Source organism: Prionailurus bengalensis, chromosome E2 (genome assembly GCF_016509475.1).
Source record: "Prionailurus bengalensis isolate Pbe53 chromosome E2, Fcat_Pben_1.1_paternal_pri, whole genome shotgun sequence".
NCBI lineage: Eukaryota > Metazoa > Chordata > Mammalia > Carnivora > Felidae > Prionailurus > Prionailurus bengalensis.
In genome coordinates, this window is record NC_057352.1 from 7,151,347 (window position 1) to 7,221,073 (window position 69,727).

Sequence of the window (69,727 nt, forward strand, 5' to 3'; positions counted from 1 at the left end):
GGGATCGAGCCCCTCATCCGCAGAGCCTGCTTCAGATCCTCTGTCTCCCTCTCTCTCTGCCCCTCCCCGACTTGTGCACATGCTCTCTCTCTCTCTCTCTCTCTCTCAAAAATAAATGTTTAAAAAATTTTTAATAAAAAATAAAAGAGGTTCAATACCATATCAGGGTGCTGATGGGAATGATGGAGTCTTAGAAAATACTGTTGCAACAGGAGAAAGAGGGGAAAACAAAGAAGGAAAGTTCTGGAGAAGGCGGGGGTGGGATTCAGAAGAGAAGTAGAAGGATAGGTCTTGGGCAGGGCTACTTGCTTTCTGGTCATGGAAGCAAAAGCAGCGAACGGTGATGTAGTCACAGACAGGAGGGTAGATTTGGTGGAACATAAAGCAAGTACATCGGCTGTGAGTGGGCATGATAGAGGAGGTCCGCAGCTTTATGGAGAAAGCAGAAGGGCCAAAATAATTATTATAGGGGTGCCTAGGTGGCTCAGTCGGTTAAGTGACTGACTCAATTTCAGCTCAGATCATGATCTCATGGTTCAGTTTGTGGGTTTGAGCCCTGCATCAGGCTCTGCACTGACAGTGCAGATTTCTCTCTCCTTCTCTTTCTGCCCCTCCCTCTCTCTCTCTCTCTCTCTTTCTCTCTCAAATAAATAAATAAACTTTAAAAAAATAATAGGGGCACCTGGGTGGCTCAATTGCTTAAGTGTCTGACTTCAGCTCAGATCATGATCTCACCGTTCGTGAGTTTGAGCCCTGCATCGGGCTCTGTGCTGATGCCTCAGAGCCTGGAGCCTGCTTCAGATTCTGTGTCTGCCTCTCTCTCTGCCCCTCCCCTGCTCAAGCTCTGTCTCTCTCTTTCTCAAAAATAAATACACATTAAAAAATTATTATTATAGAACTTGGGGAAATGAAGGTAATAGGGAAGCAGTAGCTTTCCAGAGCAGTGATCATGCGTCCCCACATGAAGAGACTGGTCCTGGAGGTCCCATGGGACCAATCAACAGGACTCAGCTCTGCCTCCTCGAAATTGCGATCTTTGGGGCACCTCGGTGGCTCAGTCCCTTAAGCATCTGACTTGGGCTCAGGTTATGATCTCATGACTCGTGAGTTCAAACCCTACATTGGGGTATGTGCTGACAGTGTGGAGCCTGCTTGGGATTCTCTTTCTCTCTCTTTGCCCCTGCCCCCCCACCACCACCTCAAAATAAATAAATAAACTTAAAAAAAAAAAGAAAGACACTGTGATCTTAAACCTTAGGGCAGTCATTTCCCCTCTCGAAGCCAGAGTTTTTTCTGTCATTTGGTGATGACGATGCTTAGCCAGTTCGGAGCTTGTTGAGCTCAGAGGCAGGAAGAGTCAGGATGTGGTACAGTGACTGCCCCAATAGAAGCAGCTCAACGAGGGCGGCCACCATGATTTGTACTGATTGCAGATAACAGGTTTCCTCCCCACCCTCAAGCCTTGATGGAGTAACAACCACACAGCCTTTCCTCTGTGGTGTGTCCCTTCCTGGTATTACAGAATCTTCCCTATGCATTGCTTTTCAAATGATTGCCTTAAAGATTCTTGAGGACAAACTGTCCTCAGGGCATCTCTGTGGTTGGTTGGGGGTGAGAAAATATCTACAAGCTATTTCTAGGCTGTAGAGCATTGAATTCCATCGCAAGGTGAACCATGTCTGTGACACCGGGCATCTTGGGGCACCTGGCTGGCTCAGTCAGTAGAGCATGTGACTCTTGATCTCAGGGTCATGAGTTCAAGCCCCATGTTGGTTGTAGGGATTACTTTGAAATAAAATCTTTAAAAATTGGGGAGCCTCGGTGGCTCAGTCAGTTGAGCATCCAATTCTTGATTTTGGCTCAGGTCATGATCTCACAGTTCATGAGATTGAGCCCTGCATCCGGCTCTGCGCTGACAGCATGGAGCCTGCTTGGGATTCTCAATCTCTCTCTCTCTCTCTCTCTCTCTCTCTCTCTCTGTCCCTCCCCTGCTTGTGCTCTTGCAAACACACATACACACACACACACTCTCTCTCTCTCTTAAATAAATAAACTATAAAAAAAGAAAAGAAAACCAACCAAATATTGTGCCTGACCTTTCACAATGGTGGAGGAAATGGGGGCTTTTGTGCCCCTTAAGAGAGAGGGGGAGCAGAATCTGAGACAGAGAAGTTGCATATCTTACAGCTCTCAGGCAGAGACTCATGGGAGGAAAAAAGTCTGAGCTCATGTCTGTCTGTCTGTGTGAGTCACTGGACCCATCCTCAATCTCATCAATCAATCATCAACCAGATATCCACACACCTTTTTTTTTTTTTTTTTTTTTTTTTTGCTTTTTAAAAATTGTGGTATGGGAGCCTGGGTGGCTCAGTCAGTTAAGTCTCCAACTCTTGATCTCAGCTCAGGTCTCGATCTCAGGGTCATGAGTTCAAGCCCCACACTGGGTTTCATGCTGGGTGTGAATTAAAAAAAAAATTGTGGGGTCGCTTGGGTGGCTCAGTTGGTTAAGCATCTAAGCTCAGGTCATGATCTTGCAGTTTGTGGGATCGAGCCCCAAGCTGGGCTCTATGCTGGGAGCGAGGAACCTGCTTGGGATTCTCCACACCCCCTCCTGCCCCCCAGCTCTCCCTCACTCATGCACACTCTCTCTCTCTCTAAAATAAATAATAAAATTTTAAAAATTAAAAAAAAATAATAATTTAAAAATTGTGGTAAAATACACGTAATATTTACCATTTTAAGTACATAAATCAGTGGCAGTAAGCATATTTGCATTGTTGCACAGCCATCACCACTGCCTACTTCCAGAACTTTCTCATCACCCTAGACCGAAACTATGTAGCCAGCCAACAGTAACTCCCCATTCCCCAGCCCATGGCAACCTGAATCTGCTTTCTGACTCTGTGAATTTGCCTGTCCTGGACATGTCAACTATGTGGAATCAGATGATACGTGACCTTTTACGTATGGCTTCTTTCTCTTTGTGAGGCTTATCCACGTTATAGCCAGCATCAGGGCTTTGTTCATTTTTCTACAGCTGAAAAATATTCTGCTGTGTGGATGGACCACACTTTCGTCTCTCTATCCATCTGTCGATGGACATTTGGGATGTTTCCACCTTCTGGCTGCCCTGGAGAGTGCTGCTATGACCATTTGTGCACATTTTTGTTAGAGTTTTTGTTTTCTACATATACCTTTTGCCCAGTCTGTTCTCTTGGAGGGCGAGGACTTTATCTTCTTCTTCTTCTTCTTCTTCTTCTTTTTTTTTTTTTTGATATTTATTTATTTATTGAGGGAGAGAGAGCAGGGGAGGGGCAGAGAGAGAGAGAGAGGGAGAGAGAGAATCCCAAGCAGGCTCCACTCTTGTCAGCGCAGAGCCTGACGTGGAGCTCCATCCCACGAACCATGAGATCGTGGCCTGCGCGGAAGTCAAGAGTCTGATATTTAACCGTCTGAGCCCCCCAGGCACCCCTGGACCTTATCTTCTTTGGCTAAGTGGTCTCCCTGCTAGGTGGCTTGTATGTTAACATCTGTGATACCGTGATGTATAATAAGAAATATCTATTTGATCTTTATCTCTGTTTCTGGCATAAAGCTACCAAATCTGTTGGAATTTCCTGCGTTGGGAGTGATGAGGGTGTCTTTGGTTACGTTAATGAGGTGGCTTTTGAAAAGCACCCCAGGCCCGCAGACCCATGGGTGGGACATTTGGATATTCAGACCAAGAGTAGATGGTGGAACCAGTTTCCGGTCACATGCTCCTGGGCACTTTCCTTCATCACCTCCCTGAGTCCCAATTTTGGCATTTGGGAAAGGGAACTCAGTACAGGAATCAGAGTTGCCCCGGGGAGGATAAGAGCTGGGTTGGAAACATGCAGCCCGGGTGCTGCCACCAGGTGGAAAGCGGAGTCTGCATTGTTTCCTTTTCTCGTCTCCCAGCTTTGTGACTGGAGCCCCCGGAGGGCGCGTGCCTGCAGCACCGACCACAGAAAGGGGCTCCAGGCATCTCGCCTGCTCCTCTGACTTCCTCGTCTGGAGCCCACAGGGGCAACTCTCCTCGACACACCATCTCTGCTGCACGCCGTCTGCTCCCTAAACTTGTCCGAGCTCCTCGAAATAGCCTGGAGTAGGCAGGATCTTCACTCTCCTCCAGACACGAGGAGGCCGGGGTCCAAAGATTTGCTCCATGGCCAGCCCAGTCCCGTCCACGCACATAGTGGGGTCGTGGGCTCTGCTGGTCTGCAGGTGGGACACCTGGCCAGGGTAGGACATAGCTTGCCTAAGGCCACCAGCCTCAGAACCCTGGAGCAGCTGACTCCAGACCGTGGGCCCCTCCAGGCCCCTACCGGGCTGACTCCCCAGAGCACCAGTGAGGTGGCCAGGACAGGTGGAGAGCCCCCCTGTTGCCACCTGAATCATTCACGGAGACCCTCCATGCGGCCGCTTCAGGAAGAGCTAACACGTATCTCACGTGGCAGTGTGCCAGGTCGAAGCCCTCTCTCTGACTCTTACGCTGACAACTTGAGATATTCCCATTTCACAGATGAGGAAAGAGAGGCTCAGGGGAATGAAACGGCTCCTTGCCAAGAGCACACAAGTCACCAGGCCCTCCTTGGGGCCCCAGACTGTGCCTCCAACTCCACATCCTCGCATCTGTCTTCTGACTCAGATGGCTGTGTTCCTTCCATGGGAGCTCATCAGGCCTTGGCCTGTGCTGGAAGTGGACTTGGGATTCACAGTGGACTGCTTCCGGAAGGGAGTGGCAGAGGCACATGGCCAAACCATGTGTATAAGGGTAACCTGGTTCTCACAAGATCTCCTGTCCGAGCTCGGAAGAGAGGCCAGGGCCAGTCCTCTGCAGTACGCAGAAGTGCAGACCCCTCGCTCAGACCCAGGGTCCTGCCCCAGCCCCCTCCTCCCTCAGACCCAGTTCAGGCCCCCAGCCCCCTCCTCCCTCAGACCCAGGGGTCCTGCCCCAGCCCCCTCCTCCCTCAGACCCAGTTCAGGCCCCCAGCCCCCTCCTCCCTCAACCCAGGGGTCCTATCCCAGCCCCTCCTTCCTCAGACCCAGGAGTCCTGCTCCTAGCCCCCTCCTCCCTCAGACCCAGGAGTCCTGCCCCCAGCCCCCTCCTCCCTCAGACCCAGGGGTCCTGCCCCCAGCCCCCTCCTCCCTCAGACCCAGGGGTCCTGCCCCAGCCCCCTCCTCCCTCAGACCCAGTTCAGGCCCCCAGCCCCCTCCTCCCTCAACCCAGGGGTCCTATCCCAGCCCCTCCTTCCTCAGACCCAGGAGTCCTGCTCCTAGCCCCCTCCTCCCTCAGACCCAGGAGTCCTGCCCCCAGCCCCCTCCTCCCTCAGACCCAGGGGTCCTGCCCCAGCCCCCTCCTCCCTCAGACCCAGTTCAGGCCCCCAGCCCCCTCCTCCCTCAACCCAGGGGTCCTATCCCAGCCCCTCCTTCCTCAGACCCAGGAGTCCTGCTCCTAGCCCCCTCCTCCCTCAGACCCAGGAGTCCTGCCCCCAGCCCCCTCCTCCCTCAGACCCAGGGGTCCTGCCCCCAGCCCCCTCCTCCCTCAGACCCAGGGGTCCTGCCCCAGCCCCCTCCTCCCTCAGACCCAGAGGTCCTGCCCCAGCCCCCTCCTCCCTCAGACCAAGGGGTCCTGCCCCAGCCCCCTCCTCCCTCAGACCCAGGAGTCCTGGCCCCCAGCCCCCTCCTCCCTCAGACCCAGGAGTCCTGGTCCCCAGCCCCTCCTCCCTCAGACCCAGGAGTCCTGCCCCAGCCCACTCCTCCCTCAGATCCTGGGGTCCTGCCCCAGCCCCCTCCTCCTTCAGACCCAGGGGTCCTGCCCCCAGCCCCCTCCTCCCTCAGACCCAGGAGTCCTGCCCCCAGCCCCCTCCTCCTTCAGACCCAGGGGTCCTGCCCCCAGCCCCCTCCTCCCTCAGACCCAGGAGTCCTGGCCCCCAGCCCCACCTCCCTCAGACCCAGGAGTCCTGCCCCAGCCCCCTCCTCCTTCAGACCCAGGGGTCCTGCCCCCAGCCCCCTCCTCCCTCAGACCCAGGAGTCCTGGCCCCCAGCCCCCTCCTCCCTCAGACCCAGGAGTCCTGGTCCCCAGCCCCTCCTCCCTCAGACCCAGGAGTCCTGGCCCCCAGCCTCCTCCTCCCTCAGACCCAGGAGTCCTGCTCCCAGCCCCCTCCTCCCTCAGACCCTGGAGTACTGCCCCCAGCCCCCTCCTCCCTCAGACCCTGGAGTCCTGCCCCAGCCCCCTCCTCCCTCAGACCCAGGGGTCCTGCCCCCAGCCCCCTCCTCCCTCAGACCCAGGGGTCCTGCCCCAGCCCCCTCCTCCCTCAGACCCAGGGGTCCTGCCCCAGCCCCCTCCTCCCTCAGACCCAGGAGTCCTGCCCCCAGCCCCCTCCTCCCTCAGACCCAGGAGTCCTGCCCCCAGCCCCCTCCTCCCTCAGACCCAGGAGTCCTGCCCCAGCCCCCTCCTCCCTCAGACCCAGGGGTCCTGCCCCAGCCCCCTCCTCCCTCAGACCCAGGGGTCCTGGTCCCCAGCCCCTCCTCCCTCAGACCCAGGAGTCCTGGCCTCCAGCCCCCTCCTCCCTCAGACCCAGGAGTCCTGGCCCCCAGCCCCCTCCTACCTCAGACCCAGGAGTCCTGGCCCCCAGCCCCCTCCTCCCTCAGACCCAGGGGTCCTGCCCCAGCCCCCTCCTCCCTCAGACCCAGGGGTCCTGCGCCCAGCCCCCTCCTCCCTCAGACCCAGGGGTCCTGCCCCAGCCCCCTCCTCCCTCAGACCCAGGGGTCCTGCCCCAGCCCCCTCCTCCCTCAGACCCAGGGGTCCTGCCCCCAGCCCCCTCCTCCCTCAGACCCTGGAGTCCTGCCCCAGCCCCCTCCTCCCTCAGACCCAGGGGTCCTGCCCCCAGCCCCCTCCTCCCTCAGACCCAGGGGTCCTGCCCCAGCCCCCTCCTCCCTCAGACCCAGGGGTCCTGCCCCAGCCCCCTCCTCCCTCAGACCCAGGAGTCCTGCCCCCAGCCCCCTCCTCCCTCAGACCCAGGGGTCCTGCCCCAGCCCCCTCCTCCCTCAGACCCAGGGGTCCTGCCCCAGCCCCCTCCTCCCTCAGACCCAGGAGTCCTGCCCCAGCCCCCTCCTCCCTCAGACCCAGGGGTCCTGCCCCAGCCCCCTCCTCCCTCAGACCCAGGGGTCCTGGTCCCCAGCCCCTCCTCCCTCAGACCCAGGAGTCCTGGCCTCCAGCCCCCTCCTCCCTCAGACCCAGGAGTCCTGGCCCCCAGCCCCCTCCTCCCTCAGACCCAGGAGTCCTGGCCCCCAGCCCCCTCCTCCCTCAGACCCAGGGGTCCTGCCCCAGCCCCCTCCTCCCTCAGACCCAGGAGTCCTGCCCCAGCCCCTCCTCCCTCAGACCAAGAGTCCAAGCCCCAGCCCCTCCTCCCTCAGACCCAGGAGTCCTGGCCCCCAGCCCCTCCTCCTTGCTGCCTCACTCTGGCTAAGGAACTGTTCTCCTCAGGCGGCAGGCTCCCTCTCTGAAAAAGGAGACCCCCTCCTCTCTTTCTTCCCGGGAGAGGACAGAACTCCCAGAAAAAGAAGTCTCCTTCTCCCCTCTCCCAGTCTGTGGCTGTCTCTGTTTCTGTTTCCTACAGGGACGTGGACAGCAATGAAGGAATCTGGGATGTGGCTGCAGGGACGTGGTCACGGGAAGACAGGGCCCCGCAGGCCCCACAGATGCTTCCCAGAGGCAGAAGACAGACCTGCAGTCACCCCTGCCTCCCTCTCTCCCTCCCTCCCAGATTTCCGCAGAATCTTGGAGGCCTAGGTGTTTCCCAGAATTCCGGTGTTGGCTGCCACTGTCCAGGGCTCCCCTGAGAGCACTGGACCCAAGCCCTCTGAGTTCCTGGAAGTCCAGAGGCAGTCTGCTTCCAGATTTGAATCTTGGCCATCCTGGGGCGCCTTGCCTAGGGTCCCACCTCCCTGGGAGCCCCTAACCCCACCCCTGTGAGGACTGGCCACTCTGAGATGCTCCCCAGCAACTGGGTAGGGCTGGGGGTGGGGGGTCCCAGCGCGGGGGCTCTCTCCCTCCCACTTTCTCCTCTGTCTGCCCCTCCTCCTCCTCCCTCCCTCCTTCCTGTTCTCTCCTTTCCCTTCTCTTCTTTCTCTTTCCTCTCCGTCTGTCTCTCTGTCTCGACAACTACCATTCCGTCTCACCATCAGGATCTCACTCATGCCCTCGACACGTATTTGCCGGGCACCTACTGCGTACGGGCCATGGTCTGGCTCCTGAACAGTCACAAACAAGAGAGGCAGAGACCGCGCCTGCTGGTGGCTGGTGGGGAGCTTGCATTCTAACGAGGGAGATGCCCATTATCCAAGAAGGGCAGTCAGTGGGCAAGTGACACTTTAGGTAGGAAGGTGGAAAATGCTGTGAAAAACAAGAAAGGGCAGAGGGAGGGAAAGGGGAAGGGGGCTCCCGGGGTGGGGCACGTTTCCGTATTAGAGTGGGTGGCCAGGTAAGCCTGCCTCCCTCTTCCCTTCTCTCTCCCTCCCTTCCTTCCTCCGTCCCTTCTCTCCCCCCTTTCTCCCTCCCACCCTCCTCCCTCCTCCCTCCCTCTCCCCCTCCCGCCTCCTTCCATCTGTCTCTCCACATCTACTCTCCCAAAGCGCTTCCTAGTCCCCCTGGAGGCAGGCAAGTAATCGTCGCAAAGGGTACCCGCCCGAAATGAGGCAAATGCCGTCGGAAGGAGCACAGACGAAAGGCTCCGTGAGCCGCCTCCCAGTCTCCTCGCTCCTCAGGGTTTTCTCAGGGACCTCTGCTCGGCCTCGCTCTGTGCGCTTCGTCTCTTCTCCAGCCCCACAGCTTCTGCCCGCATCCCGGCTCAGACTTGCTCAGAGAAGACCCTGATAGAAACACCCTGGCCAAGAGTCCCTGGGCCCTCCATCCAGTCTCTCCCTCACGGGCACCCACAGCTGACCCAGCCCTCTCACAGCATAGCTCTCCCGCACCCCCAGGACGAATCCCAGCCCCTGAACCTGTCAATCCAAACCCTGCTCCAGGTGAACTCAGCCAGGTACTGCACCCCCACCCCAGTGCTCCACCTATATGCCTCTACATCAACCAATCTATACTTTGCTGACTGGCCCAGGACATTTCCTGCCTTGCAGGCCCTTCCAACTCCACTTTCTAACCACCAGCCACCGCCCCCCCCCACCCCGCCCCTGCCCTTACCTTGGCTAATTTCCCATCAGTCAAAACTCTGCTCCTCCAGGACATCACCTCCACCACGAAGCCCTCCCTGACTCTCCAGCGGGGTTGGTGCATCCATGCACTGGTCTTTGATCCTCTGTTTACACAGCTGTCTCCTCCCCAAGATTGGCATCTCCTCAAGGGCAGGGCCCAGGTCTGAGTCATCTCTGTGGGCCTGGCATCACCCAGTCAAGAGCCTGGAGCACCAGCGGTGCAGGAGATGTCCCCACAGTGAACAAATGTTCTTTTCTCCTGCCTTTTTTCCATTTCTGCCTTATTATCTCCCCACTCTTCACTCCTTCTGTCCTGGTGTTCTGTAAACCAGACCCTGAGGTTTTCTGATGATGATTGAAATCTTGGGAGGGCCACTGTGCACCCAGGGCAGGGACAGAGATCGGCCTCCACTGGAGTGGAGGGTTCTGGGAAAGAAGGCTGTTAGGGCAGCAGGACATCATCCCACCACTACCTCTTGCCTCCTGTGGGAGTGTCTGGTTCCATCTGTCCTTGTCTTGGCTACCACCAAGCCTTGGTCATCTCTCCCTGCAAGGAATTCTGGGAGACTGGATATGTAAATCTGAGGGAGGAGGGGGCTAGGGGCTTGGACTTTTGGGATTGAGGGAGGAAGGGGATGGGGGTCTGGACTCCTGAGTCTGAAGGAGGAAGCTGGGGGCCAGGACTCCTGGCTCTGAGAGAGGAGGGACTGGGGTCAGGACTTCTGGGTCTGAGGGAGGAGGGGGCTGGAGGCCTGGACTCCTGGGTCTGAGGGAGGAGGGGCTGGGGGCCAGGACTGCTGGGTCTGAGGGAGGAGGGGCTGGGGGCCAGGACTGCTGGGTCTGAGGGAGGAGGGGCTGGGGGCAGGACTTCTGGGTCTGAGGGAGGAGGGGGCTGGGGGCCTGGGCTCCTGGGTCTGAGGGAGGAGGGGCTGGGGGCCAGGACTGCTGGGTCTGAGGGAGGAGGGGCTGGGGGCAGGACTTCTGGGTCTGAGGGAGGAGGGGGCTGGAGGCCTGGACTCCTGGGTCTGAGGGAGGAGGAGCTGGGGGGCAGGACTCCTGGGTCTGAGGGAGGAGGGGCTGGGGGCCTGGGCTCCTCCAGGTCTGAGGGAGGAGGGGCTGGGGGACTGGGCTCCTCCAGGTCTGAGGGAGGAGGGGGTGGGGTCCAGGACTGCTGGGTCTAAGGTAGGAGGAGCTAGGGGCCAGGACTCCTGGGTCTGAGGGAGGAAAGGTTGGGCCCCCTCCCCCCCCCCTCCCCCGGACTGCTGGGTCTGAGGGAGGAAGGGACTGGGGGCCTGGATCCTGGAAGAGGAAACCATAGGGGTTTAAAGTCCCGGTCCCTCCTTCCTCATCCACACTCTGGTTTTAGCAACATCTGGTTTTATACAGCTGCTCCACCCGGGCAGGGTGGGATGGGGGCTGGGCAGCCAAATGCCCAGCTTCTGAGTGGAGCCTGGGCTGTCCCCACCCCCACTCTGGGGTAGAGGAATCTCCCTCCCCTGCTGCTCTGGGCTCAGCTCCCGCCGGAGGATCCATCATCCTGACACAGCCGGACACCAGGCAGCCCAGGCTCCAGGCAACAGCGTCACAGACGCGGCCCCGCCCTGGTGAGGCAGGCGGGGTGCCTCTCACTTGGGCCCTGAACTGGCCTCCCCGACAGCCAGGCTCAGGCACGGCCCAACCTAGCGATGGCCCCCCACACCCTGCGTCCCCGGGGAAAACCAGGGAGTGAGGACTTGGTGTCCTGCAGGGGGAAGCTCCGGGGCAGTCTGGGCCGGATGGAGCCGCAGGAAGAAAGAAAGGAGCACTTAAGAGACAGAAAACACAGAGAGAAACAGTGAATGAGAGAGCGTGAGAGAGAGAGAGACCGAAAAACACACACAGCGATGGAGCCTCAGAAGGAGATGCACAGAGATGCCGGGAGACCGAGGGAGACCGACCGAGAGAGGGAGAGAGAGACAGAGAAACAGCCACTGAGAGCAACAGGGAGAAACACAGAAAAACTGGGAGATGGGGCAGAGGGGAGGGAGGGGGGAGAGACGAATACACATATTCAAAGAGAAACAGAGAAGATAGACAAATGCAAAGGAAACAAAGGCAGAGACACACAGGACGCTGAGAAAGGAAGAGAGACAGAGACTAAGAAAGTCAGGGAGACCAACAGAAATGAAGAGACAGACAGACAGAAACCCAGAGGGTAGCAGGTAGAAAAGGACACAGAGACAGAAAAAGGGGGGGGGTGGTGGAGAGAGATAGGCATGGAGACAAAAGAGACAGGAACACATGGAGAGAAGCAAGACAGGGGGACTGGGAGGTAGAGCCAGAGTGACAAAGTGACAGAGACTCAAGAAAAAAAGGAGATGAGAATGTACAGCCAGGGGCAGAGGGAGAAGCAGGGAGAGGCAGCTACAGAGGGAGAGAGATGGGCGTTGTCAGTCCACAGGAAGAGAAACAGAAACAATTAGATATAGAGAATTGGGGGGCGGGGGGGTGCACCGGGGTGGGGCTCAGTCGGTTGAGCTTTGGACTCTCGATACCGGCTCCGGTGAGGATCTCAAGGTTCCTGGGATCCAGCCCTGCGTCGGGCTCTGCACCGACAGCTCGGAGCCTGCTTGAAATTCTCTCTCTGTCCCTCTCTCTGTCACTCAAAATAAATAAAACATTAAAAACAAACAAAAATTTTTTTAAAGATACAGTTTTTTGTTTTTGTTTTTAATCATGGAAAGAAGGGCATGGAAGCAATGGCATTTATCACAGTCTCCTTGTCCTGAGGGGCTGGGGGCTTAGATGCCCAGGACCCAGTCTCTTTGACCTCTAAGCGAGGTCACTGCCGCCTTCGCTCTCAGGTCGCAGGGGGGTCTCTGGGGGCAGCTGACCTACAACTCTGTGAGTTCGCCAGGAAGCCCCTGGGAGACAAAGCCCAGCGCCCAGCCCCCTCCCCAGCCCTGGCACACGCGGACACGCACGCACACGCACACACGCACACACGCAGACCCACAACCACTCACAGCTCCTGGCAGACGGCGCGCCCCACGGCCAGCGCACGCGGCCACGCCCACAGCCGCGCACGTGTGCGCATTTTCTCCATCCCCGGGGTTTCGAGGGGAGGGGCTGGGGTGCGGGGGGCTGGGCGGCGGTGGGGAGAGATCGGACAGACGGGGGGGGGGGGGGGGGGAAGACGGGCGTTGGGGGCGCCCGAAGGCAGAAGGAACGCGAGGGAGAGGAGCGCAGAAATGGAGAGAGACCAGAGGGGGAAGAGAGCGGAGAGCCGGAGAAGGATGGGTGCGACGGAGGGGAGGCCTCGGAGGGCAGGGAAGGGCGCGACGGCGGCCCTGGGAAGGGAGGCCGTCGGGCGCGGGGGTGCGGGCAATGGCGGGAAGCGGGTGGAGCTGCCCGGCTCGTCCGTGACCTCAGAGCCCCTGGCCCAGCTCCGCCCTGACGTCAGCCCTCCTCCGCCCCCGCCCGCGTCGGGCTTCAAATGACCCCCGGGCTTCCGAGCCCCAGCGAGACCCGGGAGCCCGCAGAAGAGGAGCGCCCGCCGGAGCCATAGCGATGACACAGGTGCGTGCGAGAGTGCGGTCGTGCGGGGCCCGCTGGCACCTGTGTGACCACGTGGGTGGGCGCACTGCGCGCGCTCCTGTGCGTGACGGCCACCGTCAGTGTAGGACAGGGACCCCGTGAGGCCGAGTTCGGGTTCCATATCCCTGTGTGGGGTGGCCATCCCGCCGGTAGTATAGATGTGACAAGTCCATGCTTATCCTGCTTGAAGTCCGCGCCTGTGTGCGGGGTGCGGGTGGGGAGGCAGGGCGGTATTTGCTTGACACATGGCCTGGATTTGTACTTTTTTGTGTCAAATAACTATTAAGTTGAACCAAACGAAATCGCCGCTGTCTGGTCACTTTTGCCCTTTCAAACGGCAATTTCATGCAGTTCAACCTTAACCCTTACTTTCTTCTTGCTCCGGACCCAACCTTAACCGTTACTATTTCTTCTTGCCCGTGTGTTTCTTATCCTGTGGGCTTCCCTTCTAGGCTTAGCTCCTTTCTGCTCAAGGGCACGTGTTCCCAAGTTCCCCTGCATGGCTGTTGGTAGGGGTCTCAGGATCACTAAGTTGTTTCTTTAAGTTTATTTATTTCTTTATTTTTGAGAGAGACAGAGCGTGAATTGGGGAGGGGCAGAGAGAGAGGGAGAGACAGAATCCCAAGCAGGCTCTGCGTTGCCAGCACAGGGCCGGACTTGGGGCCCGAACCCACGAACGGTGAGAACATGACCTGAGCGCAAACCAAGAGTCGGCCACTTAACCGGCTGAGCCACCCGGGTGCCCCAGGATCACTAAGTTCTAAGAGCAAGTGCCTGGGGAGATCTTCTAGAACATGAATGTTCTCCTATGTTGGCACACTCTCTGGGTCTCTTGTCATGTGTGAGTATATGTGTGGGGCTGTGTGTCCACAGCTGATACAGGTGTGTTTGTGAGTGTTGGCATTAGAACCTTCTGTTCACCCGCCTGTCCCAGCATGAATTGGGCCACCCCCAGAATCTCAGTCAGGGCCAGGTTTAGGGCAAAAGGACAGAAAAGGAGAATTCCAGAAGAAATAATAATGTAATTATTAATATTGAGCATTTATTAGCACCAGGCCAAAAGCTCTATAGAGAACCTAAAAGTAGTATCCTATAGAAACATAAAAGTATGGGGCGCCTGGGTGGCACAGTCGGTTAAGCGTCCAACTTCAGCTAGGTCATGATCTCGCGGTCTGTGAGTTCGAGCCCCGCGTCGGGCTCTGGGCTGATGGCTCAGAGCCTGGAGCCTGTTTCCGATTCTGTGTCTCCCTCTCTCTCTGCCCCTCCCCCGTTCATGCTCTGTCTCTCTCTGTCCCAAAAATAAATAAATAAACGTTGAAAAAAAATATTTTAAAAAAGAAACATAAAAGTAAAGTGAATTTCAATAATATATTTTATTCAACTCAGTTCATGAAGGGTCCTCAAACTTTTTCTGTACAAAGCTAGACAGTCAATATTTGAGGGTTTTGTGTGCCATATGGTCTCTACGGCAACTACTCAACTTTGGCCTGGTGTGAAATCAGTCACAGACAATATGTAAACAGAGGAGTGTGGTTGTGTGGCAGTAAGACTTGATTTAAGGATGCTGAAGTTTGAATTTCATGTCATTTTCATATGCAACAAAATTGGGTTTTTTTGTTTTTTACTTTCTTTACCCATTTATTTTTTAACTTTTTTTAGAGAGAGAGAGAGAGAGAGAGAGGCATTGAGAGAATCCCAAGCCAACCCTTGCTATCAGAAACATAATTTAATGGGACGCCTGGGTGGCTCAGTCATTTAAGCATCCAACTTCAGCTCGGGTCATGATCTCCCGGTTCATGAGTTCGAGCCCCCCATTGGGCTCTGTGCTGACACCTCAGAGCCTGGAGCCTGCTTTGGATTCTATGTCTCCTTCTCTCTCTCTCTCTCTCTCTCTCTCTGTGTCCCTCCCCCACTTATTCTCTCTCAAAAATAAATAAACATTAAAAAAATATTATAATTTCATGAATAGATGCAGTAGACTATATTTGCTACAACATAACAAACTTCATAACAAGATTTTTAAAACTATCATTTCCATATGTAACCAATACAAAAATATTAATGAGATACTTTCTGTTTTTCAAAGGAAAGCCTCAAAATCCAGAAGCGTAGCACATCACATACAGATGCTATATTTTCATTGGAGATAACTTGATCTGTATTTAGATTTCATAAAATTTACACTTGAAAAAGTAGGGCTTCCCACGCCCTACTTGTTTCAGACATACTTAAAAGCTTTCCAATAACTGAATTAAGTATCAGTTCCTAAACTTAAATATTGAAATAAAATTAGAATTTCAGTTCCTTTGTCATTTTGGCTGCTTCCCAAGCGCTCAGGAGCCACACGTGGCTGGTGACTCCTATACTGGACAACACGAATCTGTATCTTAACTCACTTAACTCATAAATAAGCCCATGAGGTAGGAGCCAGTGACACACGAGGCAGTTGAGCATAGAGGACGATGCAGCCAAACTGTCTGAGTGGCCCTGGGCCAGAGAATCACCTCTCCGTGCCTCAGTTTCCTCATATGGAATAGGAGTGATAACAGTATCTACACCATGGAGCAGTCCTTGGCATGCAGAAGGAGCTAAATCTCCATTTTACAAGATGAGAAAATGGAGGCACCCCCCCCCCCCGTCTGATTCTGAGATCTTCCAGCAACATGAACTGGGCACTTGGCCCTGTTGGGGAGACCTGAGCAGTGGAGTTGGAGAAGGTAGCCATGGCTTTGGGAAGTCAGAGAAAAGATTCCTCCTCCTGTGAGCTTCATGACCTTGAGCGAGCCCTTCTTCCTGGCTAATCAGTCCTGTTTTGCCATGTGTATGGTGTCAGTAAACATTATTTGTACCCCCCCCCCCTCTCCTGAAGAGTAAAATCAGTATATGAGCTGGTGATTCAGTGACCAGATTCCTGAGGTTCAAATCTTGGCTTCTCTGCTATCCAGGTGTGACCTTGGGCACGTTGCTGCCCCCCTCTGTGACTCAGTGACCTGATCTGTATAATGGGGATAATAGTAATAGTACCTATTCCTACCGCTGTTGGGAGGATTAAAATAAGTTAGTTTCTGGGGGCGCCTGGGTGGTTTCAGTCTGTTAAGACTGGGACCTCAGTTTAGGTCGTGATCTTGCCTTTGTGAGTTTGAGTCCAGCATGGGGCTTGCTGCTGTCAGCGTGGAACTGCTTCTGATCCTGTCCCCCTGCCTTCTTCACCTCCCCTCACCCTGGGCTCTTTCTCTCAAAACAGTTTCTGTAAAAGGCTTACAGCAGTACCTGATATATGTCAAACTGCATTATATTTTAGATAATGATGATGGTTGTATCAACACTAGGAAACCTTTGATTGTGAGATGAGTGATTATGTTCTGTGGCACTAAGATAAGAAAGGGGGGGGGGGAGAGAACCCCTGTTCCCCTGTGACATTGCATTGAGTGTAATCCTCACGGATTGAAGAGCTGTTGAAAATGTGAAAACAAAAGTACCAGAATGCATAGAATCACGCATTAAGCCTTGCTGTTTGCCACAATTATTTTCAAATAACTTTGCAGTACCCAGGGGATTTTTTTTTTTTTTTTTTTTTTTTTAACGACAAGGGGATGCAATGTTGGCTTGGGGCGGGGGGCGTGGGTGGATCTGGGTCTTCTCTTTCCGGAGGAGGATTTCAGAACTCTCTTCCCTTGCTATCCCCTCTCCCCGCTCCCAGCAGGACGTGCCCAAGCCCACCCCGGCCGCCCGCCACTGCTCCGGCCTGGCCCGGCGGGTGCTGACCGTCACGTTCGCGCTGCTCATCCTGGGCCTCATGACCTGGGCCTACGCCGCCGGGGTGCCGCTGGCCTCCGATCGCTACGGCCTCCTCGCCTTCGGTCTGTACGGGGCCTTCCTCTCGGCGCACCTGGTGGCGCAGAGCCTCTTCGCGTACCTGGAGCACCGGCGGGTGGCGGCGGCGGCGCGGCGGGCGGCGGCGCGGGGGCCCCTGGACGCGGCCGCGGCGCGCAGCGTGGCGCTGACCATCTCGGCGTACCAGGAGGACCCCGCGTACCTGCGCCAGTGCCTGGCGTCCGCCCGCGCCCTGCAGTACCCGCGCGCGCGCCTGCGCGTCCTCATGGTGGTGGACGGCAACCGCGCCGAGGACCTCTACATGGTGGACATGTTCCGCGAGGTCTTCGCCGACGAGGACCCCGCCACCTACGTGTGGGACGGCAACTACCACCGGCCTTGGGAGCCGGCGGCCACGGCGGGCGCGGCGGGCGCGGGCGCCTACCGGGAGGTGGAGGCCGAGGACCCCGGGCGGCTGGCGGTGGAGGCGCTGGTGAGGACGCACCGCTGCGTGTGCGTGGCGCAGCGCTGGGGCGGCAAGCGCGAGGTCATGTACACCGCCTTCAAGGCGCTCGGCGACTCGGTGGACTACGTGCAGGTGAGTGGAAGGCGTCCCCTGCCCACCGTGCCCCTGACACTCGGAATGCCCCTTCTCTGGGATCCTTTTTCGGTGCAGAGATCGGAATGAACCTCCAACTCCCTTTATTTATTCATCCGTTCAAAGTAGCGATTCTTTCCTTCACTCGTTCATTCTTATGGGGAGACAGACTCATTTGTTGTTTTCGTTCATGCGGCGATTCGTTAATTCCTTCCTTTCTTCACTCATTCATTCTCGAGTGCATACTCTCTTTCATTTCTACTCTTTTTAAAAAAATTTTTTTTAATGTTTATTTAGTTTTTTGAGACAGAGAGAGACAGAGCATGAGCGGGGGAGGGGCAGAGAGAGAGAGGGAGACACAGAATCTGAACAGGCTCCAGGCTCTGAGCTGTGGGCACAGAGCCCGACGCGGGGCTCGAACTCACAGACTGTGAGATCATGACCTGAGCCGAAGTCGGACGCTCAACCGACTGAGCCACCCAGGCACCCCACTACTCTTTTTAAGTTGAAGTGTAGTTGACATCACACATTCATACACCCACCTCCAATATGGAGATCATTCATTTTACTCATTCATATATCAGTTGGATGCAGACTCTCCTTCATGCATTCACTCATCCGTCCATGTCGTCATCCACTCAGTGTAAAGATTTTTTCATTTATGCATCTAATATAGATTTATTTGTTTGCTTGTTTAAGATTTTATTTTTAAGTAATCTGTGCACCCAACATGGGTCTCGAACTCACAACCCCAGGATCAAGAGTTGCACGCTCTACTGATTGAGCCAGTCAGGTAGCTCTTATTTCTGTATTTTCATCCATTCCATGTAGAGATTTCTTGCTTTCTTCATCCAGTGTAGAAATTCTATCCTTTACTCATTGGTTCATGCATCCATTATCCATCTAATAGGGAGACCGTGCATTCATTTATTCATTCATTCACTTACCCATTGAACGTAGAGACATTCAGTGTGGAGATTACTTTGTTCATTTATTCATCCACTTATCTAGTCAATATATTCATTTGCTCAATTAGTCATTCATCCATTCAGTGTAGAAATTCATTCATTAATGTACTGCATTCGTTTTCTATGACTGCATAACAAATTACCACAAATTTGGCCGCTGGAAACAAAACACTTATTATCTCATAGTTTCCATGAATCAGGAAAGTCTGGGCAAAGTCTTACTGGATCCTCTATTCAGGGTATCATCAGGCTACAATCACGGTGTCAGCTGGGTCCTATCTAAGGCCCGGGGCCTCTAACAAGCTCATGTGTTTGTTGGCAGAATTCATGTTCTTGCCGTCCTAAAACTTGCCTCTTCCAGACCAGCAAGAGAAACTCTCAGACTTCTAGACCCCCTTTCAAAGGGCTCACCTGATTAGGTCAGACCTACGCAGGAAATGTCAACAGATTAAGGATAAATTACACTGCAAAACTCCTTTACCATTTGTATACAAGGTAGTATAATCATGAGAGTTGTGTCCCATCACTTTTGCCATATTCTGTGGGTTAGAAGCAAATTACAGGTCTCACCCACACACCAGAGGAGGGTCTTATACAGGGGAATGGGTCTCGGGGAGGAAGTCATCTTAAAATGTGATTAGGCGTTGGAAATAACGACAAAATTCAAATGTATGTTCAGATTGGCTGTAGAACGTCCCAGCAGCTCCCCACCCGTGGGTGCCCTCCCCTCAGGATCTGGCCTGATCCCAGCCCCTTCCGCTCCACAGGTTTGTGACTCGGACACGAGGCTGGACCCCATGGCACTCCTGGAGCTGGTGCGGGTGCTGGACGAGGACCCCCGGGTGGGGGCTGTTGGGGGGGACGTGCGGATCCTTAACCCCCTGGACTCCTGGGTCAGCTTCTTAAGCAGCCTGCGGTACTGGGTGGCCTTCAATGTGGAGCGGGCTTGTCAGAGCTACTTCCACTGTGTGTCCTGCATCAGTGGTCCCCTAGGTGAGCAGAGGTAGGGCTTGGGAGGGCCATGGGTGGGGTGGCGGGGGAGAAGGGGAGCCAGAATGGGTTGAGGAGGTGATTGAGACTGGGGACAGAGATGGGGCTGCAGCAGGAATTGGGAATAGGGATAAGACTGGAAGGTGGGATGGTGTCTGGTGGGGTTGGAGAAAGGGTGTGGATGGGGATAGGTGCTCGGTGGCTTGGGGAAGGGGGTGGGATGCGGTTGGAGTCAAGGGCAGGGTTGGGCCAAGTCTGGGGTTGGTGATGGTTTTTGGATGGGGATGGGTAGGGGAGAGGACTGAGAATGGATACAGGGTTGGGGATGGAGTTGAGGTGGCTTCGCCATCAAAAATGGATGTAGGTGTGGGCCAGGGGCAGGACTGGGGCAAGTTTGGGCATAGGATTGCAGTGTGGGTTTGAGGGTAGAGGGTTAAGGAAGGATCGGTGTTGAGAACGGGATCAGGGCTGGAGGTAGGGCTGAGGACAGGACTGAGGTGGTTGAGGATGGGCTGGAATCGGAGGCGAGTTGGGTTGGAGATAGGATTGGGGACAGTATTGGCAACAGTAGAGGCTGATGCTCTTCCTGTACTCCCCACCCAGGCCTGTACAGGAACCACCTCCTGCAGCAGTTCCTTGAGGCCTGGTACAACCAGAAGTTCCTGGGCACCCACTGCACCTTTGGGGATGACCGGCACCTCACCAACCGCATGCTCAGCATGGGTTATGCCACCAAGTAAGCTGAGGGCTTGGGTGGTGTGTGTGTGTGTGTGTGTGTGTGTATGTGTGCTGGGAATTACCCAAACCCAAAATACCTTGCCGCACAGTGGGCTCTACCAAGTGAGACATTAGGGGAGAGTGGAAGACACCAGAAGGGACAGGGGTGGCAATCCCATTGATCACGTGACCCAGTGGACTCTACCAAGTGAGGCAAGGTGAGGGCGGGGGGATTCCACCTAGGAGACACAACACGAGATCGGGGCAAGGTGGCTCTACCATGGGCGGCACACATTCCTCCCAGTGACGTGGGAAGGGAAAGAGATAAACAGTGGGATCTAGTGAGCGAGTGAGTGAGAAGAATCACATGCTTCAAGAAGAGTTGTAATTCCATGAAACTAGGGGAGTACGTCTTCCAGCAGGTCAAGTTCGGGTGGGGAGGGGGGGGAGAATTCTACCAAGCTAGACCCCATGAAAGGGCCAGAGAGCACGTGGGGTATATCAAGAGAACCCATGCATTCATTCACCCAGCAAGTATTTATTACAATTTTTTTTTATTTATTAAAGTAATCTCTACGTCCATTGTGGGGTTTGGCCCAGTGATCAAGAGCCACACTCTCCCGCTGAGCCAGCCAGGCGCCCCTCATTACAATGTTCGAAGCTCTAAGAATGCAGCAGAGACACAAATTCATGCTCACAGACACCTGGGGACACAGTAAATACGTGGATGATGGCACATGCCGTGTGGTTGGATAGTCCGGGAAAAGGGGGGATAGGGTGTTTGGGAGCAGGGAATGAAATGTTAACTAGGATGTCCCAGGAAGGGCAGAGGCAGAGGCTGGAAGCGGTGCCGCTGGAGCCCTAGCAAGGGGGAGCGCATCAGGGCAGGACGGAATGGTCACGGGGGCGGGCGTACTACGAAAGGCTTGTAGGCCACGTGAGAACTTTGAAGTACGGGAGGGTTCCGGGCAGAGGGTGAGGTGCTGCTTGTGGTAACAGGATCCCTCTGGCTGCTGTTTGGAGTACAGACTGCAGGAGACAAGGGCAGGGCAGGGAGGCTACACAGGGGGAGACCGACACTGTCCAGTAATACCCGTGAGGATAGAATAGTTGGACGCCTCCTAACCAACCGCCTGCTAGCGGCCACCTGCTGACGTTCCCTAAGAGGGATTCTAGCCTTGCGTGGGCTTAGCTGGAAACTGGGTGGGGACCGATCAGGATGTCTGCTGCGGCCACGGGAAGGGGGCTTGATGGGTCCCTTGAGCTCTAACCCGTTGGGCAGCTGCCTTCGGCGGGAACATCTCCTGGCTTGTGCCTCACCCTGAGGCCTGCCAATAGTAGTGAGTGCTAGAGTATTCGTAATAGATTAGTGATAGCATTAGTAATAGGTCAGTAACTGTAATGCTGTTAGTAACGACAGTAGTGGCATTAGTCACCATGAAAACAGTAGTAGCTGCTAATATTCATTGAGTAACCGGGCTGGTGATCCTGATTCAGTGCTCACGGCAGCCCTGTTAGGTGGGAATCCTCGTGGATCGCATCTTGCCTACGAGAACCGGAGGCCCGGGGAGGTCAAGAAAGCTTACAGCCCAGTGGCGGCGCCGCAGTGGCCTCTTCTGGCCCCGAGCTCTGTCCTGGCCACGGGGAGGGCCGTGCTGACGCCCCGCCTCGTCCCTCCCGTGCAGGTATACATCCCGGTCCCGCTGCTACTCCGAGACACCCTCTTCCTTCCTGCGCTGGCTGAGCCAGCAGACGCGCTGGTCCAAGTCGTACTTCCGCGAGTGGCTGTACAACGCGCTCTGGTGGCACCGGCACCACGCCTGGATGACGTACGAGGCGGTGGTGTCGGGCCTCTTCCCCTTCTTCGTGGCGGCCACCGTGCTGCGGCTCTTCTACGCCGGCCGCCCGTGGGCGCTGCTCTGGGTGCTGCTGTGCGTGCAGGGCGTGGCGCTGGCCAAGGCGGCCTTCGCGGCCTGGCTGCGCGGCTGCCCGCGCATGGTGCTGCTCTCGCTCTACGCGCCGCTCTACATGTGCGGCCTCCTGCCCGCCAAGTTCCTGGCGCTGGCCACCATGAACCAGAGCGGCTGGGGCACCTCCGGCCGCCGGAAGCTGGCCGCCAACTACGTGCCCCTGCTGCCGCTGGCGCTCTGGGCGTTGCTGCTGCTGGGGGGCCTGGTCCGCAGCGTGGTGCAGGAGGCCAGGGCCGACTGGGGCGGCCCCTCGCGGGCCGCCGAGGCCCGGCACCTGGCCGCAGGGGCCGGCGCCTACGTGGGGTACTGGGTGGTGATGCTGACGCTCTACTGGGTGGGCGTGCGGAGGCTCTGCCGGCGGCGGGCGGGTGGCTACCGCGTGCAGGTGTGAGTCCTGGCGTGCGGGGACCCCGGGAGCCACGGACTTGCCGGCCTCGGGTTCTGTGGGCCTCGCTTGCCCTCCTCCGTGAAGCGAGGGGGTCGACCCGAGACTCTTCAGCCTGGACTATTTGGGGGCTGGGACTTGGGGTCTTTGGGCAGGGGTATTTATTGATCAGGGTGTGGATTTTTAGGGGCAGGGGGAGACAGGGGTCCCCGTATGCTGTCCTGGGGTCTGCTTTCTCCCTGTTCGTATTTAATATACATTTGTACTGTGTGATTAGGACATAATAAAGAATTTTATTTATTTTCTTCTGAGTCTCTCCCCTTTTTTTTGAGAATGGAGGGGCTGTGTGGTTGAAGGTTGGAGACTCATGGGTCTGTAATGTTTCTTTTTGAGAGACAGAGCATGAGCGGGGGAGGGGCAGAAAGAGGGAGCCACGGAATCCCAAGCAGGCTCCGGGCTCTGAGCTGTCAGCACAGAGCCTGATGTGGGGCTCCAACTCATGAACGGTGAGATCATGACCTGTGCTAAAGTCCAATGCTTAACCAACTGAGCCATCCAGGCGCCCCAAGCTGGTTGTTGTTTTTGTTTGTTTGTTTGTTTTTTAAGTTTTATTTATGGAGGGTGAGAGAGGGAGAGAGAGAATCCCAGGCAGGCTCTGTCAGCACAGGCTCTGTCTGCAACTGTCAGCACAATGTCTGATGCGGGGCTCAAACCCAGGAACTGTGAGATTGAGACCCAAGCTGAAACCAAATGTTGGCTGTTCAACTGAGCCACCCAGGTGGCCCAGCTGCTTTTTGTTTGTTTGTTTATGCATTTATTTGCGGGGCAGGGGCAGGTGCAGAGAGGGGGAGAGGGCGAATCTCAAGCAGGCTCTGCACCATCAGTGCAGAGCCCGATGTGGGGCTCGGACTCACAAACTGAACTGTGAAATCATGACCTGAGCAGAAGTCAGCTGCTTAACTGAATGAGCCACCCAGCGCCGCCACCCCCCCCCCCCCCCCCCCGCCTCCCAACTGTTTGAACCTAGACAGGATACCCTCCTTCTTCGGAGTCTCGGTTCTCTGGGAAACGGGGATACTAATCCCATGGCTCAGAGGTGTGAGGGTGAAATTTCTCAACTCCTCACTCACAGACACTTACGGAGTACCTACTACATGGGGACACTGTCAGGCACTGTGGGTGGTGTCTTCCTGGTCCATCCGCTCTGCTCCTAAGAAGGGGAACTTTGTACCGTCTCTCCTCAAACCCCTAGCATCTCACCCTTGGCTTGCTTCCCATTCACTGAGAAAACAGAGTTGGACGAGAAGACTTCCAGTCCCCACCCACGTCTTCCCACTGCCTCTGTGCCCACACAGGCCACCTTCCCCCACTACTGCAGGTGAACCCTCTGTGTTCTGATGCCAACCCCTTCAGGCACTAGACCTCATGCCGTCTGGTCTGTCTACTCAAAGATCTCCCACGCGCTCACCGTCATCAATTCTTCCCTTCCCACCAGCATCCAAATGTGCCATCACTCGAATTTTTAACACTCCCTTCCTATTCCTATTTCCTCCTGAGCTACTCATTTTTAAAAAAGTAATCTCAGGGGCGCCTGGGTGGCTCACTCGGTTGAGCGACCAACTTCGGCTCAGGTCATGATCTCATGGTTTGTGGGTTCAAGTCCCTCGTCGGGCTCTGTGCTGACAGCTCGGAACTTGAAACCTGCTTCGGATTCTGTGTCTCCCTCTCTCTGACCCTCCCCCACTCACGCTCTGTCTCTCAAAAATAAAATGTTTTTAAAAAATTTTTAAAAATAAAAAAGTAATTTCTACCCCTAGGCACCTGGGTGGCTCAGTCAGTTAAGCGACCGACTTTGGATCAGGTCATGATCTCGCGGTTTGTAGGTTCGAGCCCCACATCAGGCTCTGTGCTGGCAGTGCGGAGCCTGCCTGGGATTCTCTCTCCCTCGATCTCTGCCCCTCCCCCACTCGTGCTTCCTCTCTTTCAAAATCAGTAAATAAACTTAAAAAGATTTTTTTAAAAGTAATCTCTACCCCCAGTGGGTCTTGAACTCACAACCCTGAGATCCAAGATTTGCAGGCACCCCAAACTGTCTCGTTTCTAACAACAAAACTCCTTGAGGGCTGTTTATATTTGTCTCCAGTTTCCACAAAGTTCAGCCGTGTAAGTGTATAATTCAATAGACATGTGCAGCCATTACTGTCATCTGATTTTTGAACATTTTCATCACCCCCAAAAAGGAACCCCATACCCACTGGGAGTCACTTGCATTCCTCACGCACTATTCTGGATCCACCTCCACACCCCAGGCAACCATAATCTACTGTCTTACAGATTCGCCTCTCCTGGATATTTCACACAAATGGGATCATGCAATATGGGTCTTTTGCGACAGACTTCTTTTGAGGTTCATCCGTGTTGTTGCATGTATCGGTGGCTCTTTCCTTTTCAGGGCCAGATAATATTCCACTGTAGGGATGTATCACATTTGGCTGATGCATTTATCAGTTGATGGACATTTGGGATGTTTCGGTTTTGGGGCTATTGTGAATAACGCTATGAACATTCACATTCAAGCTGTTGTGGACACACAGGTTAACTTCTCTCGGGTGGGATTCTCTAGGAGTGGAGTTGCTGAGTCACAGGGTAATCCTACGTGTAATTTATTGCCAGGTGGTTTCCACAGTGACTGTACCATTTTATATTCCCACCAGCGAAGTGTGAGGGTTCTGATTTCCCTGCATCCTCACCAACATTTGTTATCACCCGGCTTTTTGATTATAGCTTCCGGGGGGGGGGGGGGGTGTGAAGTGGTATCTCACTGTGGTTTTGATTTGCATTTCCCTGATGACTAATGTTGCCTCCCACTGACTTTTAAACCCATGCGAATCACATGGTTCCTCCACCTCCCACCCCATTGCTCTATAGAAATTGCTCAGGGTAAGTTCATCAGTGTTGTCCATGTGGCTAAAACCAACGGCCACTTCTCAGGCCTCCCTATTTCATGATGTGGCAGCATGTGACCCAGGTGGTCACTCTCCTTGAAATGCTTTCTTTGCCCGGCTTTCAGAATGCCACAGCTGCCTTGTTTTCCCTGTCCGTTTTCCTTCTCGGTTCCACGTAATGTTTCAGACTGCTTCACCTTGGAGAAGCCTCCTCCCACCCACTTCTCTTCTCTTTCTACACTCGTTTCCTCTGTGTATCCAGCGATACGGCTCTGAATGCCTCGTTCATGCTCCCTGCCTGGAGAAGGGACTCTGGAACTTGTATGTTCAGATCAGACCTCACCCCTACATTCGAGACCTGTATCCCCAACCGCCTCCAGGACATTTCCACTTGGGATACCTCAAAACCAGACCCAGCTCCTCATCTGTCCTCCCCTTCCTCCCCCTTAATCCCCAGGAAACCTGATCCTCCAGCAGCACCGATATCCAGAAACAGAACCCCTACCTTAGAGCTGCTCATGCCGTGTGCGTTGTGCACAACAGTGACCCCTACCACATAGGACTATTTGATTTCTTTTCATTCACTCATTCTTTGACAAAGTCAATCAGTCACAGACCCACTTAACCAAGTATGAATTGAATTCCACACTTTGCCAGGTTTGCAAATACAGAAATGAATTAAGAGGCAGCGCCTGACTTCCAGGCGCTCCTAGTCAAGTAAACAAAGAGTGTGATCCAGACTATACCCAGGATGCCCAGACACGTCCCTCTGTGACTACTGTTTTCAAAGATGAGGGACAATTTAAATTATCAAAGCTACAAAAGATTTAGCTCCTCAGTTGCACTGGCCACATTTGAGCTGTTTCGTGGCCGCAGGTGGCTGGCAGCCACCATGATGGACAGTGCACATCTAGAACATTCCCATCACGGCAGAGGGTTCTACTGGACATTGGTGCTGCCCTGACCATTGACACCTGCCCCTTCTCTTTTCTTCCCCTCACACCCAACATTCCGATCCACAAGCAAGCCCCACTGCTCCACCTTTAGGGCAGATGGAGAACGATTGCTCTCACCGTCACCACTTTGTCCCTGACGCCGGATCTCTTTCCTGGATTAAAGCTGTCCAGGTTATCACAGCACCAAACAGTGGTCTCTGCTTCTACCCTTCCCGCTACGGTGTAGTATCGACACAGTAGCCACGCAAATCAAATCAAATCATGACCTTCCTTGCCTCAAAAACTGCCCATAACGTTCATCTCAGAGGAAAACGCAGACCTTCCAGTGGCCAAGGTCCTGCATGACCTGGTCCCCTCACATCCTCTCTGACCTCACTGCGTAGCCATTTCCTAAAGTCCTGCTCCAGATGCCCTGCCATCTGGCCATGTCCCCGATGCTGGGCACACTCAGGTTGTTTCTGACTTGATCCATGCCTCATTTTTGCTTCATTTTGTTTATCGTCTGACCATACATGAGGACATAAACTCCATGAGGGTGCAGACTTTTGTCTGTCCTGACTTCTTCATTGCTGTCTTGACAGTCTCTTAAAAATGCCCGGCACATAGGAAGTACTCAGTAAGTATTCTCTAAACGAATGAGTAAAGGGGAATACATCAGTGAATAAGAATGAGTAGATGCCTAAAAGGAACTTATCTTTCACACGCGAAGACACAAACCCAAATAAAAAACACAAGCTGACATTAAGTCCCAATGAGTGCTTATGCACAAGCTAAAACAGGGGGATGTCCGTGGAGGGGGAGCGTAGTCAAGAGAAGATGGCGTTTGGGCTGGGACGTGTGCACTGAGAGAGAGGTAGCTTCGTGCGGTTCACAGTAAAGTCATTTCAAGTATGAAAAACAGCATGTGCAAAGGCCTGAACATGGGACCGAGCTTTGTATGTTCAAGGACCAAAAAATGGCCAATGGGGATAGAGAGTAAAGCGGGGGGACAAGAAAAGACAGTCAGGCAAATACAGTGCCAGGCACACAGAGCTGTCGTGGGGATTAAATAGGTTAATACATGTAAAGGCTTTTCAGAGGAAACCCTAACTGGGTTAACTAGCCATGTAACAAGGTCCTGGAGAGAGTGACAAGAATCATGACAAACACAAGGAATAAGCAAAGGCCAAACGAACTGCAGAGTAGAAAGATCAAGGGGAAGAGTGGGACAAGGCTTGCCCGGTCATCAAGGGCCAGAACCTGGGGGATCTCGGAGGCCTTGACAAGGAATTGGATTCTGTCCCAATGGCAATAGGGAGCCACTGAAGGCTTTTGAGCCGGAGTAACCTGATCTGACACACTTATTTTTTTAACTTTATTTATTTTGAGAGAGAGCATGAACAGGGGAAAGGAGCAGAGAGGGAGAGAGAATCCCAAGCAGGCTCCATGCTGTCAGCACAGGGCCTGATGTAGGGCTCGATCCCATGAACTGTGAGATCATGACCTGAGCCAAAATCCAGCGCTGGACCCTTAACGGACTGAGCCACCCAGGCGCCCCTGGTCTGACATACATTAAAATATTACTCTGGCTGCTATGTGGAAGACGGACTGCAGTGGGGCAAGGCCGAGTTGAGGCAGGGGGATGAGTGGGGATGCTGCTGCAGGGATCCAGGCAAGAGATGATGGTGACTGGGACCACAGAGAGAGGGCAGCTGCACAAGATGTTTAGGAGTTAAAAGGGCTCAGGCATGAAAACCGGAGAGGAGGAGGAATTAAACTTAGGTTTCTGGGGGAGCAGCTGGGTGGACGGGGGCGCCTTTAGCAGGAAAGCCTCAGGGAGGCACGGGCTTTCAAGGAGACATCAAGGACTCTATTTGAGGGTGTCTTCTGCAGGCTGCAATGTCAGAGAGACTGCCAGAAATCCTGGGAAGGGTCTGGGCTTGCACCTAAAGCCCTCAGCACAGGCCCTTGCACTGTGACAACTCTACATACTCCCGTCATTAGGAGCCTATCCGCCTGAACGTATCTGGGGTACGCTGCCTCTCCTGCTACCTGCGACGGTACTGACCACCTTCACAGATGGAAAGAATCTAGAGAGCGGAAAGACATTCTTTATTTTAGGGATGAAAACAGGACAAGGAAGTAAGAAAAAGATACCTTTGTTAGTTGCCCTTGAAGTACCATCGAAAGAATACCCTGGGGAAACAAGGAGGCATTTTGTGTTGGGGGGCAGGGTTGGGGATGAGATACTGGGGTCCTGGAAGCCTGAGTCCCAAAGGTGGATAAGGCCTGAACTCTTGGATCCGAGGGAGGAGGGGGCCGTGGACCTGGACTTATGGGTCTGAGGGAGGAGGGGCTGGAAGCCTAGATTCCTGGGTCTGAGGGAGAAGGGGCTGGAGGTCTGGACTCCCGGGTCTGAGGGAGGAGGTGGATGGTGGCCTGGACTCCTGGGTACGAGGGTGCCGGACACTCAGGTCGGAGGAAGGAGAGCGGATGCTGGCACTCCAGGGTCCCGGGGACTCACCACACCATAAGGGTCGCACTGGCTGATGCTACGGCTGCGAGGGCCGCGAGCAGGCACTGGTTGCCCGGCGTCAGAGCCTCGGGCCTGGCCAGCAGCTCGCCCAGGCTTGGCCTCCATGGTTCCAACGTCTCCGTCTCCTTCGGCGCCCAGCGCAGCACTTTCCGAAAGGAGACCTGGAGCTCGATCTCCCCACGCGGGGGCGCACTGGTCACTGCGGGGGCGAGCACGTCAGTCGGGCGCGCTCCCGGCGCCCCGCGCAGCCCCGCCCCCTCGCGCAGCCCCGCGCGCACCGTTAAGAAAAAAGTAGAGCCGCGCCACTGGGCGCTGGTCGTGCAGGATGGAGCAAGAGAAGGTCCCGCTGTGCGTGGGCTGCACCGGCCGTATCCGCGCCAGGTATCCTTGGGCCCGCGGGATGTCTCGGAAGTAGGACTGGTCCTGCGTCCGGAGCTAAGGGACGCTCGGGCTGAAGCGGTGGGAGGAGCGGAGCCCTGCCCTAACTTGGGTCAGGTTCCCCCTGCAAGCGTCTCGCCAAACCAGAACGTTCGAGTCCCGACCCCGAACTAGACCACGCCTTCTCGAGCCTTGGCCCCACCCCTCATCCCTTATTAGCGGACCTCCTCCCCCCCCCCCCCCCGCCTCCACGCATAACCCTGCCTCCTGGGCGCCGTACTCACTCTCCGGCCCTAAATCCTTCCTTACACGTAAGCCACCCTCCTGAACCTTGACTCCACTTCTAAATCCTGGGACCGTCCCCTTGCACGAAACGTGAATCTAGACCGAGCTCCCTCGAGTCCCACCCCCCTGAGTCCTGACGCCCCCCCCCCCATCCTCTAGAGAAGCATAACCCGCCTCCTAAACCCTTCGCGTTGGCCCCGCTCCGACTCACACCTCCTCCTGCGAACTTCCAGGAATAGGTGATTTCCTCCTTAGGCAGTTGGAAGTTCACAGTGCAGGAGAACTTAGCCTGCTGACCCCGAGTCACCGTCAAGTCCTGAACTGAAGACAAGTCCGCGTCACCACCCGGGCCCGCCCCCGTGCGGCCGCTTCCCTTCCCGGCTCAGCTCTAGTTTCTCCAGTTCTTACCATTTCTTCTCCTTCCAGGCCCCGCCTCTCACCTGGGCAGTCCAGCGGGAAGTTGCAGGCCTTGGAGTAACACCCGTAGCAGAGGAAACGCCGGGCGACATCCTGGAACCCTGTGGGACCGAAGCGTGCACGTGGTCTCCGTCTGCGTTCCCCAGCCAGGGTCCCTTTGGCCAACTTAAGGTCTGTTAAGCCTCCGGGCTCTATCGGCCAGACAGGCCCTGGGCGCCGCCTTCCCCGCGCTCACTGGCTGACTCGCCACACTCTCCGGCCTCTAGAACTCCTATTGGCTTGTTTTTGCTTTCAGGCCCGACTTATATGAGGTTTGTGAGCAATACCTGGTTTTATTACTTTTCTCCAGGGCTCTTATTGGCCTCCTTCGGACCCGACGCCCACCCAGGTTTCGATCCCGACCACCTCCCTGCCCCCTCAATTCTGAGCTTTGAATGAAGTGCTTACCGCAGGGAGGGACGCAGGCCTGGGCTGTGGAGAGAGAGGAGACGTAACTACCTTGGAGGGCCTGGAAGTGCCTATCTGGAGCTCCCATAGGGGATGTTACTGGGCCAGATGCTTTCCTCTTAGGGGGCGGGGCCAGGCCTGCCGCGGCCCACCTAGGGGGCGGAGCCAGGCCTGCCGCAGGCGATCCAGGAGCGAGGCCTGATCTGCCACCGCCCACCTAGGGGGCGGGGCCAGGCCTGCAGCATTCCAGTAACATCAGGCCCAGGCATGCTGTTTCTAAGGGCGCTGGGCGGACCCCAGTGTGTTCCACTGAGGGAGCGAGGCTAGACCCCGGGCGATTGTTTTAGGGACAGGGCCTAACTAGCGGGCTCAGAGTAGAGGTGTTGGCTAGGCTAGAATTCCCCCACTGAGGGGGTCCACTTGGAAAGGAAATGTCAGAGTGCGCCGACAGATCCAGGGAGAGGCCCAGGCCAATCTGGGACGGAACCATCCCAGGAAGGGGTCCTAGCTGGAGAGGAAACCTTCCACCGAAGCGGGGACCACATCCAGAGTGGTCCTGGCAGGGGGAGAGGCTGTGTCAGTAGTGACCCACCGAGGGCAGCGGCTCAGAGGGACTGGGGAGAGGATGGCTGGCTCAGGAATTTTCTAATCGTGTGTGTCGCGCCTAAGGGAAGGAACTGGAGCCTCTTTTACCTCCTTTAAGCTTCATAATGACCTTCCGCATTTTCTCGGCAGCATCAGGGAAAGCAACGTTAAAGGAGCCTGGGGAATGGAGGGGGGGCCTTGTAGAAAAGACCCTTCCCTTCCTCAGCCCCTCCCCGTCCCTACGTGTCTAGTATATACTGCACCCCCTCTTCTCACCTCCTCCCACCCTGTCTACCTGGAAGCCTGACGACTCCCCAGATGTCCTTCCATCTGCCCCAGGACTATCTCTCCAATGGAACCCCTCTGCATCCTGTGTTGATCTTATTGAGGGGGAAGGGGAAGATAAAGATCAAATTCCTCACCAAGTCCTACTACCCCTACATGGTCTGGCTGGTTTCCTCTGGCTCTCTATTCCATTGTGCCCACCTGTCATTTCCCCTAGTGTGAAAACAACCATATTCTCTAGCACCTCAGGGCCTTTGCACATGCTGGCTTCTGTTTCTAACACATCTTTCCCCCTATTCCTACCCATCCTTCATCTCCGACCTCATGTCGTCTCCTGCGAGGTTTTCCCTGACCACAGATCTGATCCAGTTCCCTATTTTTGTCTCCTGAAGTGTTCCATTCATTCCATTTAGAGTTCTCAGTTTAGAATGATATGTATTTATATACTTTATTTTAAAAATTGTAATGTTTATTTTTGAGATAGAGAGCACAAGCAGGGAAGGGGCAGAGAGGGAGACACAGAATCTGAAGCAGGCTCCAGGCTCCGAGCTGTCAGCACAGAGCCCGACGTGGGGCTCGAAATCACAAACTGCGAGACCATGACCTAAGCTGAAATCGGACTTTTAACCGACTGAGCCACCCAGGTGTCCCCTTACATAATTTATATATACAGCAATCATGTAAGTGTGTACACTGTTAAGTTCGTAAACACATTGTTCTTCGTTCTTCAGTGCCGTATCCCCAGGACCCAGGGGAGGGCCCTGAGTCTTAGAAAGTGCTCAGTAAGTATGTGTAGAATGAATTCCAGGATCCAGCTGGAATGGCGACCACAACCGGTGGCCTGTGGCTCCAGTCCATCTCTTGCATGTGTTATATTTGGACTGGAATTTATTTTTAAAAATTAACCAGTTGCCAGCATGTAAAATTTGGGAAAGTCACATAAAACGTTTGGCATTTCTTTTAAAACATTTGGAAGAGGTGCAACACAGAGGCTGTGTTTTTGTGAGGGGGCAAGTAACTACAGCTTAGGGGCGGCTACACAGGGCATGCACCTGACCCTCCTCTGTGGTCTCCAGTCTCTGTTTGTTCCTACCCCCCTTTTACGCTTTCTTTCTCTGTCCTTGTGGGTGTTGGCAGTTTTGACCCTTGCAGGGGCCTCCCAACTGTAAGGTTTTGTGGCTTTTCCCAAAGTGAACGGCTGGATGGTGGATTGGCGATTGGTGGAGATGGCTTTGGAAATTAGAAATGTGGCAGGTGTTATGGACTGAATTGTATGCAGTCTTCCCAAATTCGTATGCGGAAGTCCTAACCCCGAGTACCTCGGACTGTGACTGTACTTGGAGGTACAGCCTTGAAGAGGTCATTAAGTTAAAATTATGTCATCAGGGTGGACCCTGATCCAGCGTGACTGATGGCATTGTAAGAGGAGGAAAGCTAGACACAGACACACAAAGGGAAGAGCGTGTGAAGACACAGCAAAAGAGAAGATGGTCATCTACAAGCCAAAGAGAGAGGCCTCAGAAGGACCCAGCCCTGCTCACCCTGATGCCTTGATCTTGGACTTCTAGCCTCCAGAATTGTGAACAAATACCTTTTGGTTGTTTAAGCAACTCAGTTTACGGCACTTTGTTATAGCAACCCCAGCAAGCTAACACACAGGGATTGCTAGTTGCCTCCAAATATCTCTTTAGTAACATCACACTGCATTTCAGCTGGGAAAGCACCCCCGGTCCCGCCAACCACCCAGCTAAAAGGCTAGATTTCTCAACAGCCCTTGCAGCTTGTAGCTGCAGTCATGTGACCCAGTTGTGGTCATATAACCAAGTTCATAGGACATAGTCTTAAAAGAGACATAGCACATTTTATCAATCCTTCCCCTTTCTCCATTTTGCTGCCTGAAGCTTGGATGGATGGCCGGAGCTCTAGCAGTCATGTAGAACCACGAAGATAAGGGCTCCACTCTGGGATGGTAAAGCAGGCAGCCGGAAGGGGTTTGGGTCCCCAAGAAGATGAAATGGTGCTGCCGTACTGAAGTGCCTACCTCAAGACTTCTTTTACACGGGAGAAATAAACTCGTAGCTTGCTTAAGCCGTTGCACATTCCTCTGTGACTTTTTTTTTTTTTTTAAGTAGGCTTCATGCCCAGCGCAGAGCCCAGCGCAGGGCTTGAACTCACAATCCTGAGCTCGAGACCTCAGCTGAAGTCAAGAGTCAGACGCTTAACCAACCCAGCCACCCAGGGGCCCTGTTCCTCTGTGATTTAAGACATATAAAAATGGAAGATATTGGCAAGTGTGGCTGATGTGGTGATCTTTGGGTATAAATTGGAGAGAGGGGGCACTGAAGACAGGAAGTGGGTTCAGAATGAGGGGTCAAGGACTTAGGTGTCTCTCCTTGGTCACAGGGCAGATGTGTAGTCTGGAGATGGCAGGATGATCAGGAGGATGTGGTCAGAGTGGGGTGCTCAAATGAGAGGCCAGGATGTTGGAGTCGTCATCCAAGGAATATCTTTGGGCCAAACCAAGTGACTCACAGGGAGGATGAGTGTGGGATATACCAAGTGAGCCATGCCCAGGGTATGTGTGCGTGCTGTATCGATCGAGTAAATCATGGGAATAAAACAGGGATAGAGTGAAATGTCCAGAGGCAGAGGGGTGGAGGTTGTCTCAAGTGAGCCACAAGGGGGCGTGGGTAGATGTTGTAAAGTCTCCCCAAAAGAGGTGCATGTAAAAAAAAAAGTGCGTATCCGTAGGAACTTCAACTGTTTCAGACCATCCGGGTTTGAGTCCTGGCTCATCCATCTGTTATGGGTGTTGGGAGTTTTGACCCTTGCAAGGGCCTCCAAACTGTAAGGTGTTGTGGCTTTTCCCAAAGTAACGGCTGGATGGTGGATTGGCGATTGGTGGAGATGGCTTTGGAAATCAGAAATGTCACAGCTGAGACATCCATTTCCAGCCCTCTTCCTTATGTGACCTTGGCCAGGTATTTAGCTTTCCTGATCCCCAGTTTGCAAGACGGGGACAATATCAGTGCCTGCCTCTTAGGGCTGGGGCGAGATTTAATGCCATACAATATAAAGGGCGTCCCCATGCCAAACGATGTGCCGTTTAATGGCCGTATGACAGAATGTCTGTAAGCCTTCGGATGGCACACGGTGAGTGTTACGGACGGGTCAGCTGCTCGTATCGACCACCTCCAGGTTTGAGATGGGGAAACTGAGGCACAGAGAAGTTAGGAAGGTGGCCCGAGGTCACACAGCTAGACTTCAACCCAGGTGGTTGAGCTCCATGACCTGTGGCATACCTCCCTTCTCTACACCATGCCGTCCACTCCCTGGTTTTTATACGCAAACAGGATCACCTGCCACCACGGAGAGCCTCTCGGAGTCAGCGTGTCCATCTCTTGGGTCCTCCGTCCCGGAGACCTGGAGCTGCCCTTCCCATCCCCCTCACCCTGCACACACCCAATCCAGCATCTCCTGGGTCCGTCCAGGACAGAAAGTCCAGCCGGGCCCCAGCTTCCCCGTCTAGAAAATGGGGCCACAAAACCCCACCTCACAGGGCCGGTATGGAGATGTCCTTGAGGAGGATAATTAACATGTGTAACCGCAGACACGGCCCCTCCCATGTATGGGGCACGTTTGGCACGGTCACATCCTTGACCTTCCTAATCTTCCACGCTCATGCCCAACCCTCGTCTTGGCCCACCTGGCCCACTACAGCTGGTCCAAACACCGCTGACCTTCTCAGTGGTTGCCCTGCTTTTGCCCTTGGCCTACATGGCCTCAGTCAGATATCGTCTCTTTCTTTCTCCCTGAAATCCTCCAGTGTGGCTCCCGCCTCGAGAGCAAAAGCTGAAGTCAGTTCAAGGGCCCACAAGAACGGTTCTCAAAGTGTGTTCCTGGAGCATCACCTGGGAACTTACTGGAAATGTGCGCTTCCTGGCCCTGCCTCAGACCTACTGGTCCGAAATGGAGGGTGGGGCCCAGGTGTCTGCATTTTAACCGGCTCCCGGGTGATTCTGACATCCACGGGAGCTTGACAACCACTGGCCTATGAGGTCCTACAGGATGTGGTTCTTCGAAGCCTCTGATTTCATCTCTCGCTTTTTCCCTCCGCTCCAGCCCCTTGTGCTGGCTCTTCCCCCAGATTATCTGCATGGCTCTGTCACCTCATGCACATCTTTGCTCAGCCGCATCTTCTAATTTGCAACTCCCCTGACCAGCCTACGTGACATAATCACCCCACGGGGCGCCTGGGGGGCTCAGTCGGTTGGGTATCCGACTTTGGTTCAGGTCATGATCTCGCGGTTCGTGAGTTCGAGCCCTGTGTCAGGCTCTGTGCTGACAGCTCGGAGCCTGGAGCCTGCTTCAGACTCTGTGTCTCCCCCTCTCTCTGCCCCTCCCCTGGTCGTGTTCTGTCTCTCTTTCCCTCCAAGATAAATAAAAACATTAACATTTTTTTAAATAATCATCTCATGGGGCACCCTGTTCCCTTTCTGTCCTCTGTTCCCCTCCATATCCTGGATTACCAACTGACACACTATAGTATTTCACTGATTACATTTATTGTCTGTGCCTCCCACCGCCCCCAATACAAGCAACCTGAGGGCTAGTGGTTTGGAGTTCTGGTCACAGCTATGTCCTCAGTGTTGTTTCCGGCACATTCAATAGAAACCTGTCGCTTATGTTGCACCAGCTTCTCCCGGCCTCCGGTCTGTCCCCCACACAACCCCAGAGGATCTTGCTACGCCCAGAGCTGAGCCTGCCCTTTCCCCACTCACAGCCCTGCTCCTCGGGACAGTCTCCAGTCTCCCTGACCTTGCAGCTAAACCCTGGACGCATGTGTCTAGCTGCCTCCTGGATGTCTCCTGCGTCCCTCACGGTCACTACATCCTAGCCCAGCTCACCACCTACTCCCACTCCTGCTCTTTTGCCCGGACTCCCCGTCTCCAGGGATGACCCAGCCCCCACCCTCGCATGGGGACCCCGGGTGCTGTCCGTTATCATGCAACTCCCCAAACAGCCCATCAGACCCACCCCCTGTCCCTCTTGCTCTGGACTCTCATCTGCGCCCGTGTCCTCTCCTGAAACGTCACAGCCCTTCCCTGGCTCAGGCCTCCCAGCCTCCACTGTCTCCCCACTCCAGTCTGTCCCACACACAGCTCTAGGGGGAGATCTTTTACGTGCAGAACGGGACTCGTTCCTGCGCTTTTCAGAAACTTCTGTGAGGAGGTGGTCTACGTGGGGAGAAAAGGTGTTTTCTGGAGTCCTGAGCCCCTCCCCCCACCCCAGCTCTGAGTCGCCCAGGCCTCTCTTTGGGGTTTGGGGGTCTGTAGCTGAAGTCTTCTCCACGCTCACCCCCTCCCCAGACACCCCCTGGGTGGACGGGAACCTCCCCATCTTTCAGGGTCGTTGTCAGAAAGCTTGGTGGGCAAGAGCAGAAAACAAAAGGCCTAACTGCAGATGTAGAAATAAACCCTGAGCCCTGGACCCCCAACTGGCCAGTTCATGCTGCAAACAGCGCTCAGGCCTCCCTCCTCCCTCCCACCCTCAAGGTCTGTCTGGTCGGGAGGCTTCTCCCGCTCACCACGCTGCACAGCCGTCAGGGAAGCAAAGCAATTGTCCCACCTTACAGGTGGGTGAGCTGAGACCCTGAGGGAGGCAGCAACACATCCAGAACCTCACAGCCAGGAAGAGGGGGAGCCACACAGCCAGGTGGCTCAGAACTCATGTCTGCCTGCTCCCGACTGGGCTTCAGACTCGAGGTCATTTCTGCACTGTTCTTTGACCTCCCTGCCAGCATCCGGCCGTCCCTTCTTCCCGACAGATAATCAAGCTCCCTCAGCCTATGGCACCGCCTCAGCATCTGCCACATCTGCCCCCCACGCCCCGCCCCGCACACACACATCTACCTCTTGGGGGCTTCCAACCCACATCCGCCAGACCATCCCCACCCCACTCACCCTGGGCGGCAGCTATCTCCTGGAGAGAGTGGGTCATCTGGGTGAAGGCGTCATGCAGATGGCTTCTCTCATTGTAGTCTGGGAGTAAGGGCGGAGGGCAGAGGCTGGGAAGAGCAGTCCCCTCAACACCACGTCCGAAGTGTGGAGATTCTCTGTCTCTCTAAGATACCTTCTGTCTCCGAGTCTCTGTCCACCCCCCCGCCACTGCTATCCTGCCCTCTCTGAGTCTGTCCCCCCATCTCTCTCCTCCCTTGAGTCTGTCCCCCTACACCTCTCTTCTCCTCCTCTCTGAGTCTGTCCCCCATCTCTGTTCCCCCCCGGTCTATCCCCCCATCTCTATCCTCTCCTGAGTCTGTCCTCCATGTCTATACTATCCCCTTCTGAGTCTGTCCCCCCAAATGTCTGTCCTCCCCCGAGTCTGTCCCTCACTCTCCATCCTGCTCTAAGTCTGCCCCCACCATCCCCTCTCTGTGTGAATCCCAGTGGTTCTCAAGGCACTCGGGGCCCTCCCTGCACACACACCCCAGGACCCCGGAGGAGAGTGGCAGGTCTCCTCACTGATTTCAATGTCGGCGAGGTCCGCAAAGGCGCTGCTGAATGCCTCCTGACACTTCTCCAGCTCGGGGCCCTGTATACCAGCAAAGATCTGGCAGATGCGGGTGCGTTCCTTATAGGATGTGAAGCAGATCAGACAGGCCCAGGCGGGGGCCCTGAAGACCGTGAGGGCCACCAGGGCACACGGGACAGCGCTGTCTTGGGCCAGCAGGGCCATAGCGGAGGGTCTAGGCCCGGGGAGAAGCTGGCGACCTTTGTGAGGTCACCATGGTGGGGGGGAGGGGCACATGGTCTAGGGTCAGAGGTCGGATTTCTGTGGCTGGCCAAACGTCAAGCTCTGGGTTTTCCAGGAGAAAGGGTGTGAGCGGTCAGGGGTCAGGTGGGCAATCCCCAGGCTTGTGGTTGGTCCGGACGCCAGGCTCCCAAGAACCTCACCTGTGACCCTGGATGTCCTCACAGGTTAAAGGGTCTCAGGGACCCAGAGGCCGGCAGTGTGGCATGGGGTGGCCTGACAGGCGCTGGTGTGGGGTGGGGGTGTGGGGTCAGAGTGGAGATGGCACAGAGATACTGTGAGATCCCGAGAGACAGGAGCTGAGACATGGAGGGATGCCAGAAAACACAGTAAGAGAGAGATGAAGACAGAGTCTGAGAGGCCGCTGTGCAGACACACAGAAGACTCCAGAGACACAGTGGAGATGGAGAGACAGCCCAGCTCCTCCACCCAGGGTCCCCCCGGCATGGGGCAGCGGTCCGGGGCTGGGGTCCCCGCCGGGCGTCCCGTGCAGGGCGCAGCCTGGGGAAAGCTAGGAGGCCGTATAGTGATCTCCGTGGGTGTCCTCCTCAACTATACAACCTCCTACCTCAGCCCGGGGGGCGCGGCAGGTGGACAGACAGACGGATGGACGGACAGATGGGGGCCAGGAGGACCAGGGAGGGCGGGGAGGGCCGGGAAGACCCCAGCCGCGATGGTGAGCCCCCGACACGGACCCACAGACTCGAGCTTGTGTGCGGCGAAGGCCCCGCAAGGTCGGTTCTACGGGTGGGTGCCAGGACCCAGGAATCCGGGCCCCCGGCCCCCTCCTCCCCCAGGAACCCAGGAATCAGTCCCTTGGCCCCTTCCTCAGCAGGGACCCAGGAGTTCAGGCCCCTAGTCCCTTCCTCCTCAAAGGGCCCTGGAATCCAGCCCCCCCCCCCCCCCCAGCCACCTCCTCCCTCAGACCCGGGAGTCCAGCCAGGCCTGCCTCCCTGGGGAAGGCATGGCCTGGCTTCCCGGATGCAGAGTCAGAGGGAGCCTCACCTGTTTTGGAGTTGGGCCCCTTGGGCAAGCAGCTCCCTACCTACCTGTCAGATTCTGGAATCCAGGACTAGGGCGGAGGCGGGGATATGAAACCTTCGAACATCTCTGGATATTTTTCCCCTCTCTCATTTCTTCTTTTGGCCTCCCATCATTTATAAGGATGACAGCTGTGATCCCTGAGCGCTAACACTACCCCAGGCCTAGTAAGGTGCTGTCGGCTCCCCCCCATTGGGCAGGTGAGAAGGCAGGCGCACTGCCCCACGCACTGCCCCACGAGGGGGAGAGGCTGGGCCAGAGCAAGTGGGAGGGGCCGGGCCTGGTAGGCTCCGGGGCGGGCACCCAGCCTCCCCACCCGAGGGCTAACCTTTAGCCCGTCTGTGCACCTGCAGGCAGCAGGTCGGTCCCTCCGTCCAGTTCTGTCTGTCCCTCGCTCTAGCTCCATCTCTCTGGCTGTCTCCTCCTGCTGTCTGTTCCTGCTGCGCCTGGTGTCCGTGTCAGCTCCCAGCTTACCTGGTCTCTACCTCCTTCTGCGTCTGTTTCTCCCGGCTCCGCATTGCTCATTCCCCGCTCTCGGCCTTCTCTCTCGGCCTCGCTCAGTCTGTTTCTCCCCTCCTTGGTTCCGGCACTCTCCCTTGCAGATGGCCTCTCCCTCTTTTCTCCTTCCTTATTCTTTTTCTTTCCCTTCTGTCTTTCTTCCTCCCTTGTCCTCCTCCCTCCCTCTCTCTTTGTCTCTCATGCTCTCAGTCTCTTTCTTCCTCAATGTCTCTGTCTCTGGCCGTCTCCCTTCTCCTCTCTCTTTCTCTCCATCTCTGTCTCCCTCTGTCTCTTTCCTCCCTTCCTTCCCACCCCCTTCTTTCTCCCTCCCTTCTCCTTCGCCCCCTCTCTGCCTCTCTCCTCGCCTCTCTCTCTCTCTCTCTCTCTCTCTCTGTCTTTCTCCTTCCCTCTCTCCCTCCCCCTCACAGCTCAGAGCCAGGTCTGGAGCTGGGGGTGGGGTGGGGGTGGTTGGAGAAGGGGCCCAGGGCTGGGGTAGCGACCTGCTGAGGAGGGGGAGGAGAGGCGGGAAGGGGGCGGAGGAGGAAAGGAGGAGATGGGGGGCCAGAGTCGGTCCGGCTCTCATCCCCCTTCCCTCCTTCCCAACCTCCCAGACCCTCAGGCGGGGGCGAGAGTCAGGCCAAGGTGGGGAGGAAGGGGAAGGGAGGAGGCTGCCCCCGCCCCCCCACAACCTGGCCCAGAGCCCAGGCCGGGTTCCCAGCATGCCCCGGGGCTGCCTGGGGCCTGAGGAGGGGGTGAGAGGGGAGCTGAGAATCTTAAAGATTTGCAGGACCCGAGCATCTCCCCACTCCCCCCCAAAATTTCTCCTTGGGGAAACTGAGACGCAGAGAAAACCGTCAGGACTTGTTCAAGGTCACCGGACACGGCGCTGATGGAGACACGAACTCCCTGGGCCCATAGGCCCGATTTGGGGAGGGGGTTGGCGCTGGACTTCCCTCAGGTCTGGGTCCCCCTCCCCCTCTCTGCAGACCCTGGGGAGCCCCCAAGGGTCAGAGAGCAGACCCAAACAGTCTGGCACCATGGCAACCGGCTGGCCCCGCCCCCTTAACCCCCAGAGGGCTGGGATCCAGCTGGGGCTTAAAGAGGAGGTGGGGACGCCTGGGTTCGGGGGAGGAAGGGGCAAGGGGCCCGGACTCCGCCGTTTTGTGAAGGGTGGGGGCTGGGCTGTGGACTCCCAGGTCTGAGGGAAAAAGAGGCCCGAGGCCCAGTCTCTCTCGGGTCCGGGGGTAAAGAGGGCTAAGGGTTCGGATTCTGGGGGAGGGGGCTGGGTTGCGGACTCCCAGGTCTGAAGGAGGAGGGGGCTGAGGCCTGGAATCCCAGGTCCCCAAGGGAGCCTGGATGCTGGGCCTCTCCTCCGCCAGACATCCCCTGCCCCCGCCGCTGACCCTGGCCTGTCTGGCAGCCCAGACAACCTCCCCCCCCTCCTCCGCCCCCACCTCGCACGGCTCACCCTTGACCCCTCAAAGCCCCGCAGCCCCTTCCCTGCCCCTCCCCCTCCCCTCCAGCCAGACGTTAACCCTTCCGCTGCCAGAGGCACCTCCAAAGCCAACCTCTCTCCCTCCACCTCCCCTGAGGGCTCGGGCGGGCATCTTGCCCCAGTGTCCTCCAGCCTCCGCGTCCAGCTCCCTCGGCCCCAGCTCCCTCCTCCTCTGGAATCCGGGAGGCGTTCCCCGCCCTCTCCTCCTCCGGACCCCGGAATCCAGGCCCCCAGCCCCCTCCTCCGAGGATTCAGGAGTCTGGGTCCCCAGCCCCCTCCTCCTCCAAGAACCCAGAAACCCAGGCCGCCGCGGCCTCCTCCCCCTGGGACCCCGGGTCCGGGCCCCAGCGCCCTACCCCCGCCCCCCGCCGCCCCACCCCCCGCCCGCTTTCCGCAGACTCACGGCTCCGCCGCTCCCGCGTCGGAGGGCAGGGGCTCCCCGGCCAGCCCCCAGGCCGCGCCGCGCCGGGCCCGCCGCCGCCGCCGCCGCCGCCCGCTCTCCATCCTCTCCCCGCCTCCGCCGCCCGACGGCCTCTCCCCTTCCTCCCGGCGGCCCCGCCATCCTCCTTCCCTCCTCCCGACTCCCTCCGGTCCGCGTCTCCGCCCGGGACCCCGCGGGCCGGCCCCCTCCCCGGGCGCCCCCGCCCCGGCCCCTCCCCGCCGCCGGCCGGGCCCGGCCTGCCTCCCCCGGCCCCGGAGCTGGCCCCGGTCCAGGGGAAAAAATTCCATCCAGCCCCGGGGAGGAGGCGCGGGCGGGGGAGGGAGCGCGCGGGGAGGCCGGCCGGGAGCGTGACGCAGGGCGGAGGGAAGGGACAAAAGGGGCCGGGGCGGCGGGGCGCCGCGCTCCACTTCTCCCTCCCTCCGCCTCCTGCGGCCGGCCGGGCTCTCCCCTCTCCGCTTTCTCCCGCGCCCTCCACCTCTGCGCCCTCGCCTTGTCGCCGCGGTCGCCGCCTCCTGCGCGGTGCATTCTCCTCCTGGTCTCTCCGTCTCTGTGTCTCTCCTCTTCCTCCCCCCCCCCCCCGCCCCAGCGGGGTCTGCTCCCCTCCTCGCTCTCCCCCCTTCCTGCCCTCCCAGCCTCCTTCCCCTCCCTCCGCTTCGCCACCCCCCGCCCCCCGCGCTGGGGCCCCAAAGGTGAATCAGACCCATAGCTGCCCTTGCAGACGGAGCTCACAGTCTGATGGAGGAGACAGCCCCAGACGCAGACAGTTCCAATGCAGGGCGATCGGGGTATGACAGAGCCAGAGGCCAGCGGCTGTGCGAGCCCAGGGGAGGAAGGAGCCCTTTCGGCTGGAGACAGCCGAAGGGACCTCCGAGAACCGGGAGAAGTTAGATCTGGATGGCCGAGAGGGGGGCTGGCCGCAGCAAGGACGTTCCTGGCAGAGGCTCTAAGGCAGGGAACCGGGGGCGATTCCGGGAGGACCGCAAAGCAGTCAAGTCCGCCCGGAGCCTTAGAGGACAGGAGCTGAGGAGCTCCGAAGATGCGGCTGAGGCGGTGGGCGGGGCCAGGCTCGAGAGCGTTTTGAAGGCCAGGCTGGGAACTTTCTCCTGGGGGTGACCGGGAGCCGTGGAGGGTGGTAGTCAGGTCTGGACGTCAGAGAGACCCCTCTGGGGCCCTGTGGGGGATGGGTGGAGGGGGCGGATGCCCGGGCTGGGGCTGGGACCCTGCGGACAGAAAGGAGAGGGTGGGGCAGAGAATGTGTGCGGGCAGGAGGGACTGGGCACTGACCGACTGTGGGCGTGATGGGGAGGGGAAGACGTGAAGAAGATACAGCCACCAGGAGTCTGGCCCAGGAGCTGAGGGGACAGAAGTTGTTCCCAAATGGGAACCAGGAGGAAGAGGGAACTGGGGAGGATAGGTGCTATGCGCAGCTTGGAACTTTGTGGGCGTTTGGGTCAGGGGACGTTTAGGGAACACATTCAGGCAGCGGTGGGTATGTGATTCTAGGGCTCCAACAGTGAAAAATGCATTTGCCTTCCACCCTGCCCCCCAGACACCCAGTACTTGCTGGAGATAGCTTAGGCTTACCAATTTCTTGTGCATCTTTTCAGCCGAATTCTATATATCTATGCACATATATTATGCCACCCCTTTCTCTTTTTTTTTGTCCCCAGCTGGGATCACATTGTCCTACGGTTTGCTTTTTTAACACTGCGTCTTGAAGAGCCTCCCCTATCCATGCTTATAGACCCAATTCCTCCATTTTAGGGGCTATATAGTACTCCATTGCATACATTATCCATACTTAACTCAGGCAATTGGGAGATTTGTTTTCTTGCATACAGAAACTAATGCTTATGCATATGCAAATTACTTCTTTTAAAGAATGTTTAATTATTTTGAGAGAGAGAGAGCACGCATGCACAGGAACTGGGGAGGAGCAGAGAGAGAGAATCCCAAGCAGGCTCCACACCATTGGCACATTGCCGGATTCCGTGCGAAGCTCAGGAACCCTGATACCATGACCCAAACCGAAATCAAGAGTTGGATGCCTAATGGACTGAGCCGCCCAGGAGCCCCATTTGTTTTTTATTTTTATTTTTATTTTTTACTGATTTCTTCCGATGCTCTTAAGCCTCTGAACTCAGATATTGGATACTGACTTCAAAGTCTTTTAAATTTTGTTTTTAATTACTAACGATAGGAATAATGGTAATGACAACACATACCCTTTGCTGAGTGTCTAGTTTGGGGTGGGACCTGGGCTGGGTATTTGTTATAAATCAGATCATCCAGTCATCACAGCAATCTTACTATTTTTTAAATATTTTTAAAATTATTTTATTTATTTTATTTAATATTAATATATTAGATTTAAATTTTATTTAAATTTAAATATAATTAAAATTAAATTTATTAATATTTTAAATTTAAAATTAATATTTTATTTAATATTTTTAAATATTTAAAAAAATTTTTTTTAATGTTTATTTATTTTTGAGACAGAGAGAGACAGGGCATGAATGGGGGAGGGGTAGAGAGAGAGGGAGACACAGAATCGGAAGCAGGCTCCAGGCCCTGAGCCATCAGCCCAGAGCCTGACGCGGGGCTCAAACTCACGAACCGTGAGATCGTGACCTGAGCTGAAGTCGGACGCTCAACCGACTGAGCCACCCAGGCGCCCCTAAATATTTTGATTTAGAGAGAGAGCGTGGGAGGCGAGGGGAGGAGGGGCAGAGAGCAGGAGAGAGAAAATCCCAAGCAGGCTCCAGGCTGTCAGCACAGAGCCCTATGTGGGGATTGATCTCATCGTGACCTAAGCTGAAACCAAGAGTTGGACGCTCAACCAGCTGAGCCACCCAGGCGCCCCTCAGAGCAGTCTTACTATTGGAATTGTTTTATCTCTGTGTAAGGGTGAGGGAACTGAAGTTCTGAACAGGGAGTTAGCCAACCTCCAAAGTGAATGGCAATGACAGGACTTGAACCCTGGTCTCTCTGGCTCCACGGTCCATGCCTCTCCTTTGGAGGTGAGCTGCCTCTGCAAAAATATGCAGCTTACTTGGGATTAGTATTTAGCTCCTGTCATGCACACGAATTCACATGGGAGAAAAAGGACATTCTGTCAGGCCCTACACCTTGATTTGGTATCCAGAATTACTGTCACTCTACATTTACCCCAGATGCCCTATAGTCTGGACAGGACAGTAACTGCACCACCCTGCTGTCTCCTTTTCCTGGCTCTGATCCTGTCATGTTGTGATTCTTGGTGTCTGGGTCTGGCTCTGGGAATTCACTGAGGGAACCATCTAGGCCTGAGTCATCTCTGTGTCCTCACTATCACCCAGCATAGGGTGTGGCTCATAGCAGGGGCCCAGGAAAGGGTTTGCTAATGAAATGGAGGGATAGATGAATAACAAACAGCTTTATGGGTTGGGTTGGCTTGGGACTTGCTTAAGCCTCTGGGGTAAAAGAACATACATAATTCCTGTTAGTTCCTAAAACATAAGGCCTACATTCTCATTGGTTAGTGAGTCACAGGACCAACTGTTTCCATCATTCTCTGATATAGACTTTTCGACTCCCTTGGCACCTAAGACTCAGCTGACCCGTTCCCACTAATCGCTGAGACTCAGGACCCACCATTCCAACGAATCCCTGTCATGACCCACCCTTCCCATCAGCCCCTGGGACTCAGGACCCACCTTCCCATCAGCCCCTGAGACCCTGGATCTACCTTTCCCATCAACCCTGGAGACACCAAGGCCACCATTTTCATCAGACATTGGCATACAAATATTGTTGTTCTTTTCAGTCCCTGAGACCCAACATCTATAATTCCTATACCCCTAAGATACAGGGCCCACCATTCCCACCAACTCCTGAGATACAAGTTCTGCCATAATTGTTATCCCTTGGAACAGTGTGCCAATGGAAAATAGAACCATCCCACCCATCACAAATACATCCCCACGATCCCAGAACAGGAACTATTAGCCATGAAGATACCTGTCTTGAAGTAGGTCTGAGTCAATAATTCACTGATTAATACTGTAGAAAAGAAGGCACCAGGTCATGAAGAACATCAAAGTAGCAGAGAATCCTTCCATATGAGGGATCAAACCCAAACCCGAGATAATCCTACAGTACCGCCAGAAAATCCTTCCACGTGGGGGTTAAACTCCAAACTCAAGATAATCCTACAGCACCACTTAATCCCCACAGGTGCGATAATCCTCAGGCTGGCAGAGCAACCAAAATACCAGATGATCCAAATGCAACACAAGCTCCCGTTGCACCATTAAGTTATCCCAGATGGGCACTTGCCCCTCGTAGGACTTGGGGACAGGGGCACCTTTTCTGTGTGTGTGTGTGTGTGTGTGTGTGTGTGTGTGTGTGTGTGTCTGTGTGGCAGGTGCAGAGAACACAAAGCTTTGTCCCTTTATTAACCCTTTCCTGGGCGGAGGGTAGGAAACATGGGAGGGATTTTGAAGGGAGAGTTTCTCCGCAGCCTGTTTCTTCCCCTTAGGGCCATGCCTTCTGTTCATCCAAATAGTGAAGGACCTCCAGCTACCCTGTTTTTTTTTGCATCTCTTCAAAAGGTAGGGAGGGTGGTTCTGAGGTTCAAGGAGACTGGCGTGGATGGGTGGTTTTCCAAGCCCCTCAGAGGCCATCTACTTCAGCTTCCTCTGGTAATAGAGCCTCTTTGGTGTACGAAATCCACCCATGTGACTCTACTGAGAATGTTCTGGGACTAATGCAACTTCCATTCCACAAAACATGTGGTCTGGGCATTTGACCCAACACAGGCCAATCAGAACATTCATTTGTGTCCCCCCCGACCCTGAAACAGAACTGATTAGAATCCAAGCTTTTACTTTTTAATCTTAAAAAAAAATTTTTTTTAGAGGATTTTAAGACTCATAACCCTGAGATAAAGAGTTACATGCTCCACTGACTGAGGCAGCCAAGCGCCTCTTTACTTTTTTATTTTGACGCCTCGTTTTGTTATTTATTTTTTATTTATTTGGTCTTATAAAATATACAAGCATTAAAAAAATTTTTCTTTAACGTTATTTGTTTTTGGGAGAGAGAGAGACAGAGCGCGCCTTGGGGAGGGGCACAGAGAGAGGGAGACACAGAATCTGAGGCAGGCTCCAGGCTCTGTGCTGCTAGCACAGAGCCTGACCCAGGGCTTGAACCCACGAACCGCAACTGAGCCACCCAGGCACTCCAAGTATACAAGCTTTTGTACACACATGTAGTGTTTTTGTTTTCCAAGAACAGAATTATATTGTATATAGCAAAGTGTTTAAGAGCACAGATTCTGAAGCCAGGCTGAATCCTGGCTCAACCATTTTCTTAGCTGTGTCTTTTTAGGCCTCAATTTTGGCATCAGTGAAATGGGTATGATAATTAATAGTACCTACATCACAGGGTTGAGATATGAGGATTACAGGAGTTAATATGTATAAAGTGCTTAAAACAGTGTCTGGCTCCTAGTAAGCCACAGATAGGATTATCTGTTGTTATTATTCCCACAAAAAATAGAAAGCTAGCTCTTTAGTCTAATTTCTACATAAACATGCACAGCATTTTCTAGAAACAGGACAATTTATACTTATGGAAATATTGTTTACTACATTCTTCCTCCTCTCCCTCCTCTTTCTTTTTCCTTTGCTTGCTTTTTTTTTAAGGTCTTTATTTTTTTTTTAATGTTTATTTATTTATTTATTTATTTTTAATTTTTTTTTCAACGTTTTTTATTTATTTTTGGGACAGAGAGAGACAGAGCATGAACGGGGGAGGGGCAGAGAGAGAGGGAGACACAGAATCGGAAACAGGCTCCAGGCTCCGAGCCATCAGCCCAGAGCCCGACGCGGGGCTCGAACTCACAGACCGCGAGATCGTGACCTGGCTGAAGTCGGACGCTTAACCGACTGCGCCACCCAGGCGCCCCAATGTTTATTTTTGAGAAAGAGAGCGAATGAGCACAAGTAGGGTAGGGGCAGAGAGAGGGAGAGGCCGAGGATCCGAAGCAGGCTCTGTGGCTCAGCGCAGAGCCGGATTTGGGGCTTGAATTCATGAACCGGGAGATCATGACCTGAGCCCAAGTCACACCCTTAACCACCCGAGCCACCCAGGCGCCCCTAGCTTGTCTTTTCTCGACTCCTTCCTTCTTGTCCACGCCCCAGGCACCTCTTCACCCTGAATTACATATGGTATCTGTCATGAGTTGAATTATGTGCCACCCACCCCTATGTTGAATTCTTAACTCCCAGTACCTGTGAATGTGACCTGATTTGGGGGTCTTTAAGATGTAATCAAATTAAGATGAGATCATACTAGAGTAGAGTGAGCCTTAAATCCAATGACTGGTATCTTTTTTTTTTTTTTAATGTTTATTTATTTTTGAGAGAGAGACACAGTGCGAGCAGGGAAGGGACAGAGCGTGAGGGAGACACAGAATCTGAAGTAGGCTCCAGGCTCTGAGCTGTCAGCACAGAGCCCGACGTGGGGCTCGAACTCACAAACCGTGAGATCATGACCTGAGCCGAAATCAAGGGTCAGACGCTCAACCAACTGAGCCACCCAGGCGCTCCTAAGATCATAATAGCCACTTTTAAATTTAAGCATCCTGGTGTAAGGGGAGTGAAAACCTTGTGTGTGCATTCAAAGTCAAAATTTTATCTGTCAGTTGAAGTGTGTGTATATGTGCGCGCATGAGTAATTACATAATTACAGGAGTAAGACGCTGAAATAATTAATGATGATTGCAGGCTGTAGGTTGGGTTTTCAGGAAAGGGACTCTGAAAAAGAAATTAGGGTTTAGGATATTAACTGGGGAGCGCTGTCAGGTTCAGCAGCGTAAAGGGGGGCAGGGAGAGGAAGAAGCTGAACTAGGATACCTCATCCAGTCCCACAGGCAGCTAGAGCTGAATGCCCCCCAGGCATGTGTCTCAAGAGGCAAGAGGACCAAGTCTTTGTATTACACATTGACCTGGCATTGGATGTGGGCTGCCCCTAGGGAGGGGCTGTGACCAAGGGCAAGTGAGTGGGCAAGGCAGCCCTTTTCCTCTGAGGGCAGTCTCTGGGACGGGCACTCATCTTCAAGACCTCAGCACCCTCAGCAGTGTCCTGGAGGGGAAGTCTGTCCATTATAGGATGCCTTTTACATGCCCCAAACAAATTTTGAGAGCTTCCGTGTAATTATGTAAATCAGGAAGGAGAGTGAGTGTTGGTGTGAATATTAAAGGTGCTTCATTCAGATACCATTAGGAAAACAGTTTTCTCCTCTTGCAATGGACAAATTCCTGTAAAAATGTGAAGAATAAATAACGTGAGGCAAAACAGCAAAGATCAGATCGAATGGAAATTCAGAGATCATTTCTATGGCAGGCAGCCTTCTTTGTAGAATTGTTTTGTATTCTACCATTCATACTATTAAAAATAATCTTTAATAACTATATTTGATTTTTTAGTTATTTAATTGTATTTTTAAATATTTTTTTTCAACGTTTATTTATTTTTGGGACAGAGAGAGACAGGGAGGGGCAGAGAGAGAGGGAGACACAGAATCGGAAACAGGCTCCAGGCTCTGAGCCATCAGCCCAGAGCCCGACGCGGGGCTCGAACCCACGGACTGTGAGATCGTGACCTGGCTGAAGTCGGACGCTCAACTGACTGCACCACCCAGGCGCCCCTAATTGTATTTTTAAAAAGTATTACTTTAGGGGTGCCTGGGTGGCTCAGTCGATTAAGTGTCCAACTCTTGATCTTGGCTCAGGTCTTGATCTCAGGGTTTTGAGTTCAGGCCCTGTGTTGGGCTCCACACTGGGCATGAAGCCTACTTAAAAAAGATAAAAAATAGGGGCTTCTGAGTGGCTCAGACAGGTAAGCATCCAACTCTTGATTGCAGCTCAGGTCATGATCTCACAGTTTGTGGGATCGAGCCCCACGTTGGACTCTGCACTGGCAGCACAGAGCTTGCTTGGGATTCTCCCTCTCTCTCTCTCAAAATAAATAAACATTAAAAAATTATAATGAAATAAAAAGTTAAAAATAAATAAATAAATGGTAAAAAGTATCCCTTCACATTTGTGAGGATGAATTTTAAAAGTTGGACAGCTTTGCTGACTTAAATTTCTTGAAGTGGAAATAAAACTCTCTAAAATTATGTACAACAACTTGTATGATAAATCACCTTTGATCCAGACATAATAGTGAATGCAAAGAGCATGAGGAAAATAGGAAAGTGTTAGAAAATTAGATCCGCTGAATACATGTTGTTCTTACCAATCAAACATCAAAACAACATATTTTATAAGAATACTTTTGGGGCGCCTGGGTGGCACAGTCGGTTAAAGTGTCCAACTTCAGCCAGGTCACGATCTCGCGGTCTGTGAGTTCGAGCCCCGCGTCGGGCTCTGGGCTGATGGCTCAGAGCCTGGAGCCTGTTTCCGATTCTGTGTCTCCCTCTCTCTCTGCCCCTCCCCCGTTCATGCTCTGTCTCTCTCTGTCCCAAAAATAAAATAAAAAAACGTTAAAAAAAAAAAAAAAAAAGAATACTTTTGAGGGGTGTCTGGGTGGCTCAGTCGGTTAAGCATCCAACTTTGGTTCAGGTCATGATCTCACTGTTCCCGAGTTCAAGCCCCACGTCAGGCTCTGTGCTGACAGCTCAGAGCCTGGAGCCTGTTTCAGATTCTGTGTCTCCCTCTGTTTCTGCCTCTCCCCTGTTTGCACTCTCTGTCTGTCTCTCTCTCTCTCTGTCTCTCTCTGTCTCTCTCAAAAACAAACATTAAAAAAATTTTTTAATAAAGTAAAAGAATATTTTGGAAGGATAATTTATATAGATACAAGTGCATATCTAAGTTTTGAGCCTATTAAGGCCAAAAGCTTACATCAAAGCTGCCAAGTTGACTGCAAAATACTGTCAACTTTTCAGAAGTGGAAAATGAATGATTTTCAAAATTTTCCCAAGCTATTAGTCCCACAAGTTCTTTCTAGAAAACATAGTTTGAAAAATTGTCTGGATCTTATTAAGCTGTGTACAGACTTCCTGTGTGTATTACTTCCATATCTTGTACATGGAACATTTGGATATGTAGAAACCATCAGGTATCTTTTTATCTGATTTGTAATGAAAAATTTTTAAATTTATTTATTTTGAGAGAGAGAGGAAGAGAGCACATGTGCATGCACAAGCGGGGGAAGGGGCAGAGAGAGAGGGAGAGAGAATCCCAAGCAGGCTCTGAACTGTCAGCACAGAGCAAGATGTGGGACTTGATGTCACGAACCGTGACATCATGACCTGAGCTGAAATCGAGTCAGATGCTTAACTGACCGAGCCACCCAGCTGTCCCTGATTTATAATGAACTTAACCCTGTTTCTACTTGATTGCTGAGATATTTCTAGGTCTTATACATAGTTAATAAGACAGTGAATATGGTTTATGAAATATATGTGGAATGGAAAAGCAGTGTGGTCATTGATAATGGAACGAAAATGGAGAAGGCTATGAGGGAATTAGAAATTGCAAGCGTATTATGATGTGTTCACACTCTTTAGCTGTGTGTCTAAAGTGACTGGAGCTCAGTACCAGGTGAACAATTACCGGCCATAAGCAGAAAGGTGGTGGGCTACACTGTTATGGTTCTTCTTCAGCCAAAATCAATCTCATGACATACAATAGGTTTTGGAACTGCATTCAAACAAAATGGCAAAAAAGCTTTTCTATGTTCAAAGGCCCACTTGAGCAAAAGAAGATATTTTTGGGGCGCCTAGGTGGCGCAGTCGGTTAAGCGTCCGACTTCAGCCAGGTCACGATCTCGCGGTCCGTGAGTTCGAGCCCCGCATCGGGCTCTGGGCTGATGGCTCAGAGCCTGGAGCCTGTTTCCGATTCTGTGACTCCCTCTCTCTCTGCCCCTCCCCCGTTCATGCTCTGTCTCTCTCTGTCCCAAAAATAAATAAACGTTGAAAAAAAAAATTAAAAAAAAAAAAGAAGATATTTTTTATTTTTTAAAGTTTATTAATTTTTTTTTTTAGTAATCTCTACACCTAAGGTGGAGCTTGAACTTACGACCCTGAGATCAAGAATCTCATGCTCGGGGTGCCTGGGTGGCTCAGTTGGTTAAGCATCCGACTTCAGCTCAGGTCATGATCACACAGTTTGTGGGTTTGAACCCTGCATCCCGCTGTGTGCTGACAGTTCGGACCCTGGAGCCTGCTCTGGATTCTGTGTCTCCCACTCTCTCTGGCCCTCCCTGACTCGTGCTGTCTGTCTGTCTGTCTGTCTCTCTCTCTCAAAAATAAAACATTAAAAAATATTACAAAAAAAAAAAACCAACAGAAGGTCATGCTCTTCCAACTAAGCCAGCCAGGTGCCCCAAGAAGAGATTTTATGGTATACTCTGCATGGCAATATTAACATATCAAGACTCCCTGACAACTGAGAGTTGCTTATAGAAAAAGCGGTTGGCTTATCTGATGAGCCTACTGAAGAGGTAGCCAAACCAAGGTGCTTGGAGCATGGAGGTAGTCTATACAGATACGTGTTATAAAAAGTTTGCCGTCATCCTGCTCCTACCAAGGTGCCAAAATTGGTGTGTAGCTGTTGAAAACCGGGCTCACAGATGGAAATTCAGACCCCATTCTTGTAGTGTAGGTGCCTTCTAAAATGGCTCCCAATGATCTCCACTTCCTGGTACTCATGCCCTTGTGTAACCCAGCTCCCCTGAGTATGGGCCGCACCCATTGACTTGCTTATAACTCATAGAATATGGTGAAAGTGATGGGATGTCATTTCATTTCCAAGATCAGGTTACAAAGGCCTGGGATTTCTGTCAAATTCTCTCTATTGCCTTCCTGGCTTTCATTATTAATGAAGTAAGTGGCTATACTGTGATCTCCCATTTTGGAAGGACCTAGGTGGCAAGAACCTGAGGGAATCCTAGCAAGGAACTGAGGCACTCGGTACAACCTCCTATGAAGCATGTTGCACAAAACCAATGAATGAGCTTGGAAGTGAGTCATTCCAAGTAGAGCCTTCAAACGAGACTGCAGGCCTTGGATCAGCACCTTGGTTTTAGCCTAGTGAGAAAGTATGAAACAGAAGACTGAGATAAGCTATGCTCAGACCCTTGACTCACAGAAACCTTGAGATAATAAATGTGTTGGGTTTTTTTTCTTTTAATTAAGTAGTCTCCACACCCAACGTGGGGCTTGAACTCATGACCCTGAGATCAAGAGTCACATGCCCTACCAACTGAGCCAGCCAGGTGCCCCAATAAATGTGTTGTTTTAAGTTGCTTAGTTTGGGGATCATTTGTTACACAGCAAAAGATGACTAATACAGTTTTGACATCCTGGAAGTCAATGGCCTTGCTCCATTGTCATGTTTCTCATTCGAGATGGAAGAATAGATTATTCCTGAGTAATTATGTGAAGTAGCCAGTGTCTGCAAAAACCTCAGGGGAAAGAAATAATGTGAGAGAGGGCAGGGCTTTCTCGCTTTTGATAATGTCAGGCTGGGTTATTTCAATCAGCCCTTCTACTGAAAACAATTAAAAGCAGTGGATAAAATGCTAACAATAGTTCTTGCAAAATCATGAAAGATAGGACAATCTAGTGAGGAGTTTCCCAGGTTAGGGTTTTTTTTTTTTTAATTTTTGTTTATTTATTTTTGACAGAGAGAGAGAGAGAGAGACAGCAGAGTGGGGGAGGCAGAGAGCAAGGGAGACACAGAATCTGAAGAAGGCTCCAGGCTCTGAGCTGTCAGCAGAGAGCCCGACGCGGGGCTTGAACCCACCAACTGTGAGATCATGATCTGAGCCAAAGTCGGATGCTCAACCGACTGAACCACCCAGGTGCCTCTCCCAGCTTAGGTTTATTAAGGGGGAACTCAGAGAAATAAGAAAAGCATTCTGAGCTGCTCTGATTATGAAAATGAGCCATAGTTTTCAACAGGCTCCCAGAATGAAGGGAACCCAGATCAAAGTGGTACCCTGCTGCTGCTATGGCAAATGGAAAAGCAAACTTACACCCTCTCTGGAGGAAGGTTCTTAAATCACAAAAAGGAAATGGTCCCAGCTGGAAGGTGTGAGATGGACAGAGCAAGAAAGTGGTCAATGTATAGATGTTTCCATCAGAATCTCACTGTGAAACTCATGGCCCCGTGAAGGGCTCAGTTGAACATAAGCTAATGGCCCAATTAAACATAACTAGTTACAGAGGTGTGGCAGGATGAAGAGGTCCAGTAAGGGATAGTGGGATTTCTGGTACCAGCAATGGTGGGGAGCCATTACCACCCCCAGATCTGATGGGACAAGGAAGGAAACGATGGTACCTGAAGACGGTGGGACATGTAGGCTTGGAGGATGGGTCTCTTAGGGTGGTCTGGAGAAACAGAACCAATAGGGTATAGATACATAGGAAGAGATTGTTTATATGGAATCGGCTTATGCAATTATGGAGGCTGGGAAGTCCCACAATCTGTTCCATCAAGCAGACACTAAAAACATTCCCAAACAGGCTGATGGTGGCTTGGTCCGTTAAGCATCCGACTCTTGATTTCAGCTCAGGTCATGATATCCCAGTTCGTGAGTTCGAACCCCACGTCCGGCTCTGTGCTGACAGCACTGAGCCTCCTTGGGATTCTCTCTCTCTCTCTGCCCCTCCCCTGCTCACGTTCTCTCTCAAAACAAATAAATAAACATAAGAAAAGCAGTCACAAAAATGTAAAACAATGCCATTCTTTTCATTGACTTTTGTTTTAAAAGAGTGTTTTCTATTAAATACATTCTTTGTGTTAACTTGTAATTTTAAAATGTGATTTTTAAATGAATTAATACATAAATATTTTGAAAGTTCCTCTATTTTAATTCCTCATAAGGTGAGTATTCATAGTTATAAACTGCATAAGCCAAAGCTCTTGGGGCTCTCAATACTTCTTTTTTTCATAGCGTGAAGACCTCTGGAAACTGAAAAGTCTGGGGCCTGCTGAGAAGCATACAACTATGTATAGAATTCTCACACACACTGTGTTGCAGAAAATAAGATACAAAAGGATACAGAAAGTCTTGTTTCATGTGCATAAATATCTGTCCTTGAAAACAGGCAAAAGAAAACTAAGTGAAGGCATTAAAAAGAAGAGTCAGAGCAATGGTGCCTGGGTGGCTCAGTCTGTTGAGCATCTGACTTTGGCTTGGTCATGATCTCATGGTTTGGGAGTTCAAGCCCTGCATTGGGCTCTCTGTCTCAAAGATAAATAAACATTAAAAAAAAAAAAAGAAGATTGAGGACAAGTTTATCAAAAAGTTAGAATGTTGCAAACTTCTGGAGGTGTGGAGGAGTTACCACTGAAGAAAAGGAAAACACATGCGTGAGATTCTGAAATATTGTGTATATTTCGTTTCTTGACCTATGTGACAATAGAGTGTTGAATTTTTTTAAATGTTTTTATTTATTTTTGAGACAGAGAGAGACAGAGCATGAACAGGGGAGGGGAAGAGAGAGAGGGAGACACAGAATCTGAAACAGGCTCCAGGCTCTGAGCTGTCAGCACAGAGCCGGATGCGGGGCTCGAACTCTCAGACTGAGAGATCATGACCTGAGCCGAAGTCGGACGCTTAACTGACTGAGCCACCCAGGCGCCCCTAGAGTGTTTACTTTAAAATTACTCGTGTGTAGGGGCGCCTGGGTGGCTCAGTCGGTTAAGCGTCCGACTTCGGCTCAGGTCATGATCTCACGGTGTGTGAGTTCGGGCCCCACGTCAGGCTCTGTGATGACAGCTCGGAGCCTCGAGCCTGCTTCGGATTCTCTCTCTGCCCCTCCCCTGCTCACACTGTGTCTCTGTCTCTCTCTCAAAAACAAACACCGAAAAAATTTAAAAATAAAATAAAATTACTCATGTGTGAAAATAAAACAAAATTACTCGTGCATATGAATACATTTGTTTTATGCATCTTTATGTAATATTCCACAAGAAATATATAGCTGAGAGCAAGAATCTTACATATGCTTCTGAAATGGTTGAGAAAGCAGCAAAGATTCAGTCTGTGGAACATCTTTAATGAAATTACATCATTGCTTTTGACCAAATTTTCCCGAAGAGGAAGTAATCCTTTCCTTCAATCACTTTCTCTTCTTAGGGAGGAAGGAAAGCTTGATACCCTGATGGTGACATCACTATCACGGGGATCCTTTACTGGCAAAGTGAGCATTTACTTAGTGTCAGAACTGTGCAGTTTGGTGAACAGAGACAAAAAGAAATAACAGGTGTTAAGTGCCAAGGGGGCACCTGGGTGGCTCAGTCAGTAAAGCATCCAACTTTGGCTCAGGTCATGATCTCACAGTTTGTGAGTTTGAGCCCCAGTCAGACTCTCTACCATCAGCACAGAACCCGCTTCCAATCCTCTGTCTCCCTTTCTCTCTGCACCCCCCCTCCGCCGTGTTCTCTCTCTCTATGAAAAATATATAAACATTACAAAAATAAAAGTGCCTAGAAATCATTGTTCCCACTCTCTACTGTTAAAATGTTAAAGTTAGATCATCATACAGTTTTAACTCTTTATGTTGAACTCATTTTAGTGTTTTGAAAAGTTGCAAAAATAGTACCGAGAATTCCCACATACTCCTCTAACTTTCCCTAATGTTAACTTCTTATATAACTGGTGCCAAGAATACACAATGGGGAAAGAATAATCCCTTAACGAATGGTGTGGGGGAAACTGAATGTTCATGCAAAATAATCAGATTGGACCCTTATCTTATAGCCTACGCAAAAATCAACTGAAAATGGGTTGAAGACCTAAGCATCAGACCTTAAACTATAAAGCTCCTAGAACAAAACACAGGGAAAAGCTTCATGACAAAGGTCTTAGCACTGATTTCATGGATATGACCCCAAAAGCACAGGCAACAGAAGCAAGAACAAACAAGGAGGACTATATCAAACTAAAAAGCTTCTGCACAGCCAAGGAAACAATCAAGGGTGAAGAGACAACCTATGGAAGGGGAGAAAATATTTACAAACCATATATCCGATAAGGAGTTAATCTCTAAAATATGTAAGGAACTCCTACAATTCAAGAGTAAAAAAAAAATAAAAGCCTTAGTTTAAAATTTAGCTCAATTTAAAAAATGAGGTGAAAATTGAATAGACGTTTCTTCCAAGAAGACACATAGATGGCCAACAGATACATGAGACAATGCTTAACATCACTCATTATCATGGAAATGTAAATCAAAACCGCAATAAGATATACCTCACACCTGTCAGGATGGCTATATAAAACAAAACAAAACCAAACCCCAAAAGTGTTGAAGATGTGGAGAAATTAGAACCTTTGCACACTGTTGGTAGGAATGCAAAATGGCGGGGGTGCCATTGGAAACAGTATGGAGCTTCCTTGAAAAATTAGAAAGAGACTACCTATGATTCAGCAATCTCACTTCTAGAAATTTATCCAAAAATATTGAAAGCAGGATCTTGAAGAGATATTAGTGCCTCTGTGTTCATTGCAGCATTATCAACAATAGCCAAAATGTGGAAACAACTTGTATGTCCACTGACAGGTGGATGGATTGAAACAAACAAACAAACAAAACCCCTGTGGTATATACATATGATGGGATCTAATTCAGCTTTAAAGAAAGGAAATTCTGCAACATGCAACAACATGGATGAACCTTGAGGACATCATGCTAACTGAAGTAAGCCAGGCACAGAAAGACAAATGCTGGATGATTCCACTTACATGAGGTATGCAAAATAGTCAAACTCAGGGATACCTGGCTGGCTCGGTCCGTAGAGCATGTAATGCTTGACCTCAGGGTTGTAGGTTCGCGCTCCACATTGGGTGTAGAGATTACTTAAAAAAATAAAATCTTGGGGCGCCTGGGTGGCGCAGTCGGTTAAGCGTCCGACTTCAGCCAGGTCACGATCTCACGGTCCGTGAGTTCGAGCCCCGCGTCGGGCTCTGGGCTGATGGCTCAGAGCCTGGAGCCTGTTTCCGATTCTGTGTCTCCCTCTCTCTCTGCCCCTCCCCCGTTCATGCTCTGTCTCTCTCTGTCCCAAAAATAAATAAACGTTGAAAAAAAAAATTAAAAAAAAAAAAATAAAATAAAATCTTTTAAAAAATAGTCAAAATTTGGGGCGCCTAGGTGGCTCAGTCAGTTAAGTGTCTGACTTTAGTTCAGGTCATGATCACAGGGTTCGTGGATTCGAGCCTTATGTCGGGCTCTGTGGTGACAGCTCGGAGGCTGGAGCCATCTTCGGATTCTGTGTCTCCCCCTCTCTCTGCCCCTCCAGAATCCACCTCTCTCTGCCCCTCTCTTGCTCATTCTCTGTCTCTCTCTGCCTTTCAAAAGTAAATAAATGTTTTAAAAAATTTTTTTAAAAATAGTCAAATTGACAGGATCAGAGAGTGGAATGATGGTTGCCAGGGGCTGGAGGAAGGAGGAAATGGAAAATTACTTATCAACTGACATAAAGTTCAGGTGAGCAAGATGAATGCGTTCTAGAGATCTGTGGTACAACACTGTCCCTGCAATCAACAGCACTGTGTTGTACCCTTAAACTTTGTTAGAGGGGGAGGTGCCTGGGGGGCCCAGCGGGTGAAGCCTCTGACTTTGGCTCAGGTTGTGATCTCACAGTTCTTGAGTTCAAGCCCTGCATCCGGCTCTGTACTGACAGAGCAGAGCCCATTTTGAATCCTCTGTACCCCTCTTTCTCTGCCCCTTCCCTGCTTGTGTGCTCTGTCTCAAAAATAAGTAAAGATTAAAAAAAAATTGTTAAGAGGGTGGATCTCATGTTAAATTTATTGCAATAAAATAAAAAAATGTCAAAACTCAGGAAATTGGGGCACCTGGGTGGCTCAGTCGGTTAAGCGTCCACTTCGGCTCAGGTCATGATCTCGTGGTTTGTGACTTCGAGCCCCATGTCAGGCTCTGTGCTGACAGCTCAGAGACTGGAGCCTGCTTCGGATTCTGTCTCCTTCTCTCTCTGCCCCTCCCCAACTTGTGCTCTGTCTTTCTCTATCTATCAAAAATAAATAAATGTAAAAAGAAAAAAAAATTTTAACTCAGGAAATTAACATTGATATATTACTACTGACCTTACTCTCTCTCTCTATATATATATATATATTTTTTTTAATTTTTAACGTTTATTTCTTATTGAGAGACAGAGACACAGGTCGGGAGCAAGGGAGGGATGGAGAGAAGGGGAGACACAGAATCCGAAGCAGGCTCCAGGCTCCGAGCTGTCAGCACAGAGCCCGACGGCAGGCTCGAACTCGCGAACCGTGAGATCATGACCTGAGCCGAAGTCAGACGTTTAACCGACTGAGTCACCCAGGCGCCCCTGTTATATTTTTAAATAATAAAGTTATCAAGAACCTTGTAATGTAACTCGTGGTCATTTGGACTTTGTGTGAAGTCTGCTCAGGGCATTAGGCAATTTTGGTATTGGGTTGCCTAATTCTTTTTCTAATTAAGTTTGTGGTTTCTTTATAATCCTCATCCAATGAGAATTGCTGTCAAAAGTATTACAACCACATTGGTTGTAGGGATCACCTAAATAAATAAAACCTTAAAAGAGAGCGAGAGATTGTTTTACGTTTTTGCAAACCTCTTTAGTCTCCGGCTTAATGGGAGATAACAGAATTCTCATACCTGCGTCTTCATTCAATTTGTTGTGATAGTTGGCTTTTTTTTTTTTTTTTTCATTTTGGCTTGTTTTCAGTGATGTCAGTGAGCCGAAGTTCATTCATCCATGATTCAGCTGGTGAGCGTTCAGTTGGTGTTCAGTTTTGTGGGTTTCGTTTGGTTTGTTCCCATGAGTAATGCTACCATTAATATCCCTGTTTGTTCATCCTTACGTGTTTCTACCTCTGCTTCCGTGGAATTAATTCTCTAGAGTGGGATGGTTGCGATCAGGGCAGTGTGTAGATGTAACGCTAGTGGCCGATGCCATATCACTTCCACATGTAAGCGTGTTCTTTCGTCACACTCACGCCAGCGAAGGGTGTTCAAATGCCTTATAATTTTGCCATCTAAAGGGGCACCGTATTGTTACTCGGATACGCACTTTTCAGACTCCTGGTTAATTTGAGCATTTGTTTCATGGTTAGCTTTTTGGATTTATTTTGTTCTATGAATTCTCTATTCTCATTCCTTGCCCATTTTCTATTGAGTTGTTTCTCTCTTTTTAACTTCTTGTAGGCGAATGGATCTCGATTTTTAATAGCCATCAGTATTGAAAGATGTACTATCCATGACCCTCGCTCGGTACACTGATGATTGTTTGGGTGCATTTTGCTATACAGAAGTTTTTATTTTTATTTTCACATATAGAGAGTATTTATTATTTTCCCCTCCAGGTTTTTATTTAAATTCCAGTAGTTAGGGGTACCTGGGTGGCTCAGTCAGGTAGGCATCCGACTCTTGATCTCAGCTCAGGTCTGGCTCTATGCTGGGTGTGAAGACTACTTAAAAGAAAAAAATTCAGCTAGTTAACATACAGTGTAATATGAGTTTCAGGTGTATTTAGTGATTTAACACTTACATGCAGTATCCGAAGCTCATCACAAGTGCCCTCATTAATACCCATCATCTATTTAACCCATCCCCTCACCCATCCGCCCTCTGGTAACCATCAGTCCATTCTCTGTAGTTAAGAGTCTGTTTCTTGACAAAAGTTCTTTTTTTTTTAAATGTTTTCATTTAATTATTTTGAGAGAAGGCGAGTGGGGGAGGGGCAGAGGGAGAGGGAGAATCCCAAGCAGACTCTCCACTGTCAGCACAGAGCCTGGCACGGGGCTCTTTGTCATGAACCATGAGATGGTGATCTGAGCTAAAATCAAGAGTCGGATGCTTAATGGAATGAGCCACCCAGGCACCCCTTGGCAAAAGTTTTTATATCCATATAGTCACATGACTATTTTTTCCCCAGACCTTTTTGTCTCCTGCTTAAAGTTACCTCCACAGTCGCATAATTGCCTTGATTTTCTCCTAATATGTTCACAACTTAAAAAAAAAAGTTTAATCCTCTCATGCCTTTCTGTATGTGATGTGACCTGAGATGGGAGTCCAGCTTTATTATATTTTCAGATAGGTCTGTTTAGCCAAGACCTGTTTTGTTTTTTTTTTTTTAAAGAAGTTAGCGTTGTTGTTTTTAAGATTTTATTTATTTAAAAAAATTATTTAATGTTTGTTCATTTTTAAGAGAGAGACAGAGCGTGAGAGGGGAATGGGAAGAGAGAAAGGGAGACACAGAATCTGAAACAGGCTCCAGGCTCTGAGCCGTCAGCACAGAGCCTGACGCAGGGCTTGAACCCACGAACCATGAGATCATGACCTGAGTCGAAGTCGGACACTTAACCGACTGAGCCACCCAGGCGCCCCAAGATTTTATTTTTAAGTAATCTCTACACCCAATGTGGGTCTTGAATCCACAACCCCAAGATCAAGAGTCACATGCTCTACCAACAAGCCAGCCAGGCACCCCAAGGCCTGTTTGTTAAATACACTATTCTTTCTCATTTGTATAGGACCATCACCATTGTTATATTTAAAATTCTCATGTAGACTTGGATCTATTCTGGATTCCTTATCATGTCCTTTGATCTATTTTTCTATTCCTATTCCAATATTACACTAGTTTGATAACAACAAATTGATAGTATATTCTTCTGCATTCAAACAAACAAACAAACAAACAAACACCCTTCATTACTTTTCTAAGAGGTTTGATAAATGAATGACAGGAAAGAGTAAGGACCCTACATGCTCTGTCATCGTAGATTGTAGGAGCCATAAAAGCCTGGATCAGCCTGTAGCCACCTTCATGAGCGTCGGTGGAAGCAACTGTCTGTAGGTAGTGAATTAAAGATCATTTATTTATTTATTTTTTAATGTTTATTTATCTTTGAGAGAGACAGAGAGACAGAGCGTGAGTGGAGGAGGGGCAGAGAGAGAGAGAGGGAGACACAGAATCTGAAGCAGGCTCCAGGCTCTGAGCTGTCAGCACAGAGCCCGATGCTGGGCTCAAACTCATGGACCCTGAGATCACGACCTGAGCCGAAGTCAGACGCTTACCCAACTGAGAGCCACCCAGGCGCCCCAGATATCATTTAAAAAGTGGAGAACTAGCTTCTTGCCATTTCAGTCTCTTCAGCAAGAGGTGAGAACAATAAAAGGGGGAAAGAACAGCTATGGAGCAACCAGTCAACTGTACCAACCCTCCTACAAAATGATGAACACCAACTCTACTTACCTGCTGGACTCAGAGTAAGACAATGATGGGGATTGTCATCACAGAACAGAAGTATAAATTTATAAGCCTATAATGCTGATAGGGGCACCTGGGTGGCTCAGTCGGTTAAGAGACCGACTCTTGGTTTCAGCTCAAGTCATGATCTCTCAGTTTCGTGAGTTTGAGCCCCATGTCCAGCTCTGTGCTGATAGCTCAGAGCCTGGAGCCTGATTTGGATTCTGTATCTCCCTCTCTCTCTGCCCTTTCCCCGCTCACACTCTGTCTCTGTCTCTCTCAAAAATAAATAAAACATTTAAAAAATATATATAAAAGTAAAAACCAGGGGCGCCTGGCTGGCTCAATCAGTAGAACATGAGACCCTTGATCTAAGAGTCGTGAGTTCAAGCCCCACATGGGGTGTGGAGCCTACTTTAAGGAAAAAAAAAAAAGTAAAAACCAGAACTAAGAAAAACAGCAAAATCAACTAAAAATTGGGTGTGGAGGGGATGAAGGAAGTGGAAATATTCTAATTTTGTCATTGCTCATAGGGAAGAATGATCACACACACCCACACACACACAACAAAAAGAAATATAGACCATATTGTGAAATATAATTTCAAAAGAAGCAATAAAAACAGAAAGTATAACATTAAAATGTTGATAAAACTAAGGGAAAATATATCTGTTATAGAAATGAATTTAAATGTGCTTATTCTACATTTTTTTAAAAAGCAATTATCACATCAGATCACACAGTAAAACCCAACTATTTTCTGGAAATAGTAGAAACATGTTAAAACAAATGGATGCAGAAGGTTTGCAAATGAAAAGATGGGCCAAGGCATGTGAGACCAATTGAAAGAAAAAGAAAGCAGGGCTTCAATTTTAATATACAACAAAGTTGAATTTAGGACAATAAGCCATAAACAGGATAAAGAGAGATACTTTATGAGAATAAAAGATATATATACACAAGAATGATCTAATAACACCCATGATATTCTACATACCAAATAATATAGCATCACAATTTTTTCTCAATAGAAATGTCTTTTTTTATATATATAATTCATTGTCAAGTTAGCTATTTATATATATAATTCACTTGTCAAGCCAAGTGTGCTCTTGGCTTTGGGAGTGGATTCCCATGATTCATCACCTACATGCAACACCCAGTGCTCATCCCAACAAGTCCCCTCCTCAATGTCCATCACCCATTTCCCCACCCACCCTACCCCATCAAGTCTTAGTTTGTTCTCTGAATTTAAGAGTCTCTTATGGTTTGCCTCCCTTCTGTTTTTAACTATTTTTTCCCTTCCTTTTCCCCATGGTCTTCTGTTAAGTTTCTCAACTTCCACATATGAGTGAAAACATGACATCTGTCTTTCCCTGACTGACTTTATTTCACTTAGCATAATACCCTCAAGTTCCATCCATGTTGTTGCAAATGGCAAGACTTCATTCTTTTTTGTTGCTGAGTAGTATTCCATCATTTTTTATTGTTTTTTACCACATCATTTTTATCCATTCATCCGTTGATGGACATTTGGGCTCTTTCCATAATTTGGCTATTGTTGATAGCACTGCTATAAACATGGGGGTACATGTGCCCCTGTGAATCAGCACTCCTGTATCCTTTGGATAAATTCCTAGTAGTGCTATTGCTGGGTCATAGGGTAATTCTATTTTTCATTCTTTGAAGAACCTCCACTCTGTTTACCAGAATGGCTGCACCAGTTTGCATTCCCATCAACAATGCAAGAGGGTTCCCCTTTGTCCACATCCTCCCCAACATCTGTTGTTTCTTGAGTTGTTCATTTTAGCCACTCTGAGCAGTGTGAGGTGGTTTTGATTTGTATTTCCCTGGTGATGAGTGATGCTGAGCATTTTTTCATGTGTCTGTTAGCTATCTGGATGTCTTCTTTGGAAAAGTGTCTATTAATGTCTTCTGCCCATTTCTTCACTGGATTATTTGTTTTTTGTGTGTTGAGTTTGGTAAATTCCTTTTTTAAAATTTTTTAAAAAATTTTTATTTATTTTTGAAGGAGAGAGAGAGACAGAGCATGAGTGGGGGAGGAGCAGAGAGACAGGGAGACACAGAATCCGAAGCAGGCTCCAGGCTCGAAGCTGTCAGCACAGAGCCTGATGCGGGGCTCGAACCCACAAACTGTGAGATCATGACCTGAGCTGAAGCTGGACGCTCAATCGACTCAGCCACCCAGGCGCCCCGGTAAATTCTTTTCAGATTTTGGATACTAACCCTTTTTCTTTTTTTATTTTTTTTTTAACATTTATTTATTTTTGAGACAGAGAGAGACAGAGCATGAACGGGGAAGGGGCAGAAAGAGAGGGAGACACAGAATCGGAAGCAGGCTCCAGGCTCTGAGCCATCAGCCCAGAGCCTGACGTGGGGCTCGAACCCACAGACCACGAGATCGTGACCTGAGCCGAAGTCGGACGCTCAACCGACTGAGCCACCCAGGCGCCCCTGGATACTAACCCTTTATCCGATATGTCATTTGCAAATATCTTCTCCAATTCTGTTGGCTGCCTTTTAGTTTTGTTGATTGTTTCCTTGGCAGAGCAGAAGATTTTATCTTGATGAGGTCCCAGTAGTTCATTTTTGCTTTTATTTCCCTTGCCTTCAGAGACATGTCAGGTAAGAAGTTGCTATGGCCGAGGTCAAAGAGATTGTTGCCTGTTTTCTCTTCTAGGATTTTAATGGTCTCCTGTCTCACATTTAGGTCTTTCATCCATTTTGAATTTATTTTTGTGTATGGTGTAAGAAAGTGGTCCAGGTTCATTCTTCTGCATGTTGCTGTCCAGTTCTCCCAGCACCATTAGCTAAAGAGACTGTCTTTTTTCCATTGGATACTCTTTCCTACTTTGTTGAAGATTAGTTGGCCATACATTTGTGGGTCCAGTTCTGGGTTCTCTATGCTATTCCATTGGTCTATATGTCTGTTTTTGTGCCAATACCATGCTGTCTTGATGATTATAGCTTTGTAGTAGAGGCTAAAGTCCAGGATTGTATAGCATCACAACTTAAACAGCAAAACCACCGAACATTAGGAGAAATACACGAATATTGATCTGTACTAAGAGATTTTTTAATTAATTAATTAATTAATTAATTAGAGAGATAGAGTGAGCAGGGGAGAGGTAGAGAGAGAGAATCCCAAGCAGAATCCCAGGCAGGCTTTGTGCTATTAGAGTGGAGCCAGACGAGGGGCTCAATCCCATGAACTGTGAGATCATGACCTGAACCAGAACCAAAAGTCAGATGCTCAACTGACTGAACCACCCAGGTATTCCTGTACTAAGAGATTTTAATTTACACCTCTTGGCTATGGTAGAATCAATGGGTAAAAATAAATAAAATTTTAGAGCTGTCCTGTCTAATACAGTAGCCACTAGCCACATATGGCTATGTAAGTTTAAATTAATTAAAGTGAAATAAAACTGAATATTCAGTTAGTCACAACTAGCCATATTTCAAGTACTGTTTAGTCACATGTGGCTAGTGACCACTATATTAGACAGCACAGATGGAAAGTACTATTAGACACATTGTGTAGAGGATCTATTTCATGTAATTAATGAGTCATCGTATCTATCACAAAATGGTAAAAGTCACACATACACAGAGCCAAAATGGAAGGAAAACGTTCTCTGACAATAGGCCCATCAAAATCGCTATTTCAGAATATCTAGAAAATAATCACATCAAATCCAACAGAGTCCAGCCATCTCAACTGCTAAAGAAATTTAAGAGTCATTAGTGATAATGGTGAAATTCTAAAGTCTTCCCAGTTATGCCAGGAACCGGGTGGTCTATTAACCCAATTGTAATTGCTTCTGAAATGCTAGCACAGGCAGCTAGACAGGAAATTGAAATAAACAGTGTAGATATGAGAAATGAGCAGCAAGCTGGTCATCTTTTGAAAATGATATGATCCTTCACCTAAAAAACCCAAGAGAATTTACAGAGAAACAGAACTCCTTATCAAGTTCTTTGACTTGGAAAGATATAAGATAAATATACTCATCAAGATCTTACGAAGAATCAACAGGTAAATTTTTAAAAAAATTTAATGTTTATTTATTTTTGAAGGAGAGAGTGAGACAGAACATGAACAGGAGAAGAGCAGAGAGAGAGGGAGACACAGAATCCGAAGCAGGCTCCAGGCTCTGAGCTGTCAGCACAGAGCCTGACGTGGGGCTTGAACTCATGAACTGTGAGATCATGACCTGAGCTGAAGTTGGATGCTTAACCGACTGAGCCACCCAGGCTCTGCAACAGGTAAAATTAGATGTGTATTTCAAACAATACACAGTGTCATTCCAGATGGATCTAATATGATTTTTAAGGTAATTTATGTATGAACAAAAAATATTTTCCATTATAATTTTGGATTGGGTGTTTTTTAATGTAGGAAAGTTATTGATTTTTTTATATTGACTGTACAACCCAATCCAAGCGGGGACAATTTTGCTTTCCCTCCTGGGGGCACTTGGCAAGGTCTGGAGACATTTGTTCATCCTGATTGGGGGAGAGGGGTGTTCCTGGCATCGGGTGAATGGAAGGCGGATCAGTAGTGCTGAAATTGAAAATCTGTGGTGTAACTCGACACCTTAATGAGATATCATGTTGTTTCTAACAGTGTTTCCAGTTCATTTTGGATTTCCCAGGGATGCAATCCCACTAATCGCAAAAAATAAGGATATATCCTTTCCAGTATTCATACCTCTTATTTGGTTCTGTTTTGTAATTGCATTTGGCTGGCACTCTTAACCCGTGTTTGCACTGAGCAGCTGAACTCTACTTCTCTGTTTGGGAATTCTGTCATTGTGAGGGCCCACTTCCTACCATTAAGGACCTAACGGCTAGATTACTTGCTTTCCCTGAAACCTAGCATGCAGGTGTCTGACTGAACTCACACTGAGACTTTATAAAGACATCAAGAAGGGGTCAGTGCTCACTTTGATGGCTTTGGCACTGAACCAGGCTGTCCCTAGGCAAACTTGGCGATGATTCTCCTTTCATTGTTTCCTTGGGTTCTGACCCATTTTCTAAACTTGGTACTTTAGCTTTCTCAGCTGCCCCATGTCCTATGAATGAACCCCTTTTCTTTTTTGTTGTTAACCCAAATTGGTTTCCTTCGCAACCAAGAACCCGACTATTAGAATGTTAAATAATAATTGTGATAGCAGGTGCCATTGTCTTGTTCCTGACTTCGCTGGAAATAGTCTCTTGTTTGCACACATTCATTAATTCATTCACAAAATGAATATTGAAGTCCATGCATTCATTCCTTTACCTCCGGTTCCAATCCAATTATCACATGGGCCATTCTAGTTTCCGCTTTCCTGCTTGTGTAAATCCCTTCTCTGAAAAACGGGGAACCTGTTTCCCATTATCCATCATATGTATACTTATTTCATCAGTCCCTCTGAGTGTAACTAGCTCTCCCTCTCAGCCACCATTCCTCCTTATTGGCTCTGCTTTCCGGGCTGGGATGTTCCCACCCTCCTCCACCAAGGACTCCCTCTCATTCTGCTGGGTCATTCCAGAGAGTAAACACATGCAAATGCCCTCCTCATCTTGCTCAGGTTCTGACATTCCCCCATGACATTCTTTTTCTTCTTTTTTTTTAATGTTTATTTATTTTTGAGAGAGAGCATGAGCAGGGGAGGGACAGAGATAGATGGGGACAGAGGATCTGACGTGGGTTCTGCACGGACAGCAGCAAACCTGATGTGGGGCTTGAACTTACAAACCATGAGATCATGACCTGAGCCCAAATCAGATGCTCAACTGACTGAGCCACCCAGGCACCCCTCCTCTATGACATTCTTGAGTAGACACCCTCTTCACTGTGTTTGAGACACCTCATTCTAGGCCACCACTCTACACAGGTATCCGTCTTGTACCTGAGCCCTCCTGATCAGAAGAGAAAGAGAAAAGAAGAGACAGGAAAGGAAGGAGGGACGGGGCGGGGAAAGGAGAAGACGAATTTTCAATATATTTTGCATGCAGAGCCGAGGGAATTTCCAGCTGGATGTAGGGTGAATGAGGAAAGGAGACAAAGATAACTCTGAGGACTTTGGCCTGAACAGATGGAGTTAAGCTCTCCCGAGATGGGGAAGGCTGTGGGAAGGGCAGACATGGAGCAGAAATCTAGACTAAGGTTTGAGCATGATGAGTTTAAGAGACATATTAGATACCCCAAGCAGGCAAGTAAATTGAGGAACCTGGAGCTTTGGTGAGAGGATCAGAAGGAAGGTACACATTTGGGAGTTACCAGCATTTTGTTGTCTTTAAAGACTTCAGACTGGAATAAATTGCTTCAGGAATGAGTAAAGATGGCAGAGAGCAGTGGCCCAAGGCGTAGGTCTTGGGGTAGGCTGCCAATGCAGTGTTTTACAAGGAAGCATTTAACTTGTCTTTGGTTTTATGTGACCTGAGAGATTGGTAAGTAGAACTCTCAAGGGTTTTTTTTGTTTAATTTTTTTTTAACGTTTATTTATTTTTGAGACAGAGAGAGACAGAGCATGAACGGGGGAGGGTCAGAGAGAGGGAGACACAGAATCTGAAGCGGGTTCCAGGCTCTGACAGAGCCCGACGCGGGGCTCGAACTCACAGACAGTGAGATCGTGACCTGAGCCGAAGTCGGACGCTCAACCGACTGAGCCACCCAGGTGCCCCTCAAGGTTTTTTTTAAGTTCATGTATTATTTTTTAGTAATCTCTACATCCAACGTCGGGCTTGAACTCCCGACCCTGAGATCGAATCCCATGCTCTTCTGATTGAGTCAGCTAGGCGCCCAAGTAGAACTGTAAATTAAAGGAAATAATCCTATGTAAGGGGATTATTGTTGGGAAAGGTATCTGAAAATTAGGAGATCTATCTGGCCATGGTATGTGTGTGTGTGTGTGTGTGTGTGTGTGTGTGTGTGTTTGTATAATATTTATTTAATTATATAAAAGAAACTGGAGGTTTCTTTTATTTATTTATTTTTATTTGAGAGGAAAAGAGAGGAAGAGAGAGAGAAGAAGAGAGAGAGAGAACAAGTAGAGGAGAGGGGCAGAGGGAGAGAGAGAGAGAATCCTAAACACGTTCCACGCTCGGTGCAGAGCTCAACATGGGGCTCAATCCCACTACCCTGGGATCATGACTTGAGCTGAAACCAAGAGTTGGGTGCTCAACTGACTGAGCCACCCAGGCGCCCAGTACTGGAGGTTTCTATTGCTTGTTATCTATGTGTCTGTAGTTTTCCCTTATTGTGTTACCATATTCAATTTTTATATTATGCAGTGCTGACTCTATAAAGATAATTTGGGAGTTTTATTAAAAAAAACACATTTTTTAATGTTTATTTTTGAGAGAGAGAGACAGACCGTGAGTGGGGGAGGGGCAGAGAGTGAGGGAGACAGAATTTGAAGCAGGCTCCAGGCTCTGAGCTGACAGCAGAGAGTCTGACAGGGGGCTCGGCCCCATAAACCATGAGATCATGACCTGAGCTGAAGTTGTATGCTTAACCAGCTGAGCCACCCAGGTGCCCCAGGAAGTTTTAATTTTTATCTTTAGTTTATGTGGAATCAGAATCGTCTGTCTGTTGATAGTTTAAAATAATATGCTTCTGTCCATTTATTTCCAAAGAATTTTTTTAAATGTTTATTTATTTTTGAAAGAGACAGAGAAACGGAGCATGAGTAGAAGAGGGGTAGAGGGAGAGGGAGAGGGAGACACAGAATCTGCAGCAGGCTTCAGGCTCCCAGCTGTCAGCACGGAGCCTGACGTGGGGCTCGAACTCACGGACCGCGAGATCATGACCTGAGCCGAAGTCAGACGCTTAACCCACTGAGCCACCCAGGCGCCCCTCTGTCAGTTTATTTCATCGTGACCAATCTATTTAACATGTTCATCTCTTCCTGGGAATATTTTTGCAACTTAGGTTTCTGAAAAATCATCCATTCATCCCACGTGTTTTACTTATTAGCAAGGAGCTGAACAGAGTTCTCTAATGTGGTTCCTCCAGAGCTGTCACCGTCCTTCTCATTATTTTCACCCTTTGGGTCTTTCCCCCGCATCCCGTGTGATTTTCCTGAACTTGGAAGCCATG

General features: G+C 51.0%; 2 protein-coding genes and 1 long non-coding RNA gene across 8 annotated transcripts; 2 read left to right on the forward strand and 1 right to left on the reverse strand.

The window, feature by feature from the left end:
• Positions 1-12,407: 12,407 nt before the first annotated feature.
• On the forward strand, positions 12,408-22,562 carry HAS1 (hyaluronan synthase 1). 2 transcript variants are annotated; one of them, XM_043600214.1, is made up of 5 exons: positions 12,408-12,792; positions 16,514-17,221; positions 18,957-19,182; positions 19,783-19,915; positions 21,582-22,562. In XM_043600214.1, the coding sequence occupies exons 1-5, from the start codon at positions 12,784-12,786 to the stop codon at positions 22,255-22,257; spliced, it is 1,752 nt and encodes a 583-aa protein (XP_043456149.1). In that variant the 5' UTR covers positions 12,408-12,783; the 3' UTR covers positions 22,258-22,562. The 2 variants fall into 2 exon arrangements, with proteins under 2 accessions (XP_043456149.1, XP_043456148.1); XM_043600213.1 differs by lacking the exon at positions 12,408-12,792 and having other exon boundaries at positions 15,862-17,221.
• Positions 22,563-27,619: 5,057 nt separating this feature from the next.
• On the reverse strand, positions 27,620-39,610 carry SPACA6 (sperm acrosome associated 6). Of its 5 annotated transcripts, none has more exons than XM_043600243.1 (9): positions 37,586-39,610; positions 37,028-37,105; positions 30,888-30,956; positions 30,195-30,218; positions 29,771-29,848; positions 29,542-29,651; positions 28,946-29,102; positions 28,656-28,866; positions 27,620-28,221 (listed from the first exon to the last, which is right to left on the reverse strand). In XM_043600243.1, coding segments are annotated over exons 1-9 (942 nt in total). In that variant the 5' UTR covers positions 37,800-39,610; the 3' UTR covers positions 27,620-28,220. The 5 variants fall into 5 exon arrangements, with proteins under 5 accessions (XP_043456178.1, XP_043456179.1, XP_043456177.1 ...); XM_043600244.1 differs by lacking the exon at positions 27,620-28,221 and adding an exon at positions 28,223-28,327 and having other exon boundaries at positions 37,028-37,131; positions 39,390-39,610; XM_043600242.1 differs by lacking the exon at positions 27,620-28,221 and adding an exon at positions 28,223-28,248.
• Positions 28,938-30,072, forward strand: LOC122494812. Its single transcript, XR_006300279.1, has 2 exons — positions 28,938-29,048; positions 29,757-30,072. It is a non-coding gene; the product is annotated as an uncharacterized LOC122494812 (long non-coding RNA).
• Positions 39,611-69,727: the final 30,117 nt, after the last annotated feature.

What these genes read in the sequence shown, in the direction of transcription:
- HAS1 (XM_043600213.1), top strand. Translation starts at nt 16,409, where the DNA reads ATGTTGGCTTGGGGCGGGGGGCGTGGGTGGATCTGGGTCTTCTCTTTC. An exon ending in ACTCGGTGGACTACGTGCAG is followed by an intron (nt 17,222 to 18,956) that starts GTGAGTGGAAGG and finishes TCCGCTCCACAG; the next exon opens with GTTTGTGACTCGGACACGAG. An exon ending in AGCATGGGTTATGCCACCAA is followed by an intron (nt 19,916 to 21,581) that starts GTAAGCTGAGGG and finishes CCTCCCGTGCAG; the next exon opens with GTATACATCCCGGTCCCGCT.
- SPACA6 (XM_043600240.1), bottom strand. Translation starts at nt 37,799, where the DNA reads ATGGCCCTGCTGGCCCAAGACAGCGCTGTCCCGTGTGCCCTGGTGGCC. An exon ending in GGAGATAGCTGCCGCCCAGG is followed by an intron (nt 30,957 to 37,027) that starts GTGAGTGGGGTG and finishes TCCATTCCCCAG; the next exon opens with GCTCCTTTAACGTTGCTTTC. An exon ending in GGCCTGCGTCCCTCCCTGCG is followed by an intron (nt 29,849 to 30,194) that starts GTAAGCACTTCA and finishes TCGGTCCCACAG; the next exon opens with GGTTCCAGGATGTCGCCCGG.